This window comes from Hermetia illucens, chromosome 5, assembly GCF_905115235.1.
Source record: "Hermetia illucens chromosome 5, iHerIll2.2.curated.20191125, whole genome shotgun sequence".
NCBI classification, from domain to species: domain Eukaryota; kingdom Metazoa; phylum Arthropoda; class Insecta; order Diptera; family Stratiomyidae; genus Hermetia; species Hermetia illucens.
Window position 1 is genome coordinate 63,756,173 of NC_051853.1, and position 61,560 is coordinate 63,817,732.

General features: G+C 42.4%; 2 protein-coding genes across 3 annotated transcripts; one reads left to right on the top strand and one right to left on the bottom strand.

The window, feature by feature from the left end:
* Window positions 1-1,474: 1,474 nt before the first annotated feature.
* On the bottom strand, window positions 1,475-50,785 carry LOC119658016 (ATP-binding cassette sub-family A member 3-like). The gene is made up of 12 exons (XM_038065245.1): window positions 50,446-50,785; window positions 27,211-27,448; window positions 26,444-27,029; window positions 26,143-26,286; window positions 16,222-17,502; window positions 15,808-16,150; window positions 8,046-8,565; window positions 7,635-7,981; window positions 7,455-7,580; window positions 1,958-2,188; window positions 1,740-1,888; window positions 1,475-1,648 (listed from the first exon to the last, which is right to left on the bottom strand). Exons 2-12 carry the CDS (start codon window positions 27,423-27,425, stop codon window positions 1,619-1,621), a joined length of 3,972 nt encoding a protein of 1,323 aa, XP_037921173.1. The 5' UTR covers window positions 27,426-27,448; window positions 50,446-50,785; the 3' UTR covers window positions 1,475-1,618.
* A 4,183-nt stretch (window positions 50,786-54,968) lies between these two features.
* Window positions 54,969-57,612, top strand: LOC119657204 (lysine--tRNA ligase). 2 transcript variants are annotated; one of them, XM_038064011.1, is made up of 6 exons: window positions 54,969-55,099; window positions 55,469-55,988; window positions 56,054-56,194; window positions 56,281-56,474; window positions 56,545-57,298; window positions 57,360-57,612. In XM_038064011.1, the coding sequence occupies exons 1-6, from the start codon at window positions 55,065-55,067 to the stop codon at window positions 57,462-57,464; spliced, it is 1,749 nt and encodes a 582-aa protein (XP_037919939.1). In that variant the 5' UTR covers window positions 54,969-55,064; the 3' UTR covers window positions 57,465-57,612. The 2 variants fall into 2 exon arrangements, with proteins under 2 accessions (XP_037919939.1, XP_037919938.1); XM_038064010.1 differs by lacking the exon at window positions 54,969-55,099 and adding an exon at window positions 55,155-55,407.
* The last annotated feature ends 3,948 nt before the right edge of the window (window positions 57,613-61,560 follow it).

Below are 61,560 nucleotides of genomic sequence, written 5' to 3' on the forward strand. Positions count from 1 at the left end.
TCGTATTGAACTGCATGCCAGACTTTATCATCCCTGCAAGTGCCATGGAGCCAGAGTTTATCGACTTCAAAGGCAAATGCAAGAATTCCTGTAAAGCAGCGTAAAGCGTATAGAACTATAAGGAACACCCGAAAAACTCTACAACTACAGTTCTAATGGTAATATATCAGCGACTTTTAGTAGAGATTGGAAGATGTATGAGAAATAATCTATCCCTTCTCATGGACGGAATGTCTTGAGCAAATAAAGCCGTCATCAGTCTACGCCAGATAAAGGTGTAACAAACGAATACAGGAACTGGCTTTCAAATTATTATCGGACTTTATCTGTCACTTCTTGGGAAAGATTTCAGCTTTCCGGAGAAACCATCCGTCGGTATTACACATTTTAATCAAAGGATAAGTCTAGATCTGATCAAAAGCCAGTCCGTCTGCCTACAGTATGCTCGACGGTCGTAACTAAATGTCGGTTCTTAATGGAGGCGTGTATACTTTTTAATTAGCCAATAATAAATAAAATCACACAAGAAGATAAAAATATGCTTAGGCAAATGTGACAAGTGACAATATTGAAGATGCTGTGATGTGGTATACAGACAACAGACATTTGTTACCTCCTAATGAACAACCGTCGCCTTCTCACAACTTTACCATTACTTACTCCAGTTCCGTACCTAGTTAGCATTCTGATTTTTAGAAAAATACCTAAATAAGTAGTCAATAATCAAACCAAGATACAACTTACCTCAGGTTCTCATCATAATATCCATCTTGGCTTTCCATTGATTCCAATCTAATAGATAGTGAAATACCTTGCGAGAATTTATCCTTGAGATGTTGCGGCGACCCAAGACACTTTATGGTTCCATCAACCAAAATAGCAATCCTTGTGCAAAGAGCCTCACATTCTTCCATACTGTGGGACGTTAACACAATTCCCTTTCCGAGGTCACGCACAAAACAAATCAAGTCCCAGAGTTTTCGACGTGATGCAGGATCGATTCCAGCAGTTGGCTCATCCAAATAGACCACTTGTGGATATCCCAAAATAGCAATCGCAGCACTCAATTTTCTTCGATTACCGCCGCTGTATTCAAGGACCTTCTTATTCAGATGATGTTGGAAAGCTAGTTCGCGTGCCAGGTTATGTATTAGCGGATCAATTGATCTTATGTTAATACCGCGCAACAAACTATATATTCTTAATGTTTCTCGTCCAGTTAAGTCCATAAATAAGGCATCAAACTGTGGGCAATATCCAGTCATTTCGTAAATTGTATTCATGGAATGTTTTGTGTTGTTTCCGCCAACCCAAATATCCCCAAATGTGGCGTTTGCATCACCTGTCAGCATTTTGAATGTTGTTGTTTTACCAGCACCATTGGTACCAAGTAAACCAAAACATTCGCCGCTGGAAGAAAGAAAAACAATAATTTACTGGTAACTCGTTGCATACTTACAAAACTTACCGAGGTATGGCTAGAGAAACGCGGTTTACAGCTAAGAGTTTTCCATAATACTTCGTCACATCACGCATCACAATATTGGAATCCTGGAGGTTCTGTACACTTTTATTTGAAATCCTTCTTCGTTCGTGGGCCACATCATCATCTTCATTCTCAGGTATGGGTGGCATGTGCACTTTCGGCCTAATTTTACAAATACAAACAGTTGAGTGAACTGTCTTCTATACACCTACTTCTAGGTGTATATTGAAAGCATATACTCGTATGTCCTTACCTCCACATTAAGTCGGCCAGCTTCTTGAAGACATCTATCCGGAAGAACTCGACAGCAAACAGGACTATCAGACATAAAATGCCAAAACCAAACAAAAAAAACCAAAATCCTTCCAATCCCAGGATTGTTGAAACCGAATTCATTTAAACCTGACAAATAATCAGTAGGAAAGTTGACGAGTCTGTTGATATCAAACCTGCTTTAAAACAGATACTCACCGCAACAATCTGGCAAAATCAGTGCACAAACCATATGCATCGGCATTTTTAATAACTCCTGAGCTGTATCACAAATGTTCCTGGTAGTGGCTAGGGCCGCTTGATTGGAAAGAGCCTGGGCTAAAGCGAAGTTGGGAAAAATCAGGAAGCCTTCCGCAAGGTATCCAGCAACTTTTCCGAAGTTAACAACAGGAAGTGTAAGAACAAATATCAAGAGGTGCAATCCATTTCCTGTTGAAGAACTAAAGGTTAATGGGCGTTTTCGGTCTTTAACAGAATGATAGAATAGAATCAAGGAAAAATCAAAACCTGCTCTATCGATATTGTGGTTACCGGCAACGCCGAAGACCCATCACAGCGACCTGGCTTGCTATAAAGAAATAGATGGAATTCCCTAAAGAACCATAAACTGCCTGAAGGACAAAAAGGCATGTTACCACCCTACGAAAATAGCAGATGAGACAACTATAAATGACTGCACTTAAGGGGGTTTTTCGGATAAATTTCTAAAATATCATAATGTACCATTATTAACTTTATTTGAGCAGGTATCGGGATGCGATTTATTTTGAGGCCTAGATTTCGTATACATAATGTGAATGTTTTCAGATTTTTAGATTGAATGGATTCTGAGAACGGGACCTGTTACACTTTTCGGGGATATATTTTAAACCCTCACTCCCCTATGTTTCACTCAATATCAGAATTAAAATTAGTTTCGAAAATTACTAATCGAACCCTTTCATTTAATACCCCACATGACCATATTCAATAAAAAAAATATTTTTAACCTCCTTTCGCATGTATGGAGAGCCCCCCCCCCCTAAAATTTAAGAGAAAATGGCACCACTTGCTAAATATAAAGGCACTCACATACCCCATTTTCTCACAAAATTTCGTGACAGTAGGCTCAGCCGTTTCCGAATAAATCAGATGTGACAGACAGACAGAGAATGGTTAAAAGAAGCAATCTGGCCAAGGCTCATGGGGAAAGAGCCCTTACTCGACAACCCTTCATGTAGCCTGGAGCAAAAGTCGTTGAACTGCCTGGGCTTGTCAAGGACAAACACAACACACACAAAGTTATCTAAAGCACTCAAATCGGCCATAAGAGGAAGAAAGAGCATCCAAGCGAAAGACAACACCTGCCATCCAAACAATATCACTGGCGAGCCAAGTCACACCTGGCCGTAGAGCCATCGACCTGCCTTCAAATACTGCATGGAGAAAGATGGTGATCCTCTAAGAAATCATCAGAAAGGAATCAAAACGATGCAAAGTAGGCAGACTAACGGATAGCGTTTCCCGGAGTCTACCCAACACCGAATGAGACGATGCCGGACTTTCGACGCAGGCTTGATGCTCTAGAAGACGGATCGACGGATCCTGGTTGGGAGTGGCTTCAATACCAGGACACTTGAACAAAATATGCCTCTCCCAAACTCCAGAGAGCCAAGTGAATTCTGTCGGGTTTTTGACCATTTCCCGACAACTTATTGTAAAATTAGATTTTCATTTCTTACTGTTTCTCTTCTCTGTCTGTAAATCGTTATTCAAAAATTTTGAGAGCCCCCAGTGGCCATTAGATTTAAGTTATTTTTGTTGTTTTTTATTGTTCATTTTTTCAATCTATACACTATTGTTACCTATTTCTTAAAAATAAAAATGATTTTAAAAACAAAAAACAGACTCCAGAGAGAAATAGATTCCCGAAATGGTGGCGAAACAAAGCTCATAGTTTCAAACACCGCTCCCACCGGCCACCAGCCAGGACACTTCCAAGTGGATATGCCTCACCCAGATAATGGCTTTATCTCAGAACCGGCTCTGATGGTGATCGCGGGAATGATTCCCGTTGCCTTTCTTGCTAAGAGGCGTAAAGCCATCTACAAGCACAAGGATGAAGACTCAACGGAGGTAGTGGCTCGTGAAAAACAGTAACACACCCAAAATAAATGGCAACCCTCTTGAGAAAATGAATCAAGAGGCGGAGGCAAACCACGGCTTATTGGCAACTTAAGTGCGTAACTGAATCGAAAACATGAGATTGACTATTTCCTTCATCATTAACGACGCAACAACCGACATGCGTCGAAATCTACCAATTCGTTATCCCTAAAAATTGTTTGGCGCCCTAAACTATGCCATCGCCCCATCTGAGCCTAGTTATGCCACGCCTTCTTTTTCTACCATAGATGTTGCCCATATAGACTTTTCGGACTGGCTCATCCTCGCCTACACATATTAAGTAACCCCTCACCGCAATCTATTTAATCGGATCTTATTCAGAACCAGACGGTCATGGTACCCCTCATAGAGTTCGTCATTATATGCTACGGAATCATTCACCCCCTTATAGAGGACCATTTCTTTACTCAGCTTTTAAGTGGGCACGGAAGTTGCACAAGATTGAGAAGGCATGATCCCCTGACTTTATGTTCTGTAAGAAGTGGCATACGACGTCGATCCTTTTTTTCCAACGGAAGATGGGATGGGATTCGTCAACAAACAACAGGGGTGCTCTCACCGGACAACATTGTCTGGGAGATGCTGGGAAACGCTCGCAGATGGACCCGTGCTGCACGAGAGTTCCACCGATGGTTCCCTTCACCCACGCTCCAACCGTTGGTGGAAAGAATACCCTGGCTTGAAAGCTCCCTAAGATGAAAGAGCAAGAGCTCTAGCACGAAGTAATGTGAGAAATGGTTCCAAGCTAGTTCTATGATGGTGTAGCGTTCAGTTGGTAGTCCGACGGGGTACCGTTACGGGAGTCCATGCATAAACGCATTCACCCAACTTTCCCAAAAAAACTGGGGCAGTCCGCATAGCATAACAAATCGAAGATGCCACACACACATTTCACTCAACCGCCTTATCTGTTTGACGGCTTTCAGAGGCGGCAATTCCAAGGTGGCAGGTACCTTGCAGGGGTGTTCAGAAGTGGCGAGGAAGCAATGGGCCGAGTCAACAAGTGACCAAGGGGAACCACCAAGTGGTGGCACCGGGAAAAGCGATATCCACATTGACTTGCTGGTCGTGATGCAATAGGCGAATGCTTAATGGCCTTAGACGATCAGACTCGAATTTCCCCGGGACTATATGAAATGACTGCGGTCACGGAGCCTCAACAAAGGTTATTCGGTACCATGGGAACTGTGATAGCCCTCCGAGTTCATATTTCTCAGAAAAATTCCTAAGGGTTGCATTGTCAGCCCTGTTATTTTGGATTTGCTTCCATTGCGAGTTTCATGGCATTTATGGTTATGTCAACATCGCGATCAGAGCTCTTTGTCGGTTCAAACGAGAAGTTGTGCAGTACAACTAGGGTCCTTAGTTCCTGTCCTGTCCTGTTCCTGTCCTTAGTTGCGGTAAGTATGAATGCTGACTTTAACAGGTTTCACCGCATGACGGTTTACGATTCCATGATGACTACTAAAGCCAGCATCCCATCGATTACAGCATAGAGGAGCTTCTCAATGGCTGGAGATACTGAAACGTGTTGCTGCTAAATTGGTTTAATAACCCCGAAATAGACAATATGTACCGTAGGACTTGTACGTCCTAAGCTCAACGATTCGAAAAACGAAAAATTAAAAATGACAACATTGACCTGATGTGTCGTCAACTGGCGTTGGTTTTCGCTTGAACAAACCGAAGGTGCAAATAAGTTGTGTGCAACTTCGAAGTCCGGCACAAAACTAGCACGAATGTATAAATGTTCTATTAACGACGGGATGAGGAGAAACGACTTCGACTCCAACGTCAGCTGACACTCTATCTACCGTCGAGTGACTAGCCCCGTTGGCTGTCATGAAATCGATGTGTAATATCTCGCATTTGTACCGAGCGTTGTTAATGATTTGGGTGCAAATTCTGAACCCAACCAACTCACCGTGGCTCTTGCAGCACTGAAACCCTTCCACACACATTTCCAATGTAGTAGAGAAGGATGCTTTCTATGGCCAATTACACCCAGTTCCAGAGAGGCTTTCTAATGGCGAGAGTGTGATTGTGACGGGTGATCTGGGTGCCAACTTGGGATCTAACAACACATTCCTTGAACATGTGATAGAAAAACACGGGAGGTTTGTGGATATCTACAGATTCCACCGCCTCGTCATTGCTGGCACATTGTTCGAGCACATAGCCTGCCATAAAGTCTGCTGGGTTTCAACTGTCAGTCAGTTCGATCAATCAGATTGACCACTTCGCAATCAACAGTATATTTAGGAGTTATCTTCCAGATGTATGTAACATGAGTGGCAATCGAAAAGGATCACTATTTGATGGTCGCTCATCTTCGCTTGCGTGTTGCGTCTGCCACTTCTCGCGGGGTTGGAAAGCTGCAATCCCCCCAAGTTTAACATCAACCGCTTATATCATCGAGCTGTCGCTCGAAACGACGTTCTGATGGCAGATACACATAGTAAGCCGCCCGAAAATATTCATTAATATCAGGCAACCATCAAAAAAGCTTTACGAATAATAGCGACAATTCTGGCACACTCGAACCTCGATACCGTGCAAAATCCCGGGAAATTCAACATAGTATACGCCATGACAAAATGGAATTTGTTTTTGCGCTAGTCAAGAAAACAGGAGTCGGCGCCGAAAACAATAATTTCAGAACCATATACCGCATTACGAAAAAACTTGCATGTGGTCTCAAATCCCTCGACGATCCTATGAGATATGTTGACGCTTGACTCCTCGTTCACGATGACGGTAAGCTAAATAGTTGAAAGAAACTATTCAAACAGAAGAGGAGAAAAGCCGCTGCCATTGGAGAGCTATTGCATGGCACTCCTGCAGTTTCTGCAGCCCTGGTTCTACCACTCTTATGGAAATCCTAAGAATACGAGACCTTTACCAAAGAGTGCATGAAGAGCATGATCCTTAAAATTCGAAATATGTCGCCCGACACGTTAACAATGATGAGAGCAGCCTTCGCTGCTAAAATCTGGAAATGCAGTTATCTCAACACCAAATTCAACTTTAGACTGTTCTGTGCTAATGTTCTTTCTGTGTTGCTGTGTGTGAAGTAGCACGTGGAAAGTGACCACCACAGTTACTCAAAAGCTAAAAACCTTCGTCAACACTTACCTGCGAAGTATCATCAGAGTACGCTGGTCTGATACGACTGGACGAATTATCGGAAGGCGGAAGTGCAAATGTTCAAACCAAAGTAAGGAAATGGGTGCAGAAAGTGTTTCTAATAGGCTTACAGAAGAGTCCAGGGTATTGGCGAACTTGAAAAAAGTCAGACTTTGAGAAATACCCAAGAACATAGTAAGTGTAAAGAATGGGAACCACGAAGATAAAGGTCAACCTCCTCACAAAATATGGGCGAGAAACCTTTGCAAGGTTGCGCTTCTATCCGAAGAAAGAATATAGGCAGCCAATTAACCAATTTTCATGCAACTAGGACTACACACAATAAAACTTCAAAAATTGACACAGGAATAGTATTATTTGTAAATCTGAGTTCTCCACTTACCTGTGAAAACATTGTAAATAGACAGTCTCGTTAGGCCCGTGGATGGATCAGCGTACAAAAACGACACGAGGTATGTGAATGGCAGTGATGCAAACCCGTACAGAGTAAATACTATGAATATCCTTCCTGAAAATAACCGTTTTAACGAAGAGGACTTAATACCCGCACGCTATCACTTACCCAAGTCCTTGCCTGTTGAGAACCCCTCCTGCTGGAGAACGTACAATAATGCAATCAACAATATTGTAAGAACCACATACGTTGCAAAATCCCACAATAGATGTGAGATCCAAAATGTAATGACGCGTACTCCACTAACGAACTGCAGTAGCTTTGCGCGTGATTCACGCTCCTTAATCAAGAACATGACGAATATTGCGCTGATGAAGGACATTGCGAATGCAAGGTTCAGTGCCATTTGGAAACCAAAGCTGCCAGCTCTTTTCACCATTTGAAGTCGATAATTAACATCGTATGGCAATGGATTGTTAGTGATATGAATACTGTAGGCGTTCCCAAGGAGAGCCCTACACGGCAAACACGCAAATTAGAGCCATAATCAGATAAAATACTATACAAGAAAAATCTTACTTTGCAATAGCGTTAAATATTAAATTCAACGACAACGGAGCCGTGTGCAACGCTGCATTGTTGAACCAACCAGTGATTTGAGATTCGCTAATGCTTGCTCCTACCATGTAGTGAGAATCCACCGTAACTAAGCCAGCTTTCTGCAGTTCTATCAGTTGCTGTAGTATTGGCACCTTGATTTTCACCAGGAGGTCTTTCCGATTATATGGTTGGAATATTCTCTCGTAGGCCGACCCTATCGCTTCACTCAAAGATTCATTTGAAGCGCTCGATTCCAACAGGGTCGTTGTGTGACCATAGGATTCCAAAGTGATGGGAAGAGGTGGCAATCCATTCTTAAATGCCATCGATTTTGATACATAAACAGTTACTCCAACGAAAAACAATGGAACTAGCAATTGGATCAGGTATATGTACCAATTTCGAAGAAAGTAGTAATATTTTTTTAGGAACATCGCCCGCCAATGATACTGCATTCGAGTGATACGCCCTACGATTTCTACGCGGGAATGGTGAGCTTCTGAAATAGGAAAACAAAAATTTTGATTTAGTACGGAACTTTGTGAGTTCGTTGATTACAAACACTAAAGTATGAAAAGCTACGGAAGGATGGTAAATTAACTCACTAACTATGTGTTTTAAGTTCTACTTTGCTCATTGAAACTAACTAGAGCTAACCTATAATATCCAATAACCATCATTCATCTTACTAAGGGGGGAAAAAGGGTTTTGATAAAACATATCTCCTGAGAAATTGAAAGGGAAACCCGAAACTAGATACAAATCAAATTGTTGCTACCACTTCCGAGTTGTCATCTCATATCCGACGTCAAAAAGAAGACAGGCCTAAGTACCGTAGGTGCTCAATGGTACCTGCGCTATCTGAAACCAGGAGAGGCCCTCAATAAGGCTCAGGGCAGACTTAAGCCTTCAAGATTGAAAACAAGAAAACGGGGAGCAGTAGCCCCACAAGGAAGGAAATGCCTCAGAGTGGAAATCCCGGAAAGGTCAAGAATAAAGGTAGAAGCTAGAAGACCTATCGTTAGCTATGCTAACGCGATAAAGGGCATTCGACTGACCATACTGCCGAGAGTATTTGCGGAACAAATATTACTCGTGAGCAGTAAGAAATCATTGATGACTTCATCGTCGTGGCGATTTGTAAGAGATGATTTCTCTACGCGGGATTATAGAGACTTTTTGGAAGCAATAAGGAGGACAACGATCGATTAAACGCCATAGCTGCTTCATCAATTACCAATTTGACAGCATACCTGTGCACGTGCACAGGGAAAACCAAAGAAGTCGTTAAGCTAGCAAATTTCTGGGAGAGGAATGCTACCACTTCTCCTCGTCTGCGAAGCGACCGCCCAACCTAAGATATGTTGAAGCAGTGATGCCAATCAAAGTAGTCAGTACCTTCTTGAAATCATACTTAGCAATGAGCTGGAAACACATTGGGAACGCACAAAAATCCGTAACCAACATCAGGCAAGAGGGACTAAACATAAATATAGGGAACACTGATGAGCGGCTTGGTCAAGAATTCTCGGATGCCGGATGCGACCTCTATGTCAGTTAGAAGAATAATCAAATTCGACATTGACGCAATTCGGAAGTAGACAGAATAATAAGAATAATAATTCCAAGAGAACAGCCTAGTACTCCTACACAAAACACCTGAGGTGACATCAGAAGCGAAATAAAACTGAAAACAGTGATGAAAGACCTCAACAAAGTCGTAATCAACGTAAATGAGATCAGATGTCCGACTAAGGCAGTTAAGTTATCACGGGGCGTACCCTGGCGGAATAGGAAAACTCTTCAATCGAACGAAACAAACCGAGGACTGGCTGAGATACAAAAACGCACCGACCATATATAGCAACGCGATCAAGGGAGCAAACTGAAACAACTCCAAGGAGTTCTGTGAACGGACCGACCAAACGACAGCACCATCCATTCCATAACTCGAGAAAAGCGGCAGATGTCATCAGTGCAGTCGAGGCATTTATATAGTAATATCCAGGCTCGAGGTCCTTCGAACAAGCTACGGCGCAGACCGTCATCGACCACAAAAAGAAATGGCATCGATGACAGATGAAGCCTGAGTGGATTTCCCTTTAAATTCTAAATGCAACACGTAGTACTTTTTACCATTATATGCCACTCTTATAGCAATTATTAGTTTAGAACCTTACCAACCAAAGACTAACCCAATCAACGATGATGGGAATTTGTAAAAAGTGAGTACTTGTCAAAAATTCGTAGTCCATGCACTTAAATTTTGGAGCAACAGATTTTTATTAGTTTCTATTACCCCTGGAGCCCAATGTACAAACTCATGTCGTAAACGATGATGACTTGAGTTCTTGTGCCAATAGGCCAGGTTATCATAATAGACAGGTCAAACTCTTTCGAACAGCGGGGAATCGACACATTGTCATCGGAAGTTACACTCACTTGAGCAGCTGCAATATTCTCGGAGCTACCGGCGCTACAACGTCGTTTTGATGGTTAATTTCATTTAGAGTAAACTCGCTCTCCAACTTATATTGGACAGTATATAGCGAGCTTAGAAAGAGCAGAATGACGGCTATATTCTGCACAAAATGCGAGTGAGTAGCAACAAAACTTCTCGAATTTTGAGAGATTATTTGAAAATTGGTCCCTCTCTTGATCTCGAAACATAGGCCACGCCTTGCAATGCATCGTCTGAACATAGCAAGAAATGCCTCGGCGGAAAGTCGCTTAGTTCGAGATGTACTGCCTTCGTAACCAAGCATACAAAGACGCAAACATACCCCATTAATATATTTAAAGCTCGGCCCTTCGACATCTGTCTGCTAAAAGGCTCGCATAAGGAGGGTTTGGCGAGTTCAGATGAATGGGAAGCCACAGATCAACTGCTGATTCCGCTGACTCGAGTATTTCCCACATGTAAGGCACCTGCGTATCATCGACCGGTCCAATACCGCATCCTCATATAGGAACTATATGTGGAAACGCCACCATGCAAGGTATTTCGATGAGCTTCTCGAATGATTAGGAAAATGACATGATAATCTCTTGGCAAGATGATCGGATGCTTGTGGTCGTTGGATATATCCGCATTCCGTAGCCTGCCTTCAACACTGGGCACACCTTGATGGTCAATGAGACGGTGCAAGTTTCGGAACCTCTTGATAACTATAACTGGATATTCCGACTTCAAGTCGTCGAGCAGCGTAGGGTACCTTCCTCTGAGTGATGAAGCGGTATATATAAGCGACGACCGTTAACAATTTTGAAAACATTGAATAGCGCTCCAGCAAGTTTTCTTGGTCGACAATGCCCGTGAAATAGGCTACCCTTCCAAGACTCGTCCATCTTCAAGGCACGTCGCGCCCTGTCACCATAACTGATGGTATAACAATTCGGTAAGGGAAATGTCTCTCAGCACAGTCCGCAAGTTTCCCTTTTGTTTTTATATGACCCCAAACGCAAAATTGCTCCTTGAGTTTCTGGATTTGAGCAACCCGGGTTATGACATAGCTCTTTAGCTGTGCAGATTGCTTTTTAATCCATTTCAACGCGATTACAAAATCCTACCAACAGAACACAGTAGTTTCGTTTAGTTGTAATGTTAATCTCATATGATGCATCAGTTCAACAGGCAGGAAGGCATCGTTCAATTTTATCTTCAGTAAGGTCACTTTGGCTTTTAATGGCTTTACTCTGGTATCGGCGCAGATCAAGAATATGGTCTCGTTCTAATTGGTATCGATAACTCCACAATACATCACAACCACATGCGCGGATTCTAAAGCATTGCAGCATCCGTGAAGCTCGCTTTGGTATCCCTCAGTGTAATGGATCCATCGAGGAAGTCGGATGAATTCCAAGCTTGGCAGCTCTACCTCAATCCGCCGCCTTTATGCAAATATCACTTCCGAAGAAACTTTATCCCAACATATTCCCGACCACCAGATCTTCAGCATTCGAATTTTTACCGCAATCGTTACAGGCGCCAGCCAGTGAAAGAGGTCCCAGGCAATATTTGATAGAAGGCATCTATTTGGCAGCTTGCTTGATGGATCCGATTTTTAGACGAAAATCGTCCTTCGTTGGATTCTACATCAGGCAAAGAGCAGGAATGGTAAAACCTTGTACAATCTCGTGTAACCCCATTTCATTGGATTCCGGAGCTTAACATGTCCGACATTTGTTCGATCAAAACTCTCGTCTTCTGTCTGATACCTGCACCACTTAGCAAGTTGTTAAGATAGAAGTCCCGGTTTTCCCCAGTAAACGGGAGCACCTGTCGCATGTGGCCCAGATCAATGTATTCCTGCTAATGCTTCGTGGTAAGACCGTCGAAAATTTTGATCCCAATCGATGTGCCTTTCCAATTACTTAAAGCAAGCAAAGCTGTTTTTGAAATTTCCCAGAGGTGCGATTGCAGGATCCTTCTTAAACGATAACGTTACAGCATATCTACCGTCTGGGTAGCGAATCACTGAGCTCTAGTAGTTAATTTTACACTCATCCATTAGACGTCTAGTAATCTAGCGAGACAGTTGCGAACTGTGGTATACATTGACATCACGTCATTGGCAAACCTGTATTCCAGTTTCTTGATGTCAATGATTGCGCCTAAGTACTCGACCGCTGCTTGACGGGTGTTTGAGAACCCTTCCTCCAAGATGGTGAGTGCCTCCTCATAATTTGCGCTACTCAGATAAAGGTGGATATTGCCCAGAGACCGGTTATTATGAATTACAGCCTTGAACAACTTCATGAGCTAGCTCCACTCCCTACTTTGGCCAGTAAACGTTGGAATGGCCGAAGACCTGCTCTCCCAAAGCGTTTTCGAAAGTAATGGCAATGTAACCATTGTGTGTGAAAAATATGAAAACCTGCATAACGGGGTATAGATAGCAAATAAAAACAGTAATGCGACCATATGGAGCTGCAGAAGGCGAGCTATAGAAGACATAAAGAAACACCCGGAGGATGGACTCACACGTCTTATGATAAGAGGTATATACATCTATAGCTGTTAAGCAACACCGAGCATTATGATAGAGGAATTCCCGTCATTGCTGGGGAAACTATTCTCCGATGAAAGCTGTTACAATCCAAAAATAATAGTCAGCGACTTTAACGCATTGTCTGAAAAGTGGGGCAACCAAGAAACGAACGGAAGAGGATGTGTATTACTAGAAGCTTTTTCTTGTCTGAATATTGTCCTAGCAAACACTCTTTGCGTTAACACTTTCCGAAGAAAGGGAATGCGGTCGGTGATGAATGACACATTTGTTAATGACACTTCGGCGAACGATATCCAATGGCACCTTTGCCAAAGTTACACACAAAGAGATCCTACTACAAAACACAACGTTAGAAGGAAACGCAAATGATAAGGCTTCCCGGATTGGCGAAAAGTTACGACGGGCATGCGACGCGTACTGATTCCCAGAAACAAGTACCAAACTTCTGGTGGTACCGTGCAATCGAAAAATACCGCAAGACCTGGTTCAAGGCCAGAAAACGCAGTCAATGAAACAGAAACCGATCTGGATACGAGCAGCAACACGAGCAATACAACAAAGAGGCGCGGAAAAAATTGTAGTAAAAGTTAACACTTCCAGTGGCCGTGCAAGGAAACTGATTCGAAACCCTGGGACGGTGTTTACAAAAAAAAAGATCATAATGAACAATATCAAAGGCAAACATTCTCCACCGATCAATTGCCCCAGCTTGCTACACAGGATAGTGATGAACCCTTTCTCACAAAATGTGAATACCGATAGCCTTCCGATTGTCCAAGTGGATCCTGTCGAAATTCCAATTTTAAGCGAGGAACGACCTAAGGATATGCAAAGAAAATAGCAGAAAATAGGATTCCTGGCTTCGCTTGGATAGTATCCCCAGCAAAGCTCTTAAAGCAGCAGTGAACACAGCGCCAAATATGTTTGCCGAAATATATACCGCATGGCTTAAAGAAGGAGCACAACTTGGAAAAAGCAGAGGCAAATTCTCATTTAATTTTAGTTAAGTTAATGGATGGAACCGTAGTTCCGAGCACTCAGGACTTTTTTAGGCACATTGTACTATCCCCCTAAACCTGCCTACGGCGTTCCCAAATTTTGCGAACCTGAGAACATTCTCCAGAGGCAGAGAATGTGCAGATTCTTCATCGAAGAAAACTTTAAAGAGCCTAAATAATACTGGCAAACAGATTACTTCCAATTGCCGAAAATGAAGGTGGTCTCTCTGAGAACCAGTTCGTAGTTGGGAGGACCGAAGTAACCGATGTGCACCAATGTAGTAATAATGGTTTTAGCAATCCATATTGGATCAAATTCCACTGCCACCAGTGAGATTTGAACCGCGACCTTCCGTACGACAGCGTTGTGCTCTAATCGCTGAGTTATCCGGACACATCAATGGCGACTTTTTAATCGATAAGCTTCTCTGCTGCAATTGACCAAAGATTAAATTTCAAATTACTTGTGGAAGGTGCAAAAAACTAGGGCACATAACACCAGAACATTGTTGGCGAGAATGTCATCAAATATATGTGACCTAAAGCCGAGCCGTAGCCTCCTTATTCCAGCTTGATCCTACTGCAGCCCAGGGTGGACAGATACATTAGAATAAAAAGTAAACAGAAATGAAATCTACATATCGCCTAACTGCACTCCGAACGTGTTGCGCCTGTCGGATAATATCCGACGAAGCGGCCTGCGTAATAGCAGCCTTGATCTCAATTGATATTCTGGCGAGCGAAGAACAACCACTTTATGATCTAGCGTATGTCATCGAAGAACCATCTGTCCGTCGACGGCAGAGAAAGGCCGATGAACCCACAGAAGCATATGGGATATTCGAAGATAATCGAGCGTCCCTACGACAAAGTAGCGGACATGGAGGTTATCGAGCATACCTGTATCGATTTGGACATAATGAACCGCGATATCGCTCAAAGTGCCTGAATATTGCAAAGGACGCGATATGGACTGAAGTCGAAAAGATGATAGCAGCCATCCATGATAAGCTTAGGGAGAAAGAAGTCAGCAGAAAAATGAACCAGAGAGGATCATAAATGTTATCACGAGTGAACAATAAATTCTGATCCAGTCCCACCACGTAATACCATATAGGAGTCCCGCGGGAGCGTGGATGGACAAGGAGATTGTTTTAGTAGGTTCAATCGTCTAGCAGAAGCCAGCGGTAACTTTTGAAGCTTTCCACCTTCCATTGGTCCAAAAAAAGACAGCAATGAAACCTAAGCAAACTTTCAGGAACTGGACCTTGAAAAGTCGTTACTCAAAATTCAATAGATTTTGTAATGTACAGAGAGGGACGAGCACAATTTACATCCCGGTCGGATTTTTTTCATTCAACTCCAGAGGTATTTTCCATTAACAAAAATTCGGGGTCCAACAAAACTTTCTCATATGCGTGCAGGCCTAAAATTTAAGACAAAGCTCAGGTTTCCCAGATTTATGACGAGAATTTCTGAAAAGACTCCACCATACAATAAAGAATTTTCATGCTCGCTGCTTTAGAGTAGAGAAGAATTATATAGACACCCTGACCTCTTGTTAAAAGAACTAGTATACTGGAACTTTGAATGATGATACCACATCGAGTTTTTTATCTATTTTTTTACCTCTAAGTGGTAAAAGTCCTAAAAACATCTTTATACACCATCAAAGGATACCTTAAAAATTACATATTCCGATTAGAAATCAAATTTTCGAAAATTACTCACGTATTTGTACCAAAGATTCCTTTCCTGGAAAATATTCAATGCTTAAAGAGTTTCTGGGCCGCGGGGGCTCTCCATTTTCAAATAATTCTGTTGCCAACTCATTTCCTGTTCTCATAAAGACGTCTTCTAAAGTGGTCATTGATATCCCATAGCCATCAACATCTAGTTCTTGGAGTCGCTCTTCCAACTGTTTGAGCATTGCTTCGAATTTCTTCACATGCTTTTCCGGCAATTGGTATGATAATTCCTTACCAACATCGCTCTTCAACTCAACGTCCTGGATGTGTTTTCGAAGCAGCTCGGTTACCTTGTCGGGTTTGCAATTATCACCTTTTCTGCATATCTACAAAATGATTATCAATCTTACTTTCAGCAAACGAAAGAAAAGTCCATAAGCTCCAAGAGGTCACTTACCAACTGATAACCAGTTCCAAATTTCTTCTTCAAGAAAAATGGTGTTCCACCACATTTTAACTTGCCCAGTGCCATTATGAATATACGGTCCCCAAGAACATCAGCTTCGTCCATAAAGTGTGTCGTTAACAGAATCATTCGGCCTTTTTTCTCACTTAGAAGCAAATCCCATAAGATTCGTCGGGCGGCAGGATCCATTCCTGAAGTTGGCTCATCGAATAACACCACTTTCGAGTTTCCACAAAGAGCAACTCCGACAGAGAGCTTCCTCTTCATACCACCGGAAAGGGTCTTGGAGAGTGCATCACGTTTGTCCTCAAAATCCAGTAGCTTAAGATATTTCCCAACTTCTGCTTCTACTTGATCCTCACTGAATCCTTTCAGGCGACTGTAAAATATGATGTGCTCGCGGACTGTTAACTCATCAAAGAGTATATTATGCTGCGGACAGAAGCCCAAGTTCTGCCGAATTGCAGGTAGGTTCCTACGAATGTCAAGATTCCTGACAACTACAGTTCCAGAAGTGGGCGGAAGCATGCCGGTTATCATAGAGATTGTTGTCGTTTTTCCAGCGCCATTATGCCCTAAAAGTACGGTGATGTGCCCTTCGTACATTTTCATCGAGAGGTTGTCAACAGCTACCCTCGATCCGAACTTCTTTCTTAAGTTTATCAAATGCACACCAGTTTTCTTATCCGTTTCAACCTCTGGTTCGAATCGATCAGGATTCTGTCTAGCAAAGTTTAAGCCATCATGTTCGGAATAAATTCGCATTGGACACCAAAAGTTTCGCGTGAATGGAAAATACCATTTCATTGGCACCCCGTTCGGTCCTGGCATGACTTTCTCCATATAAATTGTTATGAGCAGGAAAATAATAGCATCAACTAACATCATAATCATAACGTATCCAAGACTCATATTTTCCTCCACAGTTACGGTGCTGAAGAGGTTCGACCAGTTGGAACCAGCATTCACTGATTCCCATTTCAGCATTATTCTGAATCCGAATGCAAGGGCTGTATTCAAAAATATTGACAAACCCAACTTAGTGCTGAGTGGCAACCCGAAGAAATTGTTCAACGTGAAATCGTATGGGAAGTAGACCACGAACCACCCCAAACCAGCAACTGCGGACGCGACGTTGGCCTTTGAGAAAAACGAGGATACCATGAAGCAAAACGTTACTGTCGCTGCCGAGTAGATACTCAGAAAAACCAATAGCAACGACCATGATGTATTTGTGAGGACAGCAGCTGTAAATCCTTGAAACCAAGGAATCTGAAACAATTGAAAGGGAGAATTAGTATTTTCAATTTCACGGTCACATTATATATGTATATTGAGAGTTTCATCAGCCCTATTACTTTAGGTTCAGTGCAAATTGAAGTGTAATGGACGCTGCTGGTGCCGAAGAGATGGTTTAGCTGCTTTATAGTCGAATATGATAACACAGCGGCGATTTATACCGCTCGACCACCAAAAAAAGATGATGAGCACCCTAGTGCTCATGACCACACTCCAAAAACAAACTGTAGCCGTAAATGGCATACACCTGAATGTCGCAGCGATGGTGGAAGGGACCTTGCGATACTATAGCGCGAAGAGACCCCACTCAAATAACGCCAGTACTACCAATAAAGAAACTATATAACTGATAAAATAGTTAAATGTCAGAACTGCCTACATCACTATCATCGTCATCATCAACAGCACAATAACCGGTACCCGATCTAGACTTGAATTAATTAGAAACTTTAAACATTCCGGTTTTGCACAAAGATATCATATGGGTCATAAAAGCAAACACCCAAACGGGACCATGTGCATAAGAAAAGAAGCTGGGGGTCATCAATCAAACACTCGAAGTACAGCAGTGCCCTCAACGCTAATCACAAATGAGGTTAATGTAAATCCATTCCTATAACCAATGCCAGGCGAGGCAAGACATACTTTCCTAGATCATCCGCGAGATCGTTATCGATATGACCATAATTAGCGTATTATGTGTGCGCTCTAATGTTGAACCCGAGGGAACGCGAAGTTGTAATTTTAACACGTGCGCTTTTGACTGGAACAGCGAAACAGCAAATCTCAAGGGTCGTGTTTTCCGCAAAGAACTTCACAAAGCTGCTCTTAGTACCCTCGAATATAACTCTTGACGGCCTGAAGATTGCATTATTCGGTAAGTCCTCATATAACCGCCTCACGGTAGCTACTGGAAACGGTCTTCGGCCGTGGCAAGGATGTGTAGGGCCAGACTGAGAGTAGGTTCATCCAACTGACGAGGGTTTGTTTACCTGCTGTTCATGTATTAGGAGCAAGCGGATCTGTCTACGGAATGAACCGTAGCGAGTATAACCCGAAACGTCTGAAAAACCAGCAGAAGACGAGGCACGAATTGCAAAGTTCTTCAGCGGCATAACCAGGAGTCACTTACTTGTGGTGCTGGCGGATGGTAATTCCGCTAGCGGCAAATTGGGACGTGTAGACCAATGTTGGACCCGGAAGATGGTCATCGAGCATCTCCTGGAGGGCAAAGAGGCACAGAAGGCATTCGTTCCATTTTGATGCCTCCCAGATGATCCACTAGCTCCATATCATAGCACGCGAGGACAGAATCCCCAGGGACTTTCCAGGTCCCTGTGTCGTTAAGATCAACGACGCCTAGGAGAGTATCAAGCTCAAGGTTATCTCATACGACGAAACTTCCAAAAAGCCGCTCGCTCACATCTGGTTATCGAAGATCCGCATGGATATGGACAAGCTCATCGAATCCTTGTGCCTTCGAAACCCCAGGGGGCCCGTAGACGACTGCGTGGTTATCAACGAGAAGAATCCCCAACAGAATAGTCAAAAAGGCGGATTATAAAGTATGGTTTGGGATGCAAGTGTTTCGCTTGGAGTATTTGTACGATGACCTGGACGAATCTCCTACGCAAGCAGATTATACTAAGGACAGCGCAGATAAATCTGCAGCACTTAAAGAGGTAATCTGCTAATCTTCCTCCCATAGGAAGATATCGACGTCGAAGTGCAAGTACATATTGCAACAGACACTAATTGCAACAGAGCAAGAGCATGTATTCCCGCCAGAAAGACCTTACACATTTTTCTGTGTCAAGAGCTGAGTTCTAGCAACCTAACCGTGGTCAAACCGGAGCAACCGAACCGTAACCGGAGCAGAGAACATGTATATCCCTCGGCTTACATGGTTCACGACCGATCATCCCCACCAGAAGAACTATAACATTTGACGTCTATCATCGCACCAAAGAAGGTCATTCTGTTTATAGGTTGCAACGCCAATGCAAGATATATGTTTTGGGCAGCTAGGAGCCCACCCTTTCTTGGAAAGTCGGAAAGCTCATACTCTGGAGATGCTAGTTCAGAGACCCTTCCCCGGCAGCGAGGACAACTATGAAGCAGAGCATTACTTAGAGGGTATGCAGTCGCTTAATACTACCAAGTCGTTAATTATCGCGGATAAAATCTACTGGACTATAAAAAGCTTCCCCACATATAAATCTCCGGGCACCGATAGCATAATGCCAGTTATGCTACAGAAACAAGAAAAAGTTGTGCTGTCGCTTGTTGAGATTTACCGGAGTTTTATCTGTTTGAAATACTTGCCATACTCTTGAAAACACGCACAAGGTTTTTTTTTCATACCAAAAATGGACAAGCGCGGCGATGGGTCCGCAAAAACTTCACACCTCTTTCGTGTTGAAAACCCTAGAGCATGTCCTGGACATCCATTTAAGGAAGATGATGAAGGAACACCCTCCTCTAAATCTCAGCACGCCTACTTCGAAGGTTGAGCGGTCGCTGCACTACACACAATATACTCTAGCTTCCTTCCTAGATATAGAGGGAGCACGTAACAACGTTAGTACCAACGCGAATTGACCAAAATAATATTTACCCCTACAATCTTTTTACGGATACTAGAATAATCTAGTCTCATCTGAGACATAGACCAGAACTGGAAGCTGATGTATGCCCCAGAATGATACCATCTCTCCGGTGCTCTGATTGATAGTGGTGGACGAAATTCTATGCATATTAAACAGGATAAGAATGAAAATAACAAGTCTAAAAATTGCTGATTATCTCAAGTATGACGGTACAATTGAAAAAAAAGAAGCCAAATGATTCTCTTACTTAAAGAACAAAGGAGTAACAGTCAGTTCCTCAGCAAACCAACTAAGATTTTGCCGTTGATCACAGCATCTTCCTCTATAAATGCGAAACAAAATCCTGGATAGGGAAATCTCAGTCTTACCGAGACGTGGTGAGAGGTGGTTTTAGTGGGTAGAAGTCCCACACTCTAAGGGCACATTTAGAAAAAAAATATTGGATAGGAGTGACTTGATGATATTGATAACAAGAATGTTTCTCTCGGTTATGATTGAAGTGTGGGCTGCAAAATGCGAACTTGATATAAATACACCACCAAGGAAAAGGCGCCCGAATTCAACAAAACAAGATAGAATTGGGAGTTCAGAAGGCTTGTATAACCTTCTACGCCTATAACAGGACATTTATACGGAAATGCAGTCTCCAGCTTAAGATAGTTTTCTGGATGTACACAGCAGTGGTTCGTCCTATTCTAACGTATGGTTCTATTGTGTGGTGTCAAGCGCTAAGTAGGTTATTGAGGAAGGTAGGACAACATTTAACTGACAAGAAAGCACTACAGTTTCAATATGGGCAAAAAGGTATTCCAGCCGAATGTTCAAATTACCGTCCGATCCGGTTGCTATCCCATACCATAGAGATTTTTGAGTACATTCTTGACAACCGTATTCACGACATCGTTCAAATACCCGTGAACCCAGCCGGGTTTGTCAAGAACTGCAAAGCTACTGATGCAATACATGCTGCGCGATCACTCATGGAGAAAAACCATGGGGAGTATCGCTCTCTTAACATTGAATTTCTGAATCTACAGAAAAAGTTTGACCAACGTGTTCCGGTAAAGTTCTGAAACATGATAATATATTATTATTAACTTTATTTGTGGAAATATCGGAACAGGATGTATATTGAGGCCTAAATTTAATATAGATGCATCGCTACGATTTTTTGAGATTTTTCGGTTAGGTAGATTCTGAGAACAAGACCTGTTTCACTTTTTGGAGTACACATTTAGGGGATCTTCCCTATGTTTCAGAAAATAATTCACACAAAACCTTAAAAGGAAAATTTAATCTAGGTCAATGATCATTTTCGAAATGTTGGAAAATTTATACTTTAACCCTGTAAATATTTTAATAGATTTTAAGGTTTTCTAGGATGCTAAAGAGTGAGAGAATTTTATAAATAAATATAATATAATTTTAAAATCAATATTCTAAAGTGAAATGGTGTTGGGAAATGGGAAATAAATTGAGAAGAGCGTAATGGAAACGCTAATCGGACTATGCTACATATTAGTAAATGAATTTTCTCGTCCGTTTGTCACCGGACAAAGCGAATGAAATGATGCACTACCGTAGGCACTGCCGTAGGCACTACAATCCCACACACTAGTATCCCCAGGCCCCAATTTACTATTGAGGAAAGGTGTCGGTTCGTCAAGGAGAAATTACGCTTAAATTACCTAGCACATGCCGATACCAGAAAATGCACAGCAGAACACGTTCCCATGGCTACATGGCTAAGGATCGTTTCTGGAGTGGCTACAGTTTCCGTAAAGGCGTTTAGCGTTGTTGGAAGATGCACGGTTCAACGCGCTTTAGTTGGTTTTAGTTCTCAAACATGCTTTATCTCTCAGAACGCGCCAACAAGTTGATCCTAAAGAAAAATAAGACGCTTGTCTCAATTAGCAAAATTGGTGGTGTACATGCAACAACCATTTGGAAGGTTGTGTCCATGAGTATCGCGCCAAAGTTCAATATAGTCGCGGAGGCCTATGTTATGGACTCATTGATGACATTGCTTCTCGGCGAGGAATCGACCATCCATAAACCGAAGCAGATTTATAACCTGCAAATGGGGGCTCCCGACTTCAATGTCGAATTGATGTGACCCTAAGGGAGGAGGTTTTCGAAGAAATAATTGGGCGAGGTTTGAGGAAAGGCAGATCACTGTCAGCACAGGAAACGAAACTGGGCGGTGGATACTGTCTGGAACGGTGCCGCTTCGCAAAACAGGAATCAGTATAGTCACATCTAATCTTCATTGTAAATTGCCAAACGCCGCTAGAACATTTCTTCGACTCTGACGATATTATTGTGGACGTGCCCTCAACTCTGAAGTTTAGTCCGCAAAATAAACGGTAGATATGCTGTAAAGCTATCGTTTAAGAACGACCCTGGGAAATTCCAGAAACAAGACGTTCGCTTACCTTAAGCAGACGTCTCTTACCACAAGACAATGCGGGAATACAACGATCTGAAGCACATGCGAAAGGTGATCCCATTTACTAGGGAGGATCGGGACGCATATTATCTTCCCTAGAATCCGATTATCAAGATGGAGAGCTCCACCACAAGATTCGGCAAGTATTTACCGCCTCTATAATAGAGATGTGTCTGCCCCGAAAGGCATGCTCACAACTGCTTCCTTCGCAGAAGCCCCCGCTAAATTCCTGTCCGTAAGAACGTTATTTATTTATTGGACAGAGAACAAACAGAGTAAACTCCAATTACTTATTGCCCTCAGAAGGAGGAGAAAACAATAATCTTATCCTATGCTTAAAACGGCTTGAAGAAGAGAAGCTAAAAAGGACCAAACTGTTTTGCGTTGTAACTTCGAAAAAGCCTAGGAATCTGGAAATGGAAGTAGACTTGGAACACGCTGAAAATGTGTGCATTACTTGTGTTATAAGACGCAAAACGGCGCAGCCCATCAAACCCGAGGAAAGTTTAAAAAATGTACATACATTCAGATAGAATCTACGCTGTTGTAGGAAGGCTAGGTTCAGAAAGTGGAAGCGGGAGGGGAAGACCACACGAGGGTAATTGTCTTAAAGAAGAAGAAACGTTGCATACGTTGCATATTTTCAAGGGCAAGATAATCACAATTACACTTGAGTGGAATTTAAGTATAATAACGGATGTCCGTTAAGAGAGTAAGAAGAGGAAGTGTGTGAGGATTTAACCGAGTAGCACATAGAGTGACACTTTCAGGCATTTAGCCCTAAACCATTAGTAGAGCACTAACAGAACAGGGTTTCAAGGTTAGATTGAAGGGCAACACAGTCCATAGACGACGATATAGCGAAAATAGCTTAAGGTCGTCGGCATAGCGCAAACAGGGACCAGTAAGGAGGGGGAAGGCCGTTGATAAAAAATAAAAATAATAAAGGACCTAGAATAAATCCCTGCGGGACGTTGATGGGCAGAAGGAGCGGGATGTGCAGTCATCAAAAAAGGCGCGGCAGTATCGATTGGAAAGGTAAGAGGCAAACTATAAAACAAGGGGTATGGGAACGTTTAGAGACGAGATTTCTTGGATAGAAATGTCCTATGATTTACAGTGTCGAAGGCTTCAGCAAAGTCAGTGTAAATGGTATGCACTTCTTGCCGTGAATTTAGACATTTGGCGACAAGTTGAGCAAATTGAAGGCATTGGACCTACGCTTAAGGAAGCTGTGCTGCTCTTTCATCATGCGATGGCCAAAGTGGGCGGACAACTAGCAGCTGACATATCTTTCCAAGATTTTGGAGCAGGAGGAGAGGAGACGGTAATTCTCGGCAAGCGTACCCACTTTTAGCCAAAAGCCAGAAAAATTATTCTCTTCGAGGTTTTTGTTGAAAATAAAGGATACGGGAAGAGAAATGGATTAACTAGTTTTAAGCAAAAAGAGGTTCGGAAGGCCATCGTAGCCAGGGCCAACATTGGCATCAAGTTTGCCAATGAGGTACTCGAGAAGGGCCAACATTGACATCAAGTTTGCCAATGAGGTACTCGACAAGGGCCAACATTGGCATCAAGTTTGCCAATGAGGTAATTGACAAGGGCAGAGATAAGAAGGGGAAGGGTAGGCGATGCAAGGCAGCCTACATCCACTGGGTGGAGGGAAGAGGGGGGAGGGAACATAGACTGAGGAAAAGCAGCGGCAGAGTAAATCACAAGATAGTTAGGGAAAATTAGCTGAGGGGCCAGCGAATTTGATGGACGGAGGGGATAACTGGGCAGGACAGCGGGAGTTGCGAATGTGGGACCAGCAAAGTTTGAGGTTTCCGGGCTTTAGTGAGTTTTCAACACAAGTCAGATATTCGTTTCTGGATTTACGTATTAAGGGTTTGACTGAGGAAATTCTTCCTCGAAATGTGCTTTTGACAAAGTTCTTTATGGACTTCAGTGGCGAATCATATAGGGTCAAGATTACTGCCGAAACAAGAACGAAACGGTGCTTTGCTATTCGCTGAACAGATGCATTTGGTTATATCGATGTTAGAAGTAAAGGAGACTGCCTTATACTGCTGCCTGACTCTACAAGCGTTGGCATGGATAAAAAAAGAGTCTTCACAGCTACTTCGAAAACCGGGTTAATCAGATACGGAAATCAAGTCAAAGGAGAATCGTGCGGACTATGCTCCAAGAGGCATCTCCCCTACCGAGTGGTTAAAGTAGGTATAATGGCATAACCCGTCGTGATAAAGGTCGTGGCTTACATATTTCCCATTAAGTGAAGAGCGGGCTCAGGACAACTCATTCCTAAACCAAATTTTATTAGATATCCCGTTTCATTATTTGGAAGAAGTGGGTGCAAATTGAACCAAAGAATACGAACAAAATCGATTTAGAATCCTGCGATTACTACAAAAGGCAAAGTTTGCCAAAGAGATCGACAACTTAAGGAGGAATCGTCCGATCACCAAGAGGTTACGGAGGTTTCATCCTTTCCATGATCGTCAAAGCCTGCTTAGGGTCAGACGACCACAAAAATCCAATTTTCTTGCCGAGAAATCATTATGTTACTTTCTTAATCATACAAAAAGCTAATCACAATAACTCCAGGTCAACCAATTCGATATCCCTAACAGCTGTCTATCGTCCTGGCCTACGCGATCGCTCGCCTCGTAGGGTCTGCCGCATCTTCGTTTTCTACCATAGACATTAGCCTTATAAACCTCCCGGGCCGGATCATCCTCCACAACAAGGCGGTTGTGGTATCGGCTACAGAATGCGAATACTGTGGGTAAATTCTGAACCCCCGGCTCGTTAGTGAAGCAGCAATCAATTGTATACAAAAGTTCCAAAAAGATCAGCGTAAGCAATAATTACTAAGGAAAAGGCAAGGACAGAAATAATGTCGTGAATCATTCATCACTTCATTCCCAAAGTCAATGTCTAACTATAGAATAAGAACATGCAGAAAGTCCTCTTGACCTTTCGAACAATAAACGCTTCATTAAAATATTTCCCATAGAAAACGTGTCGAGCATTAAGTCAAAATCAGCTAAATAGGATTCAAATTGGTTTCGCATTGTTCTCACAATAAATTATTAATGGAGCAAAGTAACCACGCCACCAACGCTGACAATTTCACATAACTTTACATGGATGAATAGCATGAAAACTGGAACCCACACGTTATAAAACTTCAATCACCTTATTCAGAGGCAAATATGCAATTAGGACCTCATTATCGATTCCACTTGCCGTGAGCTACTTTCAAGTATTATTCGAACTTCAAATTGAAAAGTTTCGTTTATACTCCATCTCCTCTCATTTATTATAGAATGTTAGATTAATGGCTATGACTCCCAAGGAAAAACTGTAAAGCAAATACGTACAACACCTAAACAAAGAGTTAAGGCAGACTGGATGCATAACTGGTTTATGTTCCAATTGTGGTTTAGATTTTTCACAGGAAATTGCACGAGTTTATATTAGAAATCAATAAATTCAACAATTGAGCTTGATAGTCAATGCAAGGGTGGGGGATCGCCTAAGCTCACTCACCTTAATCATGATTACGATCAAAACCACAGTCAACATGAAGCAGACCCACAGTGTAACGTACCATGCAGCCCAATGCAGCGCCGTTGAGAGGCCCATGATTTTCATCGCTTCTTTCAACTGGGTCTCCTTCTCCGTTGTAACGTACTGCAAAGAAAAGTCAGTCGAATTCAAATGGATTCGTTAAATTCAAAATAAAGAATTCTCAACCGGAAAGAGTCCTGTTCCTTCTTTAAATACTTTAAAAAAATTAAATTGACTTCAGACGCATTTCAGGTGAGAACTCGTGATTCACATGATTTACCTTCACTGCCTGGGTGACAGGATACACAAAACTTAATACAACGACTACGGCCGCCATCGATTCCAAAATCATTAGTAAGGGATCATCTACATACGGTGGATAAGGAAATCGTCGAAGCACAATATCTGGCAGATCAGCATTCTGCTTCGCAGCCAAATTAATAAAGGAAGATGAAATTGCATATTGGAGGGCTATAAATCCTTCGCGGACGTATCCTGGCGGCAAGCCGCCATCACTTGAATTCTTATTTCTTGGGCCGTGGTAGTGTCCGGTTGGAAACAAATGCTTGGTCAACCATGTGGAGAATTCACTGAAATGGTGGGCTGTTCTCAATGCTCCGGGGAATCGTAAAGTGAACTTCAAGTCCTTCGGATACGACGTTATATTCTTCAATCTTGAATCGAAAAGAACTCCAGCAAACGAGTGATTCGTCAGTATGAATTTTTCCACGTCTTTTGCATTGTCGAATCCTCTGTATTGTAACTGGAGATACTCCGCAGCATTTTTAATAATTTCCTCGAAAATTTGATTTTTCGGAGCGTAGTCTATCTCCCATAGATGGATACTGTTAGCCGGTACGTTTTCCCTTCATTTTGAATAAAACATTTCATTGATTAGATTTATTCAACAATACGCCATGTGTACCTTCTCATGATTAACTTTTAATCAAAGTGTGAACTTCAAACTATTAATCAGAGATCAATATCTGATTAGCTGCAGGACCACAAAGGGTAGACATTCATGAAAATATAATCACCAACCCTTACCTGAATTCCTCTAAACTGTTAACTGGAACTGGATCGTAGATTGTCGGATCTTTTATCGTAACTGGAACCACTAGATATCGAATAATTACTAATATAAAGCAGAAAATTAAAGGCACAAATATTTCTATGGCGAACTCCACTTTGTGTCGAAATTTCAATAGAAAATTTTTCCATAGTAATAGTTTAAAGTCCTCCCAAGTTTTGTTTTTACTCATTACAATTTATGGAGATTAGTAAACTGGAAGAAGAAAATGAGGTGATTGTAGTGCTTCATTAAAAAAACTATTTAGAAAAAAATAGTCAAAAACTCATCCCCGGCAAAGTTTTGATAGAGCCGACGTCACGGACCGGGTATTGCTGTTGGCATATATATCGTTTTAAGAAAATTAGAAACCTTCATATGTTGCAAGTTCTTTTTCGTCCTGTTTCCACTCCCAGTACACTGACGCAACTCTTCGTTCCAGATGTTCACGGGCCAGAGAACCCCATTCACACTTCTCCTCGGACACCACCTTGTCGTAGTAAGGGAGCTTGTAGTAGCTTACTACTACACTAAGGGTGTTGAAGTTGTAAGAAGTCACAGACTTCGAATACGAGTAACTATGTCCCTACCGAGGCGTGGATTTTGGAGGCCTCTCCATATTCATGGCTCTCTACGGAGAAATCTGTGAAAGACATGCTTTCCAACTCAATAAAAAGCTTGCATTTAGTACCTACGGCATAGCTAGCCCGAAAAGAAAGTCCGCCAGCACTCACTTTGGGACAAACTGGAAATCCGGTCGGCCTATCGGGCGGTACTACTGTCTAAATCTAGCCGCAAACGGAAGAGAAAGGCTCGAAAGAAACTTCAGTCACTAAGGAGGAAAAGAAACGTCAGCCACTAAGGAAGGACTGCAGGCTGAATTCTGCTGTTCAGGACCCTCTCCTTCACCCTTACCAGGAAGACCGAAAGGGAGGCAACCTGGTATCATGGACGCTTCTGGTTTCACGCCGGTTTGTGAAAGTGGAGGCAAACGACCCAGGCACCGTGAACCTGGGAAAGCTCCGACGGCAGAAGAAGGCAAAGCATCTTGGAAATGAGGACATGAATGTGGCTACATCAACACGTCCGGTAATGTTCAGAAAAATCGGACACAAGGAAGCACAATCTTCCGCGGAAGGTGGAGGCAAATTGGTCACCCCGTTGACAGTAGACTTTTCTTTCAGCGGTTATGGGCGCAAAAAGCGTGAGACCAACACATCGATGGTGGACAATGCTTTACTGTGATCCACACCAATGCCTACATCCTATCCTCCCCGCAGGGACTAAAACCAGTGTGCCGGGAGATAATCAAATCAGCGAAAGAGATCTCAACGAAGCTAGTCTCTCTCGCAAAAATACGGGCGCGAAAGTGGGAAAAAAGCCCCAGCCTCATTTCTGACCGCTCCGGTGGGAGTTTGCTCCAAGGATGGGAAAATGTGAAAGGGACAATTTACCATCCTCCGGTAGTGCCTGTGAAAGAAAAATGCTGGAACCTAGAACAAAGTCAAGATTCAGCAATTAAGTATTTTGCGATGGGCTCCCCATTTGGAATGCACTGATGAGGCTGCCTTAAAGTGGCTCTAGCAGGTAATCCCAGCTTTGAGCCCTGACGGCCGGCCCAAGTTCACCATTATCATCATCAATGGCGCAACAACTGGTATCCCTTCTAGGTCAGCCTTAATAAGGAACTCCAGACACCCCGATTTTGCGCCTAGGTCCACCAATTTGGTATCCCTAAAAGCCGTCAGGATCAGCCTAGTCAGTCTTATCAATTTCATTAGCACTATGCCAAAGAGATAGTGATCCAAGTCTATATTGGCCCCCCTATATGCTCTGACATTTATCAGAGCTGAGACATGACGGCGTGTGATCAGCATGTGGTCAATTTGGTTGAAAGTGGTGCCGTTTGGAGAGGCCCATGTATGTTTGTGGATCGCCTTCCACGCAAATCATGAACTTCCAACAACCATTTCGTGCGATACTGATAACTGGATAATCCACAGTCCGTTATCACTCCGTCCCTAATTGGCTGTTAAAATCCCCCAAGTACTATTTTGATGTCATAGTTGGGGCAGCCTTCGAGAATCCGCTCAAGAATCCTTTTTCGACTTTGCAGTCTCCTCTGCAGGGGCGTGAAAGTTTATAAGGCTTATATTTCAAAATTTGCCTCACAAGCGCAGAGTGCATAGCCTTCATATATTTTGAAAGCCGATAACAGCAGGTTTCATTTTTTGGATAGCTGAGTGGTTAGAGCGCAAGGCTGTCGTACGGAAGGTCGCGGTTCAAATCTCACTAGTGGCAGTGGAATTTATATCGTGATTTGACGTCGGATACCAGTCGACTCAGCTGTGAATGAGTACCTGAGTCAAATCAGGGTAATAATCTCGGGCGAGCGCAATGCTGACCACATTGCCTTCTAGTGTACCGTTACGGTCTTGAATGAAGTGCTCTAACACACTTCAAGGCCCTGCTCCAACATGTATTGTTGCGCCAACGATTATTATTATTATTATTAAGACCAAGACCTGATGTCAAGACAATTAGAGGCAACTAAACTGAGCCATTTCTGTTTCCAGGATCTAATTGCAGTCATGTAAGATGACCAGATTAATGGCGAGAGAAGAAACATTATAGTGCAGAATAAAGTGGTCTCGAACTCTTAATAGGTTACGACGCGAACCGTCAACATATTTGTTGGGGAATTAGCAAATGCAATCCTAAAGGAAATAAGTTATTTGATTTCATTACTTCATATGGTCTCACGAACGTATGATGGGCCCCTGCATTCGTGGGGCCAAGAAGAAGTGAAGTAATCGACCTAGCAATCTGCTCTTCGAAGGTGTTAAAACTGATTACAGACTGACGGTTGCGAGACAGTCTGACTATTGCACGCGAACAGTCTGTAATGCGAAGACGGAGTCCTAGGAAAACGGATTGGCCAAAGTTCAATGAACTTCTTGGCAGTAAAGTGCAGCTCCCTAGGCAACTAAGGATTCTATTGGCGATAGAAGCTGAGTTGAGAACGCTGAATCGCACAATTTTAGAGTGCTATCAAGAGGCTTGTTCTATTAGCCGAGGCAAACGAGGTATAACGATTCCTTGGTGAAACCGAGAACTGCAAAATGTCAGGAAGTCAACCAGATGACTTCTAAATGGTGCTTATAAAAGAAATAAGAATGAAAACTGGTTAAACTTCCGGAACTCATAACATGATTATAAGAGACTCGTCAAGCGTTCGAAACGACACTCCTTTGGGGCTTAGTATGAGGAACTGCAAGACGAAAGAGGGATTTCTAGGCTGTGGATGAGTCCGCCGAATTGAACTCTCTAAGAAAAGCGGATGATACTTTCACGAACTCCAGATTGGAATCAGTATAGACTCTCTTGGAAGTATACCATCCAGGAAAACGAATCACAGACGTAGAAGTGGAAGAGTTGGTGGTTCCTGCAAATCTTTCAACCCGAAAATATTGCAAAGGCAGTCGGAACACTGCGAGAGCAGTTGTTGCCAATAAAAAAGTGAGAGCTATTATGCCATGCTATCCTTTGAACACTTCAAAGCAAATAGAATGGTGGGCAAAAAGTTAAGGTGGTCGTCATACCGAAGTTTGGGCGAAATGTGTATTCAAACCCAATAAACGTCAGACAAATCAATTTAACATCATACTTTCTGAAATGCTTGGAGAGACTGGTTGAGCATTACTTTTGTGAGAAGGCGCTAAGGTTGCACCCATTACATGAAAACAAGCACACTTACCAAATAGAAAGTCTTATGAGGCTGCCCTTCACTCAGTACCGTTTCAATAAATTCATGACGCCGTCAGAGAATATGGTCCGGAAGATACTTTAAGGGGATCGCTTTAACGCAGAGATTGCTGTGAGCTGAAGTAAGTATCGATCGCTACCTAACAATTTCAGCCATCAACTTTACTTTGGTATTATTTCCAAAAAGGAAGATACTGGATGGTCTTTGTCTTCCAAAGATAAGGAGTACAACACTTCAACTCTCCGAAGAAGTGAAATATCTCAAGTTATTCTCGATAAGAAGCTTTTTTGAAATAAACATGTATAAGAAAAGATGAAATGAGTTCCATAGCCTATGGGCTCTGTAGACGAACCTTTACCTCAACATGGGGATTTAAGCCTCATGTAGTAATGTGGAAATACGTTACTATCATCAGGCCGATGTCCGCCTATGCATCCGCAGTGTGGTGGGTTAAGGTGAAACAGGAAAGTTTTCACTGGAAACTAACGGCGCTGAATGTCTGCGTATTACCGGCGCACTGAGCATCTGGCGCAGATCAGATACCCAATTTGCAGCCCTTGGATATGTACATATCTTCGAAGCACTGTAATTAGAGCAGTTCATAGATTAATACGGTTACATCTATGAAGAGAATTATTGGGAGAACTGAACCCACTTCATGCAATACCTTCTTATTTTCGGATCCCCACACATCTGTTTGGTAGAAGATATAAGATAAGTTATCCTGAAACATAGGGAAAACCCAGAAAATGCATGGGGAGAATTACGGAAGTGTTCCACACCGATGGTTCGAAAACAGAAGAATCTTCTGGAGCAGGAGCCAAATTCTCAAGTAAAAACGAGAAATGGGGTGATTGACGAGCGGTTGAAGACCAGGCGTACCGCACTCTGAAGCGATAGTCAGGCTGCATTGACGACATTAAGTAGTCCTCATTATCGCGAAAATCGTTCAGAAATTTAGAAACCGATTGAACCCTATTTTTAGCTTCGATACGGTGGGATTACTCTAATTAAGTGGTCATTGTGGTTGTGAAAGGAAATGAAATCCTGCAGCAAAAGATGGTTCAATTTTTCCCATGCTAGGATCGGAACCAACAATTGGAGTATCGGTAACATTAGCTAAGGAGGGCTTCAAAAACTGGAAACAAGCTTCCCATAGTGATAGGCACACCAAATTGTAATGAGGAAGTGGTATCCACGGAAGAATCTGTGCCTATGGACGCATCAGGCATCAGATTTTTGGTGCTGATATACTCCAACTACAGCGGATAGTATCAGATTCACTAACAAAAACCCTGCGACACATAAACATATTCGTGATAATTCGTGAGACGAGGGAATCGAATACCATGGGCTACTCCGATCTGAGTGGTCAGAGGCTATTATTCTACCCCAACTCAAACACACACACGTATTGACCATCCAGTAAATTATGTGCGGGGAGTAGGTTTCTTAGGCAGCGAAAAAATGAAACCTGCTGCTGCCAGCTATGAAAACATAACCGAAAGGATATACATTTTGCGTTTGCGAAGCAAATTTTGAAATATCAACCTCATTAACATTCACGCCCCTACAGAATAGGTTACAGAGTCGAAGAAGCATACGAAGCAGTAGAATGGACCCTCAAAGCCTCTTCCAAGTATGATATTAAAATCATACTGCCTGTATGCAAGCAACGAGATGGCTTCTATATAATAAAATATAAATATAATAAATATGGACCTCCCGCCTCGGAACCACTTTCAATCAAATTGACCACATGGTAATTGAACGCCGCCAACTCTCAGACTTGATGAAGAAGGTCAGAACATATAGAGGGCCAGTATAGACACGGATCATTTTCTCGTTGGCATCGTGCTACGGGCTCCAATAGCAAGATTGCCTAGAATCCCTCTGACAATCAGGTGAGAGAGAATACTGAAGCCGTCCACAGTAAACCCCTTCATAATAACTATAAGGGGAAATGGATGTCGCAATAACTGCAGTGAATAAAGGCTGTAGAGATGAACCATCGACGAACGACTTTTAAAGTCACCTAAGGAACAGCAGTATACACCCGGTACTGAAGAATGAAACAAGTTATTCCTGAAATATCGATATTTGCTGAATAAAAAAAGTACTATCAGCAACGGAGACGGTATTGAGTTTTAATTCCTAAATGCTATATACCGGGCAATGCAGTAATCTCAAGAGAACGCGGCCACACGCACATACTCATCACGAATTTCGTCAAGCGAAGAAGTGACTTCATAGTCCGAAAAAAGAAACCTGGAAAAACCAATAAGTCCGTGAACTCGAAAAGTACAGGGAGCACCTGCACCAAGCGCACAAATTTTACAAATAAGTCGGTAGGATAAAGCCATATACACCTCGATGCACACCCTATTAAGACCGAGAGTGAAATCTGATATCCGACAGTATGGACAAATTGGGGATGTCCCGCCAACTAAGGACGATGGGAAAATTGCCACCACTAAACATGAAAGAATCGTAAGTCTCCAGATGCTGATGGAATTTCAGCCGAACTGATAAAATGTGGTTCATCAACTTATAATTAAGGTTCGGCGCTGCGAATCAATAGCTGATGGAATATCATGTAGTGCAGCGATTATAGTGGTACAATGTTGCTGAGAACCATATATAGGATATTCCCCGATATCTTGTTAGGTCGGATAGCCTCGCACATCCAGAACATCATCGGCCCATTCCAAAGAGACCCACTCCAGCCAAATCAGTAACAGATCAGATTTTCTCTCTGCCGTAGTGATGGGAAGTATAAGAATATGAACGATAGTAACACTATTTTTTCATTCACTGCAAGGACGCCTAGAATAGTATGGCCAGGATAAAATTGTACACGGCGAGAGATTTGGTATTCCAATTAAATTTTTAAGACTGACTAGGCAGACTCGGATCAATGTGCTAGGCCACATAAAAGGACGATCAGTATCGAGACCATTCAATAGTTTAAGAGAGAAGGTGCTCTACCTGACCCTGGAAAAAAATGATTCGAGCTCTAAACATCTAGCAGTATCTACCTGTATGGTTTACTGCCTGTGATATGTACGGATAAGCTGCTCCAATACATTCGCAAGTCAAGACCATTTAGTGTGGATACTACTTATTGGATGTACTGTGGCTATGACGATAAAAACCAGTCAAAGTAGTTGGCAGCCAACAGTGCCTATTCCAGCTTACAAAAACTGTTTCGCTCGAAACACCTCACCCTAGGGCCAAAGCTTTAATTGAAAAGAGGGCCACGAAATAGGGACACGAACCAGATAACATTTTTTACAACAAGTCGGGAAACCGGAAGCTGAACGCTTCAGATATGAAAGGTTTTGTGTATTTCTTTTATAAAGACATTTGAGTTTGAATTTGTCCCATTAGTACGTAACAGGTAATATGTGCATAAATTATGTGAGAATATCCACTTTCGGGTGATATTGACATTCAAAATTTTGAATTTCCAAAGAAGTGACAACTTTGACCTATTATAACTTTGTTAGTAATAGTGCTATTTTCACCAAAATTGGTAAGATCAAGCTCTATATTATAGCCTACATTGCTGCGTGATGCTAGGGGGGTTCTGCTGCCAATTACTAAAAATTATAGTAATATAGTATTATTAACTTTATTTGAAGGGATATGGGTGTGTATTTTGGGGCCTAGGCACCATATATTGGCAACCTGTTGATTTTTTCAGATTTTTCGGTTGGGCAGTTTCCGAGAATGGCCCCGGTTAATAAATGATCACTTTCGACACCCCGAACTCCACACTTTTCCAACAAATGTTAAAACTAAGAGCAGCTTCGGAAAGTGCTAACCGAGACCTTCCATTTGATACCTACACTTGGTGAAAAAAATGACACCCCCTTTTGCATGGAAGAACGTAACTCACTGTATGCGTGAGCGTTCATAGTTCCCACCTATCCACCAAATTCGGTGTCAATCACTGCTACAGTCTCCGAAGAAAATGCATATGTTAGTAAACCAATTTTAATAAGGTTGGACGCTCGACGCTTCAGGTATGAAAGGTTTGGTTTGTTTCCTAAGTAAGTATATTTGAGTGAAGGTTTATTTCGTTTATACTTAGCCCGTACTGTGTATATTTAGCATGTCAAACTACTCACTTTATTGTGATGTTGGTATTTAATATTTTGGGTTGTAGTAAATTTACGTGGAAAACACAAATTTTAACGATTACGAATTTGATGAAACTTGGGGATATCATACTTCATACTATAGTCTACATTACTGCAAATTTTTAAAACTTAAGGGGGGTTTCTAATCAATTTCCCAAAAATGTAGTAATATACTATTATTAACTTAATTTGAGTAGATATCGATATGAAGAGTATTTCGAAGCATGGATACCGTATAGCGGTAGCTTGATGATTTTTTTTTAATATTTCGGCTGAGTAGTTTCTGAGAATTGCGCCCCCCCCCCTTTTGCATGTATGAGTTCCACCCCCTACCATAAAAACTCAACGTAGAAAGACGAAACTTACTGCATGTGTGGGCGGTCACAGTTCCCTCCTTCTCAACAAATTTCGTGTCAATCGAGCAGTTTCTGAGAAAAATGCATGAGGCAGTCAGTGTTTTGGATGGGGTATGTGCGTACATAAACAGTAATTAAAAGAGAAACTATGTCCAAGATTCAACATTTCAAGATTGGTATTACTCTTTGAGGATGAAGGCCTTGCGTAGAAGCAGATCAAAAACTATTGCGCTATTATGTTTGATTTTCTATGGGCAATCTGGTCTTATTTTGCTATGCGAAATTAGAAAGGAAATAATTAAAAGCCTGGAAAACATCCCATGACGAAAAACATAGAAATCTGTAATTTATTTGATATTTATTATCAGCAAATCTGGCTTTTATGCGTTTGTTACGGGTATACGCTTGCTATTCCGTGTGTAATAAGTTCATAATCCAGACATAAAGTAATAGATTAATAAACACATGAATGTTAGTTATAAAACTGGCATATACCTTAACAAACCCTCGGAATGATCTATATAGTTACATTATAAAGCCATAAATTTTTTATAAACTTTAACACATTCATAGTGTCATCACTTTGGATACAGATTGATATCTCGTATATTGCAAAACAATATTACTTAGTTACGTATGCAAGTCTGCCTCATTCACATACCTGTACACTTGATGAGAAGTGTGAGTCTCTCAGTTGCCTCATGCGGTAGGTTAATGTTCGCTTCAATCGATTAAATTCAAAATAATAAATTGTTTATAATTATTTGCTTGGCTATATATAGTATGGCGATGACGAATTAGATTTTATCTTGGTCTTCCAGATTTGGGGGTATTGTTGAGGATTAGGCATGGTTTAAAAGATATATGTACGCATATAGTGTAAGAAAGCTGAGCATATTGCATAGTTGCCAATCCGATTTTTTACTAGTTTACACCAGAAACTCAAACTCAAAAAAGTTTTTTTATGAATAAATATAATTTTCCTAAGAAAATCCTATCAAAAATAGCTGGCTTTCAATAGGTTAAAATAGATTATGTTGAGAGGTATGTTACTTAGGTCTGTGATCCATATGAAATTTAACACTTAATAAAACAATATTATGTACAATTAATTATAGAGGAACTGGTACAATTCGAGGTGTATTTATAACCGATGCGTTCTGTTCTAACTCAAGAACTAAAATGACTATGAAAGCGGACCTGTGGCCTTTTTATGCCCCGCAGAATATTCCAGAAAAGCGTGACCCTTTGACAGTATCTCCTTACTGACATTAGAGCCATCTGACACAATTCTAACTAAATATTTGCCCTATTGCGACACAATTTTGGTATCCTCCCTAATTATCATTACTATGATTTGAATTTACATCACACATATTTTTCCAAAGTAATTTTCGTCACCATACATTATATTCCGATATATGATCAAATAAAGTTAACAAAAGAAATCAAACTAGTTATGGAAGGTCAAAGTATAGTATTTATTGCACTCTAAAGGAGCGCGCCCACTGGACCGACACGGCACGGCCCGACACGATGCCTACTGAGAACGACACGACAGATTGGATAACGCCCAACAGGAATGATACGACAGAATATTGCCTAGTGTATTTGCAAGATAAACATATTGAAAACACTATTATTAACTTATGTTTGACGTAGGAGAATGTTTCTGGCTGCCTCAGACAACAGACAGGCAAATGTCTCTACATGTTTCATTAATCACACAAAAAAACGGCTGTGTCAGACAAATATCTATATCAGACAAAATCTTTTCTGCATCAGACAAATATATGTGTCTGTCTCACACATCAGACGTGAATGGCGACATCATCATACCATATAATACGAACTCATATGAGCGAGCCTATGAGAACATCTTAATTTTCTTTTTTTGCCTTTTCTAGGTTTCTGAACGTTAGTATCAATTACTCAAATTCAAATGGACTTACATATATGTATACATACAGAATATGTAGTACCAGCGGTATTCAATTTACCTATTTTTTTTTTTTGGCTAAGGCAGAATGTGGAATCTTCCACAGACATCAGCAGAAACCGCTGACGTGACAGTAACTGCCAGTTGCCGGGCTACTGAGCTCCAAGCTCCCGGTTTTCGATTTGTTCTATATAAACTGGTCGATTATGTTTGAATACTTTGGACGATCTGAGATTGAGCGTTGGGACTTATGTGTAGAATGACAGCTAACGTTAACATTTCGGCGAAAAAATGCACAACCTGCTCAAGTTTGAGACTCGATTTCAAGGACACACTTGTTTTTAAGTGCGAAGAGATGCACTTCCTAAACTTCAGCCAGCCAGTCTTCTTTGTAGTCATATCCCTAAAAGCTGTCTGGCATCTCGACTTACGCAATCACTCCGTCTGAGGCAGGGTCTGCTATGTCTTCTTATTCTACGATAGATATTGCCCTTAAAAACATGCGAACTCGCATTCGACTGAAGAATCGTGCGTCCTACAGAAGGATGGACAGTTCCGCAGCCTATATAGCGGCAAAATTTAAGAGCCCTACGATGTTCATTTGGTTGAGGAGGTCACTTAATTCATATAGGCGAGGATGTTCCAGACCCTGCCTCAGATGGAGCGATGGCGTAGGAATTTTGAATGGGTGGACTTCGACGAAAAATCGGGATATCTGGAGTTCCTTACTAAAGCAGGCCTAGACCGGATCCCTGTTGTTGCGCCATTAATGATGATGATAAAATTTTGCATAACTCTATTTCATGTTTTTGTACATTAATACAAAGAATTATTCAAATTCAAAACATTATTTTTTTAAATTTTTCGTATTTTTAGTATTCTCTTAAAAATAATTGTAGAGGGGGTCAAGCTTCAGAAAAATTTCTTCATTCAATAAGCTTTCCAACAGCACGAACTATCAGACTTGACGTCCGGGATAAGCTTTCAGAAGCGGGATAGTCAGCCCAGCATACTCTGATGATGCATCGCAGAAAAGTGTTTACGAAAAGTTGGAGCCTTGGAGTAATAGTGGTGGACACTTTCCATGTACCACTCCCACACAGTCTCAACTTGATCTTGGTGTTGAGATATCTGCATTTTCTGATTTTGGACAGGCCAGTGAAAACGGATCTAGGACTGTTAGTGCGTCGGGCAACATCCAGTTCGTTACCATCGTCGGTAGAAACCACGGTTCCTAGGTGTACATACTCTAATGGACTCCTATTTCGACCTCAAATCCCGGTGAGATGTTACCTCGATACAGTACGTGATATTTTGCACCATCATATGACGCCCTGATAGTAGCTATTAATTGCCCCGCTATTAGTTTCTGCTGCTTAGAGCACACCAGATACACTACCTGTTCATACTGTTGGTAAGTTTTCTCGAAATCCTTAAGGAACAAGTAAAGTGAATTTCTAACTTCGCACACTATACCAAAATGAGGGTCCGGAGTGGAAAACAGCCTGCTCTCTGTCGATCAAGCTTTCCAGGTGTACTTTGATGCATTCCAGAATTATTTTAGTTATGATCTTTGAGACGGCAGGGAGCAGGCAGATAACCCTCCAATTGTCGCACTCAAGACAGGTGTCCTTTAAAATACTAACGTTCATCCCCTACTTCATCTGTCTTGAAAAGGTCTCGGAATCCCAAGATTTTCGTATAAGTGGAAGTAGCAGAAGCTGCGTTATACCCAGCGACTTTAGTCCACTCGAGTGCATTAATGGCCGAGATGACTTCTTTTTGTTTGGAAAAACAGTCCATATCCGTATATCACGGTGACTGCCTCCTCATGAGGCAGAACTCCACTCTTCAGCTGCTTGTCTTCGTGAATGAGGAGTCAACCGTTAAAATCTTTCTCAGGGTCACCTTCTGCGTCACTTTCTGTTTCGCTTACCAGCGTAACAATAAATTCCCTATTATTCCGGCGCGCACTACATTGAAGCTCCAAAAGTTTCGATATAGAAGCTCGACCTCCGTAGCAACTGAGAACATTTTTGATGGTAGCCCAATCATCAATATTCTCAGGATATTTGCCATCCCATTAAAAAGATAATAATTTTAAGATAAGTTTTCCCACTCTCGAAAGACAAATGGGTCACACTAGGGGTCGATGTTGAACTTGGAGAATCACAACTCTCCAACCTTGCGAGAAATAGCATACGCGACACGCAAAGGAACGTAAGTGACCATCAAATTGTGAACCATTTCAAGGCCAATAGCAGTGCTTCTCTTGTTACATACATCTAGAAGACAATTCCTAAATCTACTGTTGATTGCGAAGGGATCAATCCGATTGCTCGTATGATGGCGATCAGCTGAGGAAAATCGGCCGAAGTTGCAGAAATCCGCAAACCTCGCATCATTATCGTTACCATACCCAAGACCGTGTTTGCCCATCACATGCCTGAGGAAGTTGTAGTCAGAGCCCACCTTAGCATTCAGGTGCATTCCTTAATAAGGAACTCCAGACATCCCGGTTTTACGACGAGGTCTACCAATTCGATATCCCTAAAAGCTGTCTGGCGTCCTGACCTACGCCATCGCTCCATCTTAGGCAGGGTCTGCCTCGTCTTCTTTTCCTACCATAGATATTGCCCTTATAGACTTTCCGGGTGGGATCATCCTAATCCATACGGATTAAGTGACCCGCCCACCGTAACCTATTGAGCCGGATTTTATCCACAACCGGACGGTCATGGTATCACTCATAGATTTCGTCATTGTGTAGGCTACGGAATCGTCCATCCTCATGTAGGGGGCCAAAAATTCTTTGGAGGATTCTTCTCTGGAACGCGGTCAAGAGTTCGCAATTTTTTCTTGCTAAGAACCCAAGTTTCCGAGGAATACATGAGGACTGGCAAGATCATAATCTTGTACAATAAGAGCTTTGACCCTATGGTGAGACGTTTCGAGCGGAACAGTCTTTGTAACCTGAAATAGGCTCTGTTGGCTGCGCGCGGATTTCATCATCGTAGTTGTTATCGGTTGTGATTTTCGACCCTAGATAGGAGAAATTGTCAACGGTCTCAAAGTTATATTCTCCTATCCTTATTCTTCTTCGTGTTTGACCAGTGCGGTTTGATGTTGTTGGTTGGTTCTTCTTCGGTGCTGACGTTGCCACCAGATACTTTGTCTTGCCTTCATTGATGTGCAGCCCAAGATCTCGCACCGATTGCCTCCTGCTCGATCTGAATGAAGACAGTTTGTACGTCTCGGGTGGTTCTTCCCACGATGTCGATATCGTCAGCATAGGCCAGTAGTTGGGTGGACTTGAAGAGGATCGTACCTCTTGCATTTACCTCAGCATCACGGATCAGTTTCTCGAGGGCCAGGTTAAAAAGGACGCATGATAGCGCATCCCCTTGTCGTAGCCCGTTGTTGATGTCGAATGGTCTTGAGAGTGATCCTGCTGCTTTTATCTGGCCTCGCACATTGGTCAGGGTCAGCCTAGTCAGTCTTATTAATTTCGTCGGGATACCGAATTCTCTCATGGCCGTGTACAGTTTTACCCTGGCTATGCTATCATAGGCGGCTTTAAAGTCGATGAACAGATGGTGCAACTGTTGTCCATATTCCAGCAGTTTTTCCATCGCCAGCCGCAGAGAGAAAATCTGATCTGTTGCTGATTTGCCTGGAGTGAAGCCTCTTTGGTATGGGCCAATGATGTTCTGGGCGTATGGGACTATCCGGCCTAGCAAGATAGTGGAGAATGTCTTACAGATGGTACTCAGCAACGTGATACCCCTATAATTGCTGCACTGTGTGATATCTCCCTGTACAATTATGAAGCTAATTAACCTGGACCGGAATCTTGCAGTCAGAATCCTATCAGAAACCTCTTCCCAGGTCAAGAGAGCACGCCTTGCGATAGTTGTCGTAACAATCCAACACCGCATTTGGGTCTGCTACTGCTTGGCTTCCCAAAATACAAAAGCATATTGCCGCAAAAGGAAGAGGAGTACCTTCCAGAGTCTCACCATCTTGCCTCGCTTAGGCCCAGATTATCCAGCTTATGTTGTCGTCTATAAACCCTCGATATTGTTGTTGAGGAGCGTGCGTACATTCCAGAAACCAATCAGGGTCCGTTTTCGAAAGCCAAAGGTCGTAATGTGGATAAAATCCGGTTCAATAGGTTATGGTGGGCGGGTCACTTAATCCGTATAAAGGCAATATCTATGGTAGAAAAAGAAGACGACGCAGACCGTGCCTAAGATAATAAGTAAGGTCAGGACACCAGACAGCTTTTAGGGATATCGAATTGGTGGCCTCGGCGCAAAACCGGGATGTCTGGAGTTCCTCATTAAAGCAGGCCTAGACCGGATACCGGTTGCTGCGCCGTTGATGATGATGAAAGGTCGTAATCGCAAGATCAGTCCCTATCTGAAATTTTTGAAAACCTGCAAATTTCTATCCCTTTTAGTCACCTCTTACGACAGCGGAGAAGACTTTGAGTGTATTCTTAAGCTCCAACTTTGAGGGCAAAAAGACAATCTAATTTTAATCGTCGAAATAACGCTCAACTGAAAAGTCCAGAAATGCATAGGTTGTGTCCCACAGGTGGTAGAATTAATTTCAAACAACCTTTCCTCATCATACTTAATTTCTAACGTAAAAAAAAACGGTAATCAAAAATTCTATTTGATCGAAGATCTCATAAAAATCACCCAAAATCCTCACATAATAAATTTCATGAATATTCATTGAACAAATCATTGCAAACAATACAAAGTGACGCGGTGTACTTAGTCTGGCGAATCTGATTTGCTCTGTCTACACTTCCAATTATTTCCGCATAATATGGATGGATAGCGCTTCCGCTAAACTTTTTTTCACAGATAAAGATAAACACGTGTATATGTGAGATACGTTTATTTAGTATTCTGCTCAGGAAGGTGGAAAAGAAATATACTTTGTTATTATCGATCATCGTTTAATTATGATATGATGGACTATATGGATATTTATATACATTCTAGGGCGTAGAAGATCATTATCATCATCCTTCAAATAGTTCAAACAAATATTTATCTTTTATATTATTATTCTCTTAAGGGAAAGTCGCACCGCGCCCTTAAAGAACTATTGTGCCCCAGCCTTGATACAGTTGACTAATTGCAGTCAACTAAGAAATTGCTGAAAATTCAATATCAGCGCTCACCAAATATTGGTCACGTAGCTCTAAGGGCAACTTACTTATCGACAATCTTGGGATAGTCGGTTCCACTGCTTGGCGTAGCCCGCAATGTATTTGTCACCTTTTCTCTATGTGTGACCTATCCACTGCCACTGCTGTCTTCTGATCAACACGTCCACGAGAAACTGGTATGCACGATTTTTTTCTCAGACTATGGTGCAGTACCCCGATAACATCACTGAGACAGAACTTGCTTTAACGCTTGCGAGTAGCAGTGGTTGTCAGTTTCTACGTACTGTTCCCATATAGCAGCATAGAAGAATACTGGCGCGAAGCACCATCAACTTGATGCAATGTCTGAATTTCCAGATTTTAAGCAAAACAGCTAGAGTGAATTAAATGCTGCTAATATTGGCTGGCGATTAAAGGGTAGTACAGGTCCCAGGGCGAAACGTGGATTGGTACCCACGGAGCATAAAACCTGCTGAACCAACACCAACAGCTCTACTATCAAACCCTATCTCCACCTCCACGTGATGATCGCTGGGAGTTCTTTCTTTATGAAAAACTGCAGACGGAGAAGGATGAAGGCGAGTCTCCCGCGCCTAAAAACGGGGCAAAATGTACCAACTGGTCCTCCAGATTGGGGGTTGGGTAGGGCTAACAACCCTACACGGAAAACCGATATTACGAAGCCACGAAAGGAGCCTCGGACAGAATGGATCTTACAACGACGAACCCGGCAACGACAACGGATTAACGATTTGCGCATTTTCTCATGGAACGTGCGTTTCCTGTACAGACCGAATGCTACTGAGCAGATAGCCGATACCCAGTCCCAATATAAGGCTGATGTAACAGCATTGCAAGAGATGCGTCGGACAGGGTCTGATTTCTTCGAGAAGAGCCGCTATACCATATATCATAGTGGCTATCCACTAAACCAGGTGCATGGAGTAGGTTTCTTTTAGTCAGGCAAAAAATGAAACCTGCTATTATCAGCTTTGAAAATATAAGCGAAAGGCTATGCACTCTGCCTTTGCGGGCAAGTTTAGAAATATAAGCCTCATTAACGTTCACGCCCCTACAGAGGAGACTGCAGAGTCGGAGAAGAATACCTTCTACGAGGCAGCTGAGCGGACCCTCGAAGCCTGTCCCAAGTATGATATCAAAATCATACTTGGAGATTTCAACAGTCAAGTAGGGATGGAGCCAGTATTCAAGCGATACGTCGGCTCGCATAGCTTACATAGGGATACCAATGATAACGGACTGCGAATTATTCTGTTAGCAGTATCGCACGAAATGGTTGTTGGAAGTACCTGGTTTCCGCGGACGGGATTCAGCCCGGAAAGTCTACAAGTGCAATATCTATGGTAGGAAAAGAAGGCGAGGGGGACCCTGCCTGAGATGGAGCGATGGCGTAGGTCAGGACGCCAGACAGCTTTTAGGGATATCGAATTGGTGGACCTCGACGCAAAACCGAGATGTCTGTAGTTCCTTATTAAGGCAGGCCTAGACCGGATACCAGTTGTTGCGCCGTTGATGATGATGAATATTGGCTGAAACAATACGTCTTAGATTTAAAAACCATCCGATGCGTTCGATATTCTGCCCATAATGTAAATAGGAAACATACGATAACCAATCAAACTAAAAGCCTTAGTTTTGCTAGTATTTGTCCTCAATCCAACTCTGTTTGCCTTTTTCTCCAAGTGGAGAGCCATTTTACCAAGCGATGTCCAATCCAGACACACTCCTTGTTAGCATTGTCGAAAGTCTTCTTGAAACCTCACACTTTTCTTTCGCTTATTGGAAAAAATTTTAAATTCCCAGAATTTACGAATGAATCGAAGCAGCAACTGTGTAGAGACTGCAACGATTGTGCATAGAAAATGTCGAGAACGGCTTTACTCCGCTTCTTCCCCCTTTTCAACTGCTCATTCTAGTGCAACAGAAGCCTACCAGTAACGTCGCTCACAGGGATATCGAGTGGGTTACGACCACCCGCAAGTTCTTTCGTTATGCGGTATACAGTAGCGAAATCACTGCTACCTACGGCAACTTCTGCTTCCCTCACCAACATCTCTGAGAAGCTTCGATTGTTATTTGACATGGTTTAATCTACTTTCCTCTGATTCACATAAGATTGTGAGACTTTTCTGCTGGAAACAGTCAGGAAAATTAAAAGGAAGAGTATATCTCTCAAATCGATGGTAGCACGACATATCATAGAGAAAAGGCATAGCAACAGTTAGCGAATGCAGGAATGGCTGAACACTAGTTGCGAAAGAGGAGCTGACAATCTTACGAGCGCACAGTGAAGATAAGCGAGTGTCAGATGTTGGTCCCTATCGAGATCCATATCACCTTTCTTTTTATACAAGTATATATTTGTGTAGAGGCAACGAACAGTCGGCCCTACTCGAAGAAGGTGCTACCAGAGCCCACCTCTGAACATAGATAGCAACTTTCTCTATATCGGAAACCTTCGCTAGTATATAGTTCTGAGCAATTGCGATACTCCTTAACCTTCCGCCGAAATCTTTTAGTCAAGATTCTAGTATAAATAAATAGCCTTCAGCAACAGTCCGACACTGGATTCGCGTTTGCTTACCCTGGACTTTCCAGAGTAAAAAGCAGGGTCGTAAAAGGGAAAATAATGCTCTCCTGAACTCCATCTCACCTCGCCTAGGTTCAAAATCTCCAGCTCGTATCACTCAAATTCTCGCTCAAGTTGGACATTCAAACATTCAGGGAGCCTTAGATCATAGCCCCGGGGTCAGTCCCTATCCGTGACACTGTTGACGTTTCAATAATAATAAAGTTTCAACATTTGCTCTTTTAGTCGCCTCTTATGACAAAGAATACTTTGAGTATATTGTTAAAACCTTGCTCAAGGGGCTTATATTCAAGTATGAAGAAACACTCAGAAATCTATAAATAACTGAAAACTGTATTAATGATTGGGCTAGAATTCGTGGTTTGCTGTCTAAAGTGTCAAAGGATAACTGGATGAATATGGGTGCAGCATCTCAGAAAGAAGAACATCAAGAGCCATAGAGAGCCACAGGACTCAGTGCAGAATCCTTCATTGTAAAGCGTAGTTTTCAATGGGGTTTTTCTCCTTCGAGTGTCAAAAAGGCTACTATACCCGCTTTTGCGGGTGATTTGGCTGCATTTGTCGTCGCAAAAAAAGCTGAAAATGTTGAAGTGTAAGGTAATCCCACCATCAAGGCAAACAAAATTATGGTCGGAAATGGTCGAGCCGAACAGAAGAAGGCAGTTTCGATCACCAATCATAGGAAGAGGGACGCTATTACTACTATTAGTCTTAGTTCAAAGTTGGGTACTTAAGAATATCAATTTCAAAGGACGTCTATATGTCCGTGATAGCGTCAAATATTTGCCGCCTGCAATGCAGCTAGACATTATTCGCAGCCAGAGTGGTTTGTTCCACCCGCGGCAACTGTCTAGTAAACAGCAATAACGACGAGGTGCATTAGAAATCGGGTAAAGATCACCTGACTCTTAGTAGCGCTAAAAGTACGGAGCACCTTCAAGGCAACCTCAACCGAGGCAACGTGTATTATTGTAGGAAGGGTCTGATGGATTTCATCGAAAGTTGAGGTGCACTATCGTATCAGAAAGAAATACAAGATAAAATTTACTTCGGAAAGTATTAATCAAGACTTACGTTTAATATCCCACAAGGTTATATTCAGTGCAAAAATTAAATTTCAGTATAGAACTCATGCATAGGAGGCGGAGGCTTACAGTTTCAATCTTCCCACCCTTCCGCAAAAGGGCGGAAGTAAGTATTCCACTGATGATATAAATGTAATGGCAAGTTAATGAACACTACACACATAGTGACCATTAATTTATTCTGTTTACTGTTTACTCTCCATTAGTAACAGAGTGGTTGATGCGGAAAACATCAGGCAGAAAAAAATCTGGCACCACATTCACAAGAAGGTAGGCGCTAAGTTAGGAAGTTCGGTGTGCCCGAACTTAATTCCTTGGTTTCTAAGATGACAGGTGAGGACGCGATGCAGTTGTCCTGGACATCAAAGGGGCCTTTAACTGTGCGCCCTTATAAAAACTTTGTGATACCATTAGAGAGCATGGTGTCGATGATACTTTGGTTAGTGGAGATATCCTTTTCTAACACAAGGATTGATGTGAACTGACCAAGTGGGGATCGCCACTCAACAACAGAACACTTCCACTTACCACTATGTGAACTGCAAAATCGGTCAATATATGTATCGCAAATTATATGCGGATGACGTGGCTATGTTAACTGCTGATGGAGACCTCAGAATGTTTTGTAGAAATATACGGTGCCTCAGCCATGAACTTTCATTAAATCCAAATAAAACCACAAAGGTATTATTTACGAAAAGGAATAACTAAACAGCCTTTACCTTCCAAAAGTAGAAGCAAAGTAAAAAAAATTAAGTATTTGGGAGTTTATTGTAGATAAAAGACAACATGCAAAGGCGAAAATGAAACGAGCCCTCACAGCAGGGACGTGCAGACAACGCTTTACCATCACATGTAGACTGATGCTCACCTTGAGTTTGCACTGGAAGCTAACCTCACTGCAAAGAACCGTATAGCTGAGTATTACGATTACCATGAGCACGACATGTGGGCAAGAACCAGTAATTGGAATCATGAACTGGGAACAAGCTTTCCTCAAGGACAAGTGACAGAGCCTAAATACCGCTGGACACAGGAAGACCATTCTGACGGAAAATAAATCAGTTGCTGGAAAGACGCTCGGAATTGGAAAATTAGACGATGATACATATGCATCCTAAATCGGTGTAGTGGAGTCCATCGGACCGACGAATGCCCCCTCTATGGGTGCAACGAGCATCAGATTGTTGATGCTGATATACTCCAGCCGCAGCACACATCCACTAACAGAGATCCTACGGTACATAATCTAAATTCAAATATTCTGTTAAAGGGGGAAGCCAAATACTGGATCAGTAATAGCCTGAATGCTCAAATGCTGAACTCTACCCCCACCCTATGCATGGCATCCACAGAGTCTTCTCCTCCTTTTTGTTCAGATTCAGTTTCATTGTCATCCTACTAATGCTATTCAATAGGTAACCCTACAGTAGCTGGTCAAGAGCAAAACCAAAAACAGTATCCAAGATTCAACCGGAGTTAAGAAACTGACAATCAGCCGAAGGATCGCAGCAAGGAAAGACCAGGTGTGCAGTGAAAATCATGCTCACCAAGAAATCACATTATATAATATCTAATTTTATGTAAGTTTCTCTTTTCCGAGTCCTCAAAAGGACTCTGGGCTTTCCTCTTTCCAAAGGGCCTGTTCAACCAGCTTGAAGAACAAATAAGTGACGAGAACGGTAAGGACGGAGGCTAACAAAGATTTTTAGTGTAAATTGCCGATTCGTAACGATTAGGGCAACAAACTCCCCGATGCTATTTACGCAGCATGCTGGTCTCATTCCCAAGTAAAGGAGGAGGGTTTGAGGCAACGTTTTTGTGTACTATCAGTAAAAGAGATAAATCAAGTTCAGTTGGAGTTACACCGCTATCCTAAATCCTTCTCTCTTGGTGGCAAGTCCCGCGACAGGCCGTTAAAAACAAAATTATCATGTTTAGTCCTAAGTCTCGGAAAATAATAGGGTGATGACCTCAGCCGACGCGGCCCCGAACCAATCAAGAAATGGGTAAGGGTTCTTGGCCCATAGGCGGCGCCAGGACGTAAGTAAATTAGGCCGAGCATATATGTGTCTACACGCTAAATATTGACACCCTCACTGGAAATACCGAGCAATTCGCAAAAGCATATTGATATCTGCGTTCTACAAAAAACCCGATGATCTGGTGCCAAAAGCTACGACTTAGAATGCAAACGGGGTAAAAATGGCTATAAATTTCTCTATTCTGGTAGCCCACGGACTCAATATTCACATTTTCACCGCATACGCACCACAGACAGGTCGATAGGATGCCAAGACAGATGCCTTCTGGCAACTTCTCAATGCAAAAGCTTACAACGTATTGCTGATAACAATATCATCATTGCAGGCGACTTTGATGGTCATGTGGATGAAACGGTATACGGCCATGAGGAAAAAGGGTTTGGAGCACGCAATGAGGGTGGCGAGCGTATAGTCGATCTTGGGACACCCATGACCTTGTACTTATGAATGAATGTTTCATCAAACAATTGTCTCTGTGGCAGGTGTTAAAGGCACGATCTACAAAGCGGCCTATGCAATCCCTCGAAGTCAGTAAGCCAGATAAGCGGCTCATCATCCGGTTCCTGTCACATACCATGTACATTTTTGAATTCGCTAACCTTATTCATAAGATCATTCAAATAACCGTAATTCAAGCCGTTTTTCCAAAAAAAAAAATATGAAATATGAAAAAATGAATAAAATTGAATTTCTGACGACCGATCCTCATGAAACAGGCATTATCACTGTCAGTGGCAAGTGCCCAGAGTTAAGTGATTTAAATATATCGGGTCAATGGTATCAGCCAATGGAGAACTGCGTTATGAAATTGCTGTACACACTAGCGCAACCGCAATGAGGTGGTATTCCACAATTGGTGTTCTTTACGAACGACGTAACAACGAACGTCTCAAGCCAAAAATTTATCGCGGTGTCGTCCGCCCAATCGGTTCTGAATGTTAGCCGACTATAAAGGACAATTAACGGCGTCCCGCGGTAATGGAGACAAAGATGTTGCATTGGACTAGTCGCATCCGCAATGAGAATATCCGCGATCTACATAGGGTTGCACCGATTGTGGGAAAATTAGGGAAGTCTCTTCGATGGTATGCTCACGTAATTTGCGCGAAGGAGAATTCACTTGTCCAGATTGGTCTGAACATCGAAGTTGATGGTAGGCCGGCCGAAACAATGGTGGCTTGATACGCTGGATGAAAGCCTCACGACTGCATCCAAATTAGACCTTTAATAAAACTTTTAATGAACGGGGCAAAGGCGAAAGGAAAGGAAGGACGATTAGGGCAACGTCCTCTTAAAGCGTCAAATCTTTGAGATGATAACTAAGATAAATTCGACGCTAAACCTGACGACAGAATATAAATAGTAGTAGAACAAAAACTAAACGCCAAATTTCATTCTCTTAACATTCGACCGTACAGTTCAGAAACTGCAATAAATAAAAACCTTGTTGGACAAACTTTCAGAAAAAAGCTACATACCAAACAGTGTAATAGATACATCATCGTAAATAAAAATTACTGAAAGTATTAGCAAATGCGACAACGAGTATTCTACAAAGCAAGGTAGGAATCTCTGCCATCATGAATTCGGAGAAATAGACACACAAATATTATATTATAATAGAAACCAACGACTCAGAAGAATGAAACCAAATAACTGAATATTTTTAAATCAATCTTAAGGCTGGAAACAAAAAGGTAATACGTACATATGATGTATATTGCGTATTATAAAATGAATTGCCAAATTATATTTCAGGAATTTTCCAAATCCATTTGTAAAAAGAGAACTCAATACAATTTGGCAACCAAGTGGGTCGTTAGGTGGGTAAAAATCACATACTCTTACTTGTAGAGGTATTGCCATGGAAGAAATGTTCAATATTCAGAAAAATTAAATGGAACCGAGTTTTTCTATAGAAAAACATATGAAGTTGCTACCGTTCGATTCTGGGAGCTTGTACGTATGTACAACAGTAAATAGGTGGACACAACAGTTAAAAAAATGCAGGAAACTAATAGTTTCGCTCCCTGTAAAATAAAGGCAGATGGTAAAAGGAAGTTCCAAAAGATAATTACCAAAAATTATGAACAATTTTCAACACTTCATATGCCGAATTTCATTCAGAGGAAAGTGTGGTTCCTTTGAAGACAATCTTATTTCATTTAATTTTTATCATAAATTTTTCATATTGCACTAAAACACCACTCAAAAATCAATCGTCCACAATCTATAAATTAAGACTGATGAAATTTAAACAGAACTCGTTGTGCAAATTATTAATAGAAAGATATTATCTGCAAATCATCCACATTAAACTTCTACACTTCCAAGTGAATTTTGAACGGAAATTCACAACAATTTCCTGGTTCCCCGACTTGCTCCACTGAACCCTAGAACCTCGAAGGATTACCTCGGACGACAGACCGTTTCGAACTGAAGAGCATCACCAAATTTACTATTCGAAATAATATTCACAACCCCCACTCGAAAATGCAATTTGAATATTATATATTTATAACAGCGAAAGCTTCACATGTAGTCGAGTCACGTGGTTCCCGGAAGCTTTACATATGCATTCTGAAATCTGCATCTGATACTGAATAGATACTTGGATGTATCTAAAACTGAATAGAACACGTTTCGTCTAGCGTTGAAAAATCAGATTCACTTGTAAGGATCAAGGTCAAAGCTTATCACATTGTGGAGCTTATCTGTGTCGTCTTCGCTGAACATATCGAGGGAATGTTGAGTGTGGGCGCGTGCTCCTTTCCTCCCCAACAATTAATCATGACGAAATCAAACAATCTCGGCCACAGCTGACTGAGCTAATGGTATATCGATAGAAAGTGCTCCCGGTGCTCAGACATAAGTATTGATAGAAGATACTTCCATACGTGATCCAATGAGCTTTTAGTTGTCTAGTCCCTTTCATGTGGGAGTCAAGGCATTTGTTGATAATTCTAAATAATTGATACCAGTATCATGGAATGATTAGTGAATTCTTCTTTTAGATACTCGTATTACGTATGCATATATGTACATATGTAGTATATTCGAAATGGAATTCGTACAATTTGAGGCTGGCATATCACGGAATGTACAGAATTCTTAGATGGATTCATTGCTTAGACCAGGCATTCCCGCGCTCTATTCATCTCCAGTAACTCAAAGAATTCTATCTCAAATTAATTATTAGATTGTATGCTGATATGTAGCTATTCAACATTACAGTCCCTTGTGTCTAGTGTCATGGGGCAATTATGATTGCCAGGCTCCATTTCCAGAGGGTTTGCTTTATTGTTATTAATTTGAGTGACCAAAGAGTGCTACCATGGAAAATTCGTTTGGAGCGTAAGCACGACTTATTGAAGGAGGATCATCGCTGGCTATACCCGCAAGCTTTCTGTCGTATTTAATTTGATTTTGGCTTTGAGATAACTACATTTCCGAATTTTAGACAAGGCAGCGAAAGCGGATCTAGCGTTGTTAATGAGTCGAACGACATCCAGTTCGATGATACGATCGGAAGAAACCCAGCTTCCTAGATAAATAAAATGATGAACGCGCACGATGCTCTGCCCATGAGCGCAGATTGGGAGAGTACGATGACCCGTCACACGGAAACCCTTGGTTTTATTGGCATTTATCTTCAGTCCGACTTTCATTGCTTATTTGTGAGAGAACAAACAGATGTCATCAGCGTAGTCGGCGGACTCCACTTTGGACAACAATCTCCTCTGAGATTTTACCTCGGCCCAGCACGTGACATTTTCCGTCATCATACGTCGCTCTGATAATCGCTAGTAGTTTCTCCGGAATGCACGTCGACAGGGAAAAGCTAAGAAAAGACACTTCGAAGGAGACATCGGGTGGAAAACCTACCAAGGTCCCCGAAGGAATCCCGGAGGCCATAGAAGCTGAAAGGACTGGATCAAGCAGGGAAGTAGACTTACTTCCCAGTAGCCAGACGACCTAGGGCTTAGGATGGACAGCGACGTGCAGGAAAGTGCTGTGGCGCAGCGGGGTTAATTTATTTCGAATGTTGTTAATTCAATTGACAGTGACCACCATTGGTCTTCTCCCTAGAAGGCAGGCTGTTCACAGTGTTCATGGACCATAAGCCTCTCACATATGCTTTGAAACAAAAGCCCGACAAAGCATTCCCTCGTCAACTTCGACACCCGAGCTTTGTAAGCCAGTTGACATCCGACATACAGCACGTGTCCGGCAAGGACAACGTAGTTGCTGACGCTTTGTCACGTGTCTTCGAGGTTAACATCCCCGCCTCACTCGACTTTTCGGCTATCACCAAGGCGCAGGAAGATGACGCAGTACTTCTAAGCCTCAAATCCAACACCAAATATAAATTTCGGTTCGGCTCGAACCTCTCTCTCTGCTGCGAACACTCGGGAAAGGGACCTCGGCCATACACTCCGGCCACCTTTCGCAAGGAAGTGTTCCACGCGGTTCACGACGTAGTGCATCCAGGCATCAGGACGTCAAATCGCACGGTTACAGCTGTTGCCTTACAATTATCGACATGTTTACGCCGTGGCCTGAAGCAATACCGCTGAAGGACATTACGGCGCAATCTTGTGTCGAAGCCCTCTGTCGAGAGTGGATCCCTCGCTTTGGCGTCCCTGCAGAGATCATCACTGACCAGGGAATGCAATTTGAGTCCACCCTTTTATCGGAGTTAGGCAAATTCCTGGAATTTAAACGCCGGCGAACTACGGCTTACCACCCGCAATCCAACCGGATGCTAGAACGTTGGCGCTGGACGCTGAAAGTCGCCATTATGGCTCGCGGGGGGGGAGATCCATTCTAGACTCAGGTCTTGCCTCTCGTCCTACTCAGCCTACGAACAACCTGCCGAGTGGAGTTTGCTGCCAGCTCACGGAGCTGGTATACGGGGAGAACCCAAGACTCCCAAGTAATCCGGTCTTCGACAAGAGATCGGGTCTCACAGATTCGGGATTGCTGTGTCTGCTGAAAGATAACCTTTGCCACATTAAAGCCACACCTTCCACACGACACTCGTCCGCGCCTGCCCGCCCAAAGAGCTGGACACCTGCACGCACGTCCTGGTCAGAACGGATGCTGTCCGGAAACCGCTGCAGCCTCCATACGAAAGCCCGTACCGTGTTCTCGAGCGGGGAAGCATTTCTTCCAGCGAGAGAGAGACAGAAAAAGGCCGTCTGATTATCCAGGCTGAAGCCCGTTTGCGCCCCAAATCAACGTCGCGTGCGCTTCGCCGTATGATGGGAAACGCAATTCCAGGTTCAGTCGCTGAAACCCCTAGGTTTCATCTGGGGGGGAGCGATGTGGCGCAACGGGGCTAATAACATTCGAAATTTAAGAAAGGAATTTCATGTCTAAATAAAGAATTGCTTTTTGACCAAAAAAGATACTGTTGAAGCCAAAGCTTGGCTCTATAAACATTATTCAGATTTTGTACTACGATAATCAACCGTCAATAAATGGTTTGCCAAGTTTAAGGGAGGCGAAATGAGCACTGAGGACGATGCACGCAGTGGACGCCTCAAAGAGGCTATTACCGATGAAAACATCAAAAAAGTCCACAAAATAATTGTCATGTTGATCGAGTCAGCCAAGGCTTTAAAGATATCAGAGGAACGTGTTAGACATATCCTGCACGAAAGCTTGGGTATGCGAAAGCTCTGTTCGAAGTGGGTGCCGCGCGAGCTCACAATTGACCAAAAACAAAAACGAGTTGACAATTCTGAGCAGTGTTTGAAGTTCTTCCTCCATTATTTCACACCAAAATCAGAATAATCGTCATCTGAGTGGACTGCAAATGGTGAACCGACTCCAAAGCATGCAAAGACACAACAGTCGGCTGGCAAGGAAGGCAAAGAGTGAACAGGAGCCACTAATGTTCTAACGGGTTAGGGGAGTTTGGTTGGTTGACAGCCTTGGTGAACGTGATAGTGCCAAGATGATGAAGCGGTTTCCTCTCATCGTAACAGCGCCTTTCTTGTTAGATCCAGGAGACACTCTAAATCACAAAGTGGTCAACTTTACCATGACGCCAAAATACCTTCCATTTGAAGCGTCATAACCTTTTCAAGGGGTGACCGTTGCACTGTTCCAACGATGTTGAAAAAGGAGGAGCTTTCACTCGTTCCTCCATAAACGCGCCACCATTTCGAAGAATGGGGTTAAAAGTTTTTGTAAACACTATTCATGCCAATATAGTAAGCAAAAATACTTCTAAACGGACTACACAATCGCTTCCTCAACGTGTTGTTGCTTTGCCTGATATTAAAATATTAAAGCATCGTTGGAGGTCTACAATATTATTTTGCAGAGAATCTGCCTTCATCTTTATGAAAACTCGACGGACCTATCAAATATATACGATTTTACCAAAAATAAGGAATTTTCTACGTCTTTGCACTTTAAATAAAAAATTCGTTTGCGCTAAACATAAAACATCCAGTTATATTCCATAACGGATATTTGGTAATTCTTCCCAGTTTCCGGTTATTTCCAGTTAGTGAGGAGCTCCCTCACCACTTCAACTAATGAACTAAAAATGACATTTCCCCAAGCACGGCACAATCCAGGAATTTGGCATCGTCGTGTCAACACTCTCTTTTGCAACGGAATCATTTCCTTAGCGTTTTGTTTAGTAACACGGGAATCACCCGCAGACCGGAAAACGGCGTAAATGGCTGATGCAACCGGAGAGAATTTGTCGAAAAAAGTAAGGAAGATTCGCATTTGGTTGAAGGAATTGCTCTAGGACCGCGAGGAGAATCGTAGAAAACAGTTTTCCCGACTTGCTCGAAATTTTTCTTTGGTTAGATTTCCCCGCTGGCGATTTTTGACGTTTGAACGTCAAGAAGCCGCACACGTGCATTAGTGTCTGCTGATTATGTTAAGATTGTTAAAACCCCTAGAATGAGTCTGTGCAGGTCACTCAGACTGCTTAGCTCTGCCTTTAAGCACGCGAATGGCGTGGCGAGTGCCGCTGCCGCACAGAAGCGACTGTACTCCGCGTCCGGTGGAGTGTACGATTCCAATCAGCTGGAAGCCTTATCTAATCAATAATGCACCCTTTTCGTTTTGCAGTGAGCTCAAAAGGCGACTGAAAGCCGAGCAGAAGGCCAAGGAGAAGGCTGAAAAGGTTGCAGCGCAGCAAGCTCAGCCCCAGAAAAAGGTCGAAGCCAAGCCAAAGATCAGCGAGGAGGATATCTCGCCGAACGAGTACTTCAAGCTCCGCAGCACGGCAGTTGCGGATTTGAAGAAGGACCCCGCTTCGCACCCGTACCCACACAAATTCCACGTTAGCATCTCCCTAGAAAACTTCATAGAGAAATACAACAGTCTCAAAGATGGCGAGGTCCTGGAGGACGCACCGCTTAGCGTGGCGGGAAGAGTCCACGCGATTCGAGAGTCTGGCGCCAAACTGATATTCTACGATTTGCGCGGTGAAGGAGTCAAGTTGCAGGTGATGGCGAACGCTAAGCTGTACGAAAGCGAAGAGAAGTTCCACGCGGATACAGCCAAGATTCGTCGAGGTGATATTATTGGGGTGAATGGGGTGCCGGGAAAGACTAAGAAGGGAGAACTTTCGATCATGCCCAAGACGGTGGGTTTTGTGCTTTCAATCTTTCACTTGGAGGCAAGTTTATGACTTTTTAAATCCGTTTCCAGATCAAGCTGTTGTCGCCTTGTTTGCACATGTTGCCCCATCTACACTTCGGACTTAAGGACAAGGAAACAAGGTTCAGGCAGCGATATCTGGACTTGATTCTGAACAATAAAGTGAGGGAGACGTTCCACATTCGTGCTAAGGTAAAGGAAGGTTCCTAACAAGAAAATCAGGACAATGCCATTTCCTATTTGAACAAGTACCTAACGCAGTCCTTTTCCAATTGCAGATAATTTCATACGTTAGACAATTCCTAGATCAAATGGGATTCTTGGAGATCGAGACTCCAATGATGAATATGATTGCTGGAGGCGCCACTGCCAAACCTTTCGTTACGCATCACAACGAGCTGAATATGGACTTGTTCATGCGAATCGCTCCTGAATTATACCACAAAATGCTCGTAGTCGGTGGATTGGATAGGTAAGTGGAACAGACCATTCACTTCCTTGGACTATTCTTATTTTCACGCCCGAAACCCTTCTGCCCTCAGAGTCTACGAAATTGGCCGCCAGTTCCGAAACGAAGGCATTGATCTCACGCATAACCCTGAGTTCACCACCTGTGAATTCTACATGGCCTACGCCGACTATCAAGACCTGTTGGAAATGACGGAGCAGATGGTCTCGGGTATGGTAAAATCGATCCACGGCTCTTACAAAATCAAATATCACCCCGAGGGCCCGGAAGGTCCCGAACAAGAGATCGACTTCACGCCTCCATTCAAGCGTGTCTCAATGATCAAAACCCTAGAAGAAATGCTTAAAGTGAAATTCCCGAGTGCGACGAATCTGAACTCGAAAGAAGCCAATCAATTCCTGAGCGACCTGTGCATCAAGCATCAAGTTGAGTGCCCGGCCCCTCGGACCTCGTCGCGTCTCCTCGACAAACTTGTTGGCGAATTCATCGAAGAGACTTGCATCAACCCAACATTTATCTGTGACCACCCTCAAATTATGAGTCCGCTCGCCAAGTACCATCGGTCCGAACCAGGACTCACGGAACGTTTTGAACTGTTCGTAATGAAAAAAGAAGTTTGCAATGCTTACACGGAATTGAATGATCCAGTGGTGCAACGCGAGCGGTTTGAACAGCAGGCAAGTGATAAGGCGGCTGGTGACGATGAGGCCCAAATGGTTGATGAAAACTTCTGCACAGCTCTTGAATACGGTCTACCTCCAACCGGCGGTTGGGGCATGGGCATTGACAGGCTGACCATGTTCCTGACGGATTCAAATAACATCAAGGTTAGTATTGATTCGTTCACCAAGAGGTTTGCTTACCTTTTCACGGTCCCATGAATTGCAGGAAGTACTGCTGTTCCCCGCTATGAAGCCAGACGACCCCAATCGCGCGCACCCGGCCGAGGTTCAAGTTAACGGCGACGCGGCAGGTCCAGCTGAGAAGCAGTAACTCGGAATCCGGTGTAACAGGTAACAAGGAGACAACAGCAAACTACGTGCTTTCCGGAAAGTATTAACGTTGATCAGTTGCAGGTGAAATCGTGTTGACAGTTTATTTATGGAATATTATAAAAATAAAGTCTGTCCGTTTCCTAAAATTGGTGCTTTCCCATTTTTCAGAAGCGTACGCGTTCCCTAAAATGCGCGATAGACTGGAATTTAGAAATGTTATTGTAGGTGAGACGTTTGTCAAGTTAATCGTACAGAATTTCCGAAAAATCATGCAAACTGGCATTAAAATGTAGCAAATGACTTTTCGGAAAAAGCTAACCTGAATTGATTGACTGCAGTGATTCGTGGTTTTCGTATTTTTCAATGATCGCTGAACTCGTCTTCTCCTGTTTCTGTGCTTCTCCCCCTGTGTATCCCTTGTCTGAAGCTACAGTATAAATTTGTTGTGCGAAAATGGAGAAGGGAAAGGTGATGGCATAAAACACAAAAAACATGTAAAATGGAAACACAGAATTTAATTTCCTGACTGCAATGAAGCTGTCAGACTACGTGAGTCCAAATAATGCAGAGCGAAGTATTACGAATATAGTAACATCCTAGAGAAAGCACATTAGGCGCTCTGGACATGTGCTCCAATAGGGATTTCACCGTGAGCTTTCCAATCAGGCCAGAGTGGGAAATCGTCGACGGGTGCGAAATTATGACACACTATTTTTCACTGACGAATCAAAGATGGGGGGGGTTTCTCGGTTAAGCGCCAGGTAGGCAAATCGATCAATCTTCCGGGATTCCGAGAATGTACTCCAGTGGAGGTTCCGGTGACACTGCAAGCCTGTCGATCGCTGGGCCATGATCCGAGCCCCAAGCATAATATTCAAACCGACAGCCAAGCGGCCATTGAAGCTTTGTACTTGATGGTGAAATCCTTCAGGCTGGTGGAGACGCGCTGAATAGACTGGGAGTGCCACTAAAGTCACTTTCCTGTGGATTGCTGGTTATAGGAATATTGAGAGTATCGACGGACTAGCTAGGTGGGCTCTCCTCTTGACAGTCACTCGGTGGAGAATCTACTCGCACTACTTACTAGCCGCTTGCTTCACATGGCAAAGGATTGGGTCCTCCCATAAGAAGCTCCGATCGCGAGAGCTTTTGGACCAGGTGCCTGCAAATGCGTGCAGAATTACCGCGGTCTGCTCATGGCTTTCGGCTTATAAAAAATCAAGCCACCAGACTCCCCATATCCTGCAATTCGCATTGTCGAATTTGCGGAGAGAAGGCAAAAACTTTCAGGCATTTCTTTGCGATTGTCTAGCTAAAGCCAGGGTGCGGACACTAGCCAATTCTTTGTGCTCTTGCAAGAAATTTCTTGATATATCCGAAGGACTTCTGTTTGAATAATGAAATCTTTTCTTACTCCCCATGAAATTATGCTTCAGTTGTCGTATATTGCTGCTTATCTTGGCTTGGCTTTGTTATAAAAGTTGCCAACGTGCTCGAGACACTGACATGTTCCGCTTTTAATCTTCTCATTGCATATGTGCAAGACCAGTCTTATTTGACGACTTGTAGTCATTAATTCCACGTTAAAATCGCAAAGCACGCAATGTTCTGGGATACTAAAGCATCGAGATCCAGATTATTTCCTTCCAAAGGTCAGCAAGTACGTGATTATCTTGCCCAAGAAGGTGATGACGTGCGCGGTGAGCATTTTATTCAGAAGAATTCCACTCGTTTTTACTTTGCGACAACTACTACACTGGAGATTTAGAGGTAAGTTAAGCCAAGCAGATTCATTCGTGAAAACAATGCATGTCATCTGATCAGATCCTCCACATGAGGAAGTCAGTATGCAATTGGAAAATGTTTATTTTGATCGAAACCTTGGAATGTAAGGACAATGTGCATATATTAAATAGAACCGGGATTAACATAAAGTTTTGTGGCCCATTATTAATAGTGAAGTAATCAGCCTCTTGACTAGTTATCTATCTGACTAGACTAGTATCAAGAAGGGCAGCAATGATGAAATAGGAAAAGGTGTACTTGTCCGTTTTCTAGGCGAAAAAGTTAGGCATCGGCACCGAACGACTTGGGTTTGCACATGGACGTCCGTTTACTCGAAAGGCTTTAAAATCGCCAAAATCTCGTTTTTTTCTGAAGATATAGAATAGCTTTCCTATCTGCCCCTAGTGCTGACTGTGGTTTGTCCTGAGACTGCGGAATTCATCAGACGAGAAGGGTTGTATAATAAACATGAGAAGATGAGATCACGTAAATTGTACTATTTTTAAGGTTTCGTGAGAAACAAAGCCTTATTAGAATCCAGTCGATGCCTGTCTGTCACACCCCATTTTGTATTAAGTTTAAGGAGGGCTCCTCATATATATGAATGGAGGGTGCAAAATTTTATTCATAAAATGTGGAGTATCAAACGAATGGGCTAAATTAGTACTTTTCGGAACTGGTTCCATATTTGATATCGGATGAAACATAGGGGAGTCAAAATATGACCATCAAAAAGTGTAACAGGTCTCGTTCTCAGAACCTATCCGACCGAAAAATCTGAAAAAACACAGTGGTGTATCTCTAGGAAATCTAAGCCTCAAAATACATCCGGTTACGATATCTGCACAAATAAAGTTAATAATAGCATATTTCCACATTTTACAAATTTACCCGACAACCCCTTATGTCCATCCCAGAAGTACAAAAATTGGCAGGGGTGTGTGCTAATGAAGTTTGCGGGTAGTGTCTAATTCAGATAGATATATTTGTACATTAAACCAGCCGTATTTGACATACGTACTATATATGTACATATGTATGCTTTTGTGCACGAAGTAAATCAGAAATATGGGTACGATCAAATTATATATGCGCATATATATGTACAATATTCGCAAATAGGCATTTTGTTTGTTTAGGGTGAGCATAATATCTATGGCTGTAATATATACGTATGTCTTGTAGTTTGAAAAAATATGAAGGATTATGTTGGATTTATAGCTATATACGGATAGAAAAATGTGCATTGAATTTTCTTACATAAGATTAACATACCAACGTGTCACATGTAAGAAATGTCGAACCCCAATCATATGGACAGCATTGTGCAGCGGGTGCGTCCTTTTGATGGCCTTCCAGAGCTATTATCATTGCAACTGTTGATTAATAAGTAGCAGACTTCCAACCCAGAGACAGATTGACGACTGAATAAAATTTGAAGAAGGTCAACTCACCGTTGTTCAGGAAAAGAAGAAAAGGCTGCAGAATTTTGACCCATTTGCCAAATGGCTGAAATGCACATCATCAAGGTTGGCATATCTGAAAAAGAGGTACTGTCCTGGTTTTGAGTTTTAATAGTCGTTTAATTGACTGTAATGAAGAGATTGCTAAATATTTGTTGGAAATCTGAAACAATTCGGTGAAATTTTGTGGAAGTCTGTTTCCTCGCGGATATGGGCTTGTTCGGTCATGCTGAAATCTTAATTTTGTTTAATATTGAGGGTATGGTCGATTAGGAGTTTGTTGAAATTAATTAGAGTGTTCGTTTGAGAAAATGCTGACTTTTTTCGGCAGTTCAGGGCAATGGTTGTTTAAAATTTCATCAAAGTTCAAGACTTGTTTTCAGTAATGATTAAAATCATTTATATAGAGCAGTCTAATAAAGTTTACAATAACAGTTTTTGAAAAATAATTGGTATTCTTTTAAATATAAGAATTTCAAATTAAAAAAAAAAAAAATTACTGCAAGGCATTTATTTAGCTCATGCAAGAACTAGGGATTGTTGGTGGAAAAATTCCCAACAGAAACGTCAGAATCCGTCCCTGCATAGAGGTTTCAAAAGACCTCCAAGCTATCCTGATTATCGACGTAATGGTGACACAATAACGGTCGAATTAACCGTAAGAAGTAATAGAGGAACACATCGTTGAACCACCGTTGCATTGACTTCAAGGTGAGCTGGAACCATATCCGGCGGCTCTGTTTCGAAACTCCCAGAAAATAAATTATACGGCGTACGACCTGATTCTGTGGTCCCTGGCCGAACAATTTTACTCCCAGATGATCATTATTATCGTGAAGGAAACTA

What these genes read in the sequence shown, in the direction of transcription:
- LOC119658016 (XM_038065245.1), bottom strand. Translation starts at nt 27,425, where the DNA reads ATGAGTAAAAACAAAACTTGGGAGGACTTTAAACTATTACTATGGAAA. An exon ending in CTCAACAGGCAAGGACTTGG is followed by an intron (nt 7,581 to 7,634) that starts GTAAGTGATAGC and finishes GGTTATTTTCAG; the next exon opens with GAAGGATATTCATAGTATTT. An exon ending in GATTTTGCCAGATTGTTGCG is followed by an intron (nt 1,889 to 1,957) that starts GTGAGTATCTGT and finishes ATTATTTGTCAG; the next exon opens with GTTTAAATGAATTCGGTTTC.
- LOC119657204 (XM_038064010.1), top strand. Translation starts at nt 55,298, where the DNA reads ATGAGTCTGTGCAGGTCACTCAGACTGCTTAGCTCTGCCTTTAAGCAC. An exon ending in TTTCGATCATGCCCAAGACG is followed by an intron (nt 55,989 to 56,053) that starts GTGGGTTTTGTG and finishes ATCCGTTTCCAG; the next exon opens with ATCAAGCTGTTGTCGCCTTG. An exon ending in GTAGTCGGTGGATTGGATAG is followed by an intron (nt 56,475 to 56,544) that starts GTAAGTGGAACA and finishes TTCTGCCCTCAG; the next exon opens with AGTCTACGAAATTGGCCGCC.